A 52,949-nucleotide genomic window follows, 5' to 3' on the forward strand; every position below is an offset into this window, starting at 1 on the left:
GCTGCCTTGAGATCATTGACAAGATCCTCCCGTGTAGTTCTGGGCTGATTCCTCACCGTTCTCATGATCATTGCAACTCCACGAGGTGAGATCTTGCATGGAGCCCCAGGCCAAGGGAGAATGACAGTTATTTTGTGTTTCTTCCATTTGCAAATAATCGCACCAACTTTTGTCACCTTCTCACCAAGCTGCTTGGCGATGGTCTTGTAGCCCATTCCAGCCTTGTGTAGGTCTACAATCTTGTCCCTGACATCATTGGAGAGCTCTTTGGTCTTGGCCATAGTGGAGAGTTCGGAATCTGATTGATTGATTGCTTCTGTGGACAGGTGTCATTTATACAGGTAACAAGCTGAGATTAGGAGCACTCCCTTTAAGAGTGTGCTCCTAATCTCAGCTCGTTACCTTTATAAAAGACACCTGGGAGTCAGAAATCTTTCTGATTGAGAGGGGGTCAAATACTTATTTCCCTCATTAAAATGCAAATAAATTTATAACATTTATGACATGCGTTTTTCTGGATTTTTTTGTTGTTATTCTGTCTCTCACTGTTCAAATAAACCTACCATTAAAATTATAGACTGATCATTTCTTTGTCAGTGGGCAAACGTACAAAATCAGCAGGGGATTAAATACTTTTTTCCCTCACAGTACATAACCTACTCTCTCATACTGTATAGAGTACAGACCAACCTAAAGATAAAAAAAGGGCTTCTGAACATGTTTCAGATGGTTCCTTATGAATATGGCGTTTACTGTAGCTTTATGAATGATGACCTAACAAATGTATTACAGTGATTCATGAAATGGTTGAGTGTAATGCGTTTTCAGAATTTTTATTTATTTATATTTCATTTACATATCTTGTTGGGTGACCATCCCTTCCACTTTGTAGTTAGCTCTGCCAATCATGTTTGTTTTTTGTATGAATTAACTGTGCTCTAACTATCTATTTGAATTTGCTTTGCATACATGCCCAGAAAATCCACAAAATATATATGAGTGACCAGAAATAAAAAAAGAATTGTACATTTCCTATGTATATGCCCAGGTCATACAGTATATTGGAAGAGGTTATTTTTATTCTGGCATATACCATTGAATCACTATAATTCACTGAACAAGCACTGGAGTACAACAGTATAATCTCTTAATTTACAAAACACTTTTTGTCTATTTGGTAAGGTGATTAATTGATTTTAACCAAGAGTACCTGTCCATCCTCTATACTGAATGTACACTATATACACAAAAGTATGTGGACACCCCTTCAAATTAGTGGATTTGGCTATTTCAGCCACACCCGTTGCTGACAGGTGTATAAATCGAGCACAGACATTGGCAGTAGAATGGCCTTACTGAAGAGCTTAGTGACTTTCAGCGTGGCACCTTCATAGGATGCCACCTTTCCAACAAGTCAGTTCGTCAAAATTCTGCCCTGCTAGAGCTGCCCCAGTCAACTGTAAATGCTGATATTGTGAAGTGGAAATGTCTAGGAGCAACAACGACTCAGCCACGAAGTGGTAGGCCACACAAGCTCACAGAACGGGACCGCCAAGTGCTGAAGCACGTAGCGCGTAAAAATCTTCTGTCCTCGGTTGCAAAATGTAGTTCTGTCCTTGAGCTGTTCTTGTCTATTAATCTTCTGTATTATGTCATGTTTCATGTTCTGTGTGGACCCCAGGAAGAGTAGCTGCGGCTTTTGTAACAGCTAATGGGGATCCTAATAAAATACAAAATACTCACTACCGAGTTCCAAACTGCTTCTGGAAGCAATGTCAGCACAATAACTGTTTGTCGGGAGCTTCATGAAATGGGTTTCCATGGCCGAGCAGCCGCACACAAGCCTAAGATCACCATGCGCAATGCCAAGCGTCGGCTGGAGTGGTGTAAAGCTTGCCGCCATTGGACTCTGGAGCAATGGAAACATGTTCTCTGGAGTGATTAATCACACTTCACCATCTGGCAGTCTGATGGACGAATCTGGGTTTGGCGGATGCCAGGAGAACGCTACCGGCCCGAATGCATAGTGCCAAATGTAAAGTTTGGTGAAGGATGAATAATTGTCTGGGGCTGTTTTTCATGGTTCGGGCTAGGCCCCTTAGTTCCAGTGAAGGGAAATCTTAACGCTACAGCAAACAATGACATTCTAGACGATTCTGTGCTTCCAACTTTGTGGCAACAGTTTGAGGAAGGCCCTTACCTGTTTCAGCATGACAATGCCCTCGTGCACAAAGCGAGGTCCATACAGAAATGGTTTTTCGAGATCAGTGTGGAAGAACTTGACTGGCCTGCACAGAGCCCTGATCTCAACCCCATTGAACACCTTTGGGATGAATTGGAACGCCGACTGCAAGCCAGGTCTAATTGCCCAACATCAGTGCCCGACCTCACTAAAGCTCTTGTGGCTGAATGGAAGCAATTCCCCGCAGCAATGTTCCAACATCTAGTGGAAAGCCTTCCCAGAAGAGTGGAGGCTGTTATAGCAGCAAAGGGGGGAACGACTCCATATTAATGCCCATGATTTTGGAATTAGATGTTCGACGAGCAGGTGTCCACATATTTTTGGTCTTGTAGTGTATATATAGGCTACAAAAGGGAATAATATGAGATATTGTGAGGGACAATGTGACAATTTTAGAAAAGGAAAAGGAGATTTTGTAGCTTGCTTTTTTTATGTAGGCCACTGTTGTCATTTGTCTAACGTGGCTGAATAATTTGTGCATTGAGGTAGATGCCATAACAGTTGACTGCACAGACATTGATATACTGTATGTTTTCATATCAATAATGTTTTTATTTTTTTATTTTCTTATAGATGCTTGTAAGTGCAATAAATACTATTAGTTAAAGCTATGTTATTGATAATTTTTCTCGCACACTTTGTAGGCCTACAGTGTATCTGTTCCTCTGATCCATCTACGACTACAGCAACACATCAACATTACAAATAGGCCTATCTACAGGTAACTGCCAAAATAAAGGAAACCTACATAAAGTGTCTTAAAAAGGGCATTGGTCCACCACAAGCCAGAACAGCTTCAATGCACCTTGGCATAGATTCTACAAGTGTCTGGAACTCTATTGGAGGGATGCGACACCATTCTTCCACAAGAAATTACAGCATTTGGTGTTTTGTTGATGGTGGTGGAAACGCTGTCTCAGGCGCCACTCCTGAATCTCCCATAAGTGTTCAATTGGGTTGAGATCTGGTGACTGATACTGCCATGGCATATGGCTTACATTGTTTTCCTGCTCATCAAACCATTCAGTGACCACTCGTGCCCTGTGGATGGGGGCATAGCCATAGTAGCCAAAATAATGGCCTGCCCAGTATTTTTATACATGACCAAAAGCATGATGGGATGTTAATTGTTTAATTAACTCAGTGTGGAAGCACCTGCTTTCAATACACTTTGTATCCCTCATTTACTCAAGTGTTTCCATTATTTTGTCAGTTACCTTTATATCGCTGTCATTATAAATTAGACTCATTATACATGAGAGTTAAATGATACATAATGCGTATGTTAACAGCAGATGATGCGCAGCAGTGCAGATTTCAAAACACCGGTGGGTCTGTTACTGAGTTGTTTTGATGATGCTATCTTGAGTTTCTGAATGAAATGGGAATTGAGAACATTTTCTACTTGCTATAGCTGGACCATGTTTTAGACTCATTCACGACTAATGCCAGCATGCTGCTGTGGACAGTGCCAATGATAATCATGAAAGTCATCAACGTAACCTGTTGTTTTGATGGTGAAATTTCAACCTCAGGATCATCATGTTAACCAATTTTCAATGTAGACAAACCTTGTATAAAATATGTTGAATTTGTACCTTTGAAACGACGTCAGATCTTCAACGTTATATCCACTATCAGAATAAACAATAGGCTGGGCAGCACCTCCTACTGAAAAGTTGATCTATCTACAGCTATCCCTTTGGTCTCCCATCCAGGGTTTTAACCAAGTCCTGCTTAGCTTTGATATATGTCACTGACTAATACCAATGTTCTGTTGTGATTGTATAGGGATCTCCATTTCACTGTTCACTGTTGCTATTTAAAAAAAATTATAGTAACCCCGCCTTTACGGGCAGTTAATTAATTTGATTCAATGCAATTCCCCCCTCCTGCAAATCAGAAATATGTTTAGCAATCAGCTTTTTGGTCTCTGGATATACCAATATTCTCTACTCTGGAGCAAAAAAATCAGTGGGATCATGGCACTTGCTTTCTCCTTAAAATTCAATGTTGTGATTTTGTGATAGGCCTACCCTGAACCCATTTTATCTATATATATAGGCCTATTAAAAAACAGTATAGACATAGCCAAGGGAAGGCATGAGGAAGATAATTAAAGTTGGGAATGCTGGGGAGGAGTTGATAAAATATTTTGGTAGCCTAACTACAGACAGATTAGACCTTCACTTTTCAGAAGTAGGCTAGTCATCGTTTGCTTTCCAAACTGTTTTCCCAGTGATTGTATTTTGAAATATTGTGAAAGGCCAGGCAATATTAGCCGCAACTCAACAATCTACTGTTTGATATTTGCGTGCTGCCCAAATTGCGGTGGGCTTCCCGACTGTATGCGATTGTGATTCCACACAACCCACAGGTATTTTGATCCTATGTGGCTAAATTATGCTCTCTGGTATAGTAGGGTTAGTTTAAGAGTTGGGGAAAACATGGCAGCGGGTCTTGAGGCCCATAGCCAAGGCGCAGCAGTGCAGTTGAAAGGATGCCGTGGATTGCTGCGTGTTGCATAAATTAATATTACTATTGTGATTAATAATTGCCATGGTAATTTGGAACGTCCAGTCAATTAGCATTATGGTTAATGTTGTCATTCTACAGAGAAAATATTGGCCTACAAACGCATTGCATTATGACAACTGAATCTCCCATAGTAATAACCATGCCATTCCAAAACTTTAAGAATATATATATATAAACAGAAATACAAAACACTGCGGACTATAAAGTGGCCAGTGGCATGTAAGAGGACAAAACCATGTGCTTCTATTGAGCCTAAAATGAAGATAATCTGTGCAAAATTGTAGGATTAGACCTTCGTAGCTGAGAGGCATACAGTATTATAATAGATAATAATACATTTATTTTGTATAGCGCTTTTCATTACAAAGAGAATCTCAAAGCATTTTTTTTTTTTTATGTAGGGTTCTGGAAGGCAGTGGCAGGTCTTAACTTGCAATGGTCTTGTCGTGGAAATTCTACACATGGGACACAAAGTCAATCTTAAATGAATCATTCTTTATTAACAGCAAGCTGGAGAGGTCACAGTCAAACTTACACTACTGTTCAAAAGTTTGGGGTCACTTAGAAATGACCCTGTTTTCGAAAGAAAGCACATTTTTTGTCCATTAAAATAACATCAAATTGATCAGAAATACAGTGTAGACATTGTTAATGTTGTAAATGGCTATTGTAGCTGGAAACGGCAGATTTTTTATGGAATATCTACAGTGGAAGTCGGAAGTTTACATACACCTTAGCCAAATACATTTAAACTCAGTTTTTCACAATTCCTGACATTTAATCCTAGTAAAAATTAGGATTACCACTTTATTTTAAGAATGTGAAATGTCAGAATAATAGTAGAGAGAATTATTTATTTCAGCTTTTATTTCTTTCATCACATTCCCAGTGGGTCAGAAGTTTACATACACTGAATTAGTATGTGGTAGCATTGCCTTTAAATTGTTTAATTTGGGTCAAATGTTTTGGGTAGCCTTCCACAAGCTTCCCACAATAAATTGGGTGAATTTTGGCCCATTCCTCCAGACAGAGCTGGTGTAACTGAGTCAGGTTTATAGGCCTCCTTGCTCGCACACGCTTTTTCAGTTCTGCCCACACATTTTCTATAGGATTGAGGTCAGGGCTTTGTGATGGCCACTCCAATACCTTGACTTTGTTGTCCTTAAGCGATTTTGCCACAACTTTGGAAGTATGCTTGGGGTCATTGTCCATTTGGAAGACCCTTTTGCGACCAAGCTTTAACTTCCTGACTGATGTATTGAGATGTTGCTTCAATATATCCACATCATTTTCCTTCCTCATAATGCCATCTATTTTGTGAAGTGCACCAGTCCCTCCTGCAGCAAAGCACCCCCACAGCATGATGCTGCCACCCCCGTGCTTCACGGTTGGGATGGTGTTCTTCAGCTTGCAAGCCACCCCCTTTTTCCTCCAAACATAACGATGGTCATTATGGCCAAACTGTTCTATTTTTGTTTCATCAGACCAGAGGACATTTCTCCAAAAAGTATGATCTTTGTCCCCATGTGCAGTTGCAAACCATAGTCTGGCTTTTTAATGGCGGTTTTGTAGCAGTGGCTTCTTCCTTGCTGAGTGGCCTTTCAGGTTATGTCAATATCGGACTCGTTTTACTGTGGATACAGATACTTTTGTACTTGTTTCCTCCAGCATCTTCACAAGGTCCTTTGCTGTTGTTCTGGGATTGATTTGCACTTTTCGCACCAAAGTACGTTCATCTCTAGGAGACAGAACGTGTCTCCTTCCTGAGCAGTATGACGGCTGCGTGGTCCCATGGTGTTTAAACTTGCGTAATATTGTTTGTACAGATGAACGTGGTACCTTCAGGCGTTTGGAAATTGCTCCCAAGGATGAACCAGACTTGTGGAGGTTTACAATTATTTTCTGAGGTCTTGGCTGATTTCTTTTGATTTTCCCATGATGTCAAGCAAAGAAGCACTGAGTTTGAAGGTCGGCCTTGAAATACATCCACAGGTACACTTCCAATTGACTCAAATTATGTCAATTAGCCTATCAGAAGCTTCTAAAGCCATGACATCATTTTCTGGAATTTTCCAAGCTGTTCTTAAGGCACAGTCAACTTAGTGTATGTAAACTTCTGACCAACTGGAATTGTGATACAGTGAATTATAAGTGAAATAATCTGTCTGTAAACAATTGTTGGAAAAATTACTTGTGTCATGCACAAAGTAGATGTCCTAACCGACTTGTAAAAATGATAGTTTGTTAACAAGACATTTGTGGAGTGGTTGAAAAACGAGTTTTAATGACTCCAACCTAAGTGTATGTAAACTTCCGACTTCAACTGTATGTCTAAATTATTTTCGGAAGCTACCCGGAACATATCCCAGTCTGCGTGATCAAAACAATCTTGAAGCGTGGATTCCGATTGGTCAGACCAGCGTTGAATAGTCCTTAGCACGGGTACTTCCTGTTTGAGTTTCTGCCTATAGGAAGGGAGAAGCAAAATGGAGTCGTGTTCAGATTTGCCGAAAGGAGGGCGGGGGAGGGCCCATTTGAAGGGCTCATTTGAATAGCAATGGTCGAGGATTTTAGCAGCGCGAGTACAACAGTCCATAGGGCGGCGCACAATTGGCCCAGCGTCGACCGGGTTTGGCCGGTGTAGGCCGTCATTGTAAATAAGAACCGACTTGCCTAGTTAAATAAAGGTAAAATAAAATAAAAATAAAATAAATAGAACTTCGGCAGCTTAGTCCTCAAATTTGCTTTGTTAAAATCCCCGGCTACAATAAATGCAACCTCAGGATATGTGGTTTCCAGTTTGCATAAGGTCCAGTGAAGTTCTTTGAGGGCCGTCGTGGTATCGGCTTGAGTGGGGATATACACGGCCGTGACTATAACCTAAGAAAATTCTCTTGGGAGATAATACGGTCGGCATTTGATTATGAGATATTCTAGGTCGGGTGAACAGAAGGACTCGAGTTCCTCTATGTTACTACAATTACACCACAAGTCGTTAATAAAGCCTAAACATTTCTGACACTATCAGAACTTTGTCAGAGCTTACGACCGCACGTAGCGGTACTTAATCGGCAGACCTAGACCCTGTCACATTGAACGAGCCAAGACGTCTGACAATCGTTTACGATCTAAGAATTTGCAGACGACGTGGACATGTTGTTTTTGGGACGGCAAAATTGTGGCATAAGACGGCTTAAATCATATTGTCTGTGCAGGCCTTTAGTCAAGGTCTGCGTCCTAACTGACACCCTAATCCGTATGTAGTGTACTACTTTTGACCAGGGTCCATAGGCCAAAGACCCTAGACTTCTGCTGCCCCAGAACAGTTGGTCAGTTGGTCATATCAGAGTTCTGCCAAGTGGGTTTCAATTATATGTTTTGTTTGTTTGCTCTGGTGTTCAACTAATGTTTGTGTTGTTGGTTGGAGGGGGTCAAAGTGACCACGCTGGTCAATATTTTTATGCTGTCCCACTCCCACCATGCCTAAGGGTTCTGTTGATATGTTCGCATCAACCAATGGCAACACTACAGCAGGTTAACTTTATGTGAATGAGGTTATGTTTGGACTACAGTCAAATGCAGTAGAGAGATAGGAAGTGCAAGAGATAAGAAGTCGTTCCAATGTATGCAGTGGGATATAGTCTGACTTCACACCGGCCACAGGGGCAATGATACCTCACCCAATCCCTTTCTGACAAATCACAGGCTTCTAGATTCCAAGGGGAAATCCCAAATATGTGTCAGTGGGTGGTGAGGTCCCATAGCCTTTGTACAGATTGTTGTTATACAAATTGTATAGCCGTGTACTTGGTTCAATGTCATCTGGCAACAGTCATTGCTCATTTTTCAAATGTATTGTTTTGAAAAAGTGATAACCATTCTCATAGATATTGTCTTTCACCTCCTTTGACATTGGGGAGCTCCTTCGAATGTTCTTGAATGTTTGAATGTCCTTTGAATGTTCTTAGAAGTTTGCCCCTGCCAGCTATTCTTACATACTTCATGAGAAGAAACTAGTGTATACAGCTTTGAGACATAGTAGATGCACTGTTCATATTTCACACTATTGAGCCTGGAAAGCAACACACTGTGCCTGAGTGCTAATCATATAACTCATTAAACTCCAAAAGGCCTATTTCAAATGATTTCACAATAAATACATTCCGTTACGACTTTTGTTTTTGTGTTCCCCTGTTGAACTGTGATTGCATATGCTACAAATAGAGTTGAGGAAGTACACACTGTTGTCAATTATTCCCTGTTCACAGCCATTTTTCCAGCTGCACTTAAAATGTCCTTAGTGAAACCCCTTCTTAAGAAAAGCACACTAGATCCTTCAGAACTCAGCAATATAGACCAATTTCTAACCTCCCTTTTCTAAGCAAAATTCTTGAGAAACTGGTTTTTAAACATGATTTCCTCAGTAATAATTCGATTTTTGAAAAATTCCAATCTGGTTTCTGTTCCCACCACAGCACAGAGATGTCACTTGTCAAGGTGGTGAACGACCTTAGGATTAACTGATGCTAAAAAGCTCTCTGTCCTTGTACTCCTGGATTTAAGGGTAGCCTTTGATACTGTAGATCACGTGTCAAACTCATTCCATGGAGGGCCGAGAGCCTGCAGGTTTTCTCTCCTCCCTTGTACTTGATTGATGAATTAAGGTCTTAATTGAAAGGAAAAAAACTAAAACCACTAGACACTAGGCCAGCGTTTTCCAAACTCGTTCCTGAGGACCCCAAGGGGTGCACATTTTGTTTTTTGCCCTAGCACTACACAGCTAATTCAAATAATGAACTCTTCATCAAGCTTTGATTATTTGAATCAGCTTTGTAGTGCTAGGGCAAAAAAACTAAACGTGCACCACATGGGGTCCGTAGGACCGAGTTTGGGAAACGCTGCACTAGGCCCTCCATGGAATGAGTTGGACACCCCTGCTGTAGATCATGGTATCCTCCTGGACAGACTACATAATTGGGTTGGCCTCAGGCTCAGTACTGAACTGGTTTAGGGTATATCTGATTGACACTGAATATTTTGTTGCCTTGGGTGACCATGCCTACGGAAAAATAGAGATCTTATGTGGCGTCCTTCAAGGATCGACTTTGGACTGTTTAGTTTTACATGTTACCCCTTGGCAGTATTATTAGGAAGAATGGTGTCAATTTTCACAGCTACGCTGATGATACACAGCTGTATATCGCTGTATCCCCAGATGATGTAATCCCAATTAACACCCTGGTTGAATGTATCACTGACATAAATATATATGGATGGCAGAAAACTACTTACAATTAAACTATGTGGTGCCAAGGCCCAAATAGAGAAACTGACTGCACATTTACATTATCTGGCATTAGAGTCAACCTACCAGGCTAAAAACCTAGGTGTGATTTTAGACTGACCTAAATTATGAGGCCTACATACAAAATGTGACAAAATCAGCTTTTTATCACCTAAGAAATACTGCCTAAGGCCAACACTAAGAGACTAATGCAGGCTTTTATTACTAGCAGGTTTGATTATTGCAACACTCTCCTGTCTAATCTTACCCCCCAAAAAACATTGGCCAACTTCAACTGATTCAGAATGTAGCAGCATGTGTGCTAACCAAGAGTAGAAGGAGAGCACACATTACACCTACCAATAAGTCCTTGCATTGTTGCCTGTTAGTTTTACAGTTGATTTGAAAGACTGAATCGAAAAACCAACTTCTCTGTTTGAAAACAACCTATGTGGCATCGATATGAGTTAGAAACATTTATTCTAGTGTCAAAATTGACTACAAAGTGTAAATAGGATAAATTTGGTCATAAAGTGAGGCTCATCCAAAACGGAGATGTGCAAGATGATTAAGAAAAAATGGAATGTCACGTAATTACTGTAAGGGTACGCCACAGTTATCCTTGGGTTGGGTTTATTTCAATCATGCCCAAATGCCCATAGCTGGCAGCACCCAAATAATCATCAATTCAAAGCTAGGCTGCACGCGACCCTATCAGGACACCACGACAAGGCTGAATGTGTAGAAGTACAAGTGCATGTAATAATACTTTTAATGCATTTTACTTAGATATATAATAAAATAGAAAATATAAACATGACATTACTAAGAACTAAAGCACATTACAAAAACAGCAAGCACAATAATACAGGGGGGAAAACAACAAGGCAGTTAAAATTGAGAGGCTAACTTTAACAACCTCTGCATCCCCTACACAACAAGATAAAAGATGAGAGCAAGGCCACATTTTAAATGATATAGGCTGAATGCTAGTTTGAAGAAGTGGGTTTTGAGACCCGACTCAAAGGTTTGAATGGAGTCAGAGTCATGGATATCAGGGGGGAGAGAGTTCTAGCCTACCTAGAACCTAATTTATCACCTGATTTACTTAACGAAAAGGCACATGTAAATAGGTGGTCCAGGTGTCCTCTGACAATATTTTAAAATGTCAATAGCTCCATATTTCAATGCTTCTACATCTGCATTACTTGCTGTTTGGGGTTTTAGGCTGGGTTTCTGTGTAGCACTTTGTGACATCTGCTAATGTAAAAATGTCACGATCGTCAGGGAGAGACCAAGGCGCAGCGTTGAATGCGAACATTATATTTATTAGAATGATCACACGATCAAAACAACAGACGAAAACGTGATGTCTACGGTTGAACACAAACCAAAATAGAACAAGAAACCACAAACACAAAGTGAAAGACAGACAGTTAAATATGGCTCCCAATCAGAGACAACCAGCTGACACTCGTTGCCTCTGATTGGGAGTCACTCAGGCCAACATAGAAATACAAACATAGAATTACACACCCTGGCTCAACATAACAGTGTCCCCAGAGCCAGGGCGTGACAGTACCCCCCCCTAAAGGCGCGGACTCCGACCGCGCCAACTAAATACCACAGGGGAGGGACCGGGTGGGCACTCCGCCTTGGCGGCGGATCCGGCTCCGGGCCTGATCCCCACTCCCTCTCCAACCCCCCAAAGTACCCCTGGTCCGGTCTGGCCCCGCTGGCCGGAGCTGGACTGCACACTGATGGAGCGGATTGCTCTAGCTCCGGCGTAACGCATCTGACCGGTGCCGACCAGGCACCAGTGGAACAGGCACGGGCCGTGCCGGACCGACGACGCACACCACTGGCTTGGTGTGGGGAGCAGGAGCGGACCGAGCCGGGCTGACGAAACGCACCACTGACTTGGTGCGGGGAGCAGGAGCGGGCCGGACCGGGCTGACGAAGTGCACCACTGACTTGGTGCGGGGAGCTTGGATGGGCCGGACTGGGCTGGCGACGCGCACCACAGACTTGGTGCGGAGAGCAGGAACGGGCCGGACAGGGCTGACGAAACGCACCACAGACTTGGTGCGGGGAGCAGGAATGGGCCGGACTGGGCTGGCGACGCGCACCACAGACTTGGTGCGGAGAGCAGGAACGGGCCGGACGAAACGCACCACAGACTTGGTGCGGGGAGCAGGAATGGGCCGGACTGGGCTGGCGACGCGCACCACAGACTTGGTGCGGAGAGCAGGACCGGGCCGGACAGGGCTGACGAAACGCACCACTGACTTGGTGCGGGGAGCAGGAATGGACCGGACCGTACTGGGGACACACACCACTGGCCCTACACCGGGATCTGGAACGGGCCGGACCGGACTGGCAACACACGCCAGTACCTCTCGCCGTGCCTCTACATCCTCCATCCCCTCTTCGACCAGTGGCCCCCGTAACCTGGCGGCCTCCTCTGGCAACCCGCTGGACCGCTCTATCGCGGCCTCCTGCTGGTCCGACGTCGTGAGCCCCCCCCTAAAAATTTTCTGGGAGTCTCTCTTCCCCGTGGGCCAGGCCTCGATAATTCTCGCCCAACTCTCGCTCTTCTGCTTCCAATCTCCGCCATTCAGCTCCTCATTCGGCTTGACCCAGTCGAAGCTCTGCCTCCACTGTTGCCAAGTCCACCCACTCTGCTCCTCACTAGGCTGCTTGGTCCAGTTCTGGTGGTTTCTTCTGTCACGATCGTCAGGGAGAGACCAAGGCGCAGCGTTGAATGCGAACATTATATTTATTAGAATGATCACACGATCAAAACAACAGACGAAAACGTGATGTCTACGGTTGAACACAAACCAAAATAGAACAAGAAACCACAAACACAAAGTGAAAGACAGACAGTTAAATATGGCTCCCAATCAGAGACAACCAGCTGACACTCGTTGCCTCTGATTGGGAGTCACTCAGGCCAACATAGAAATACAAACATAGAATTACACACCCTGGCTCAACATAACAGTGTCCCCAGAGCCAGGGCGTGACAAAAAAGGGCTTTATACATACATTTGATTGACTTAAAAACCTCAAATCAACTATAAATGGTAGAAATGCACAAACAAATATTGAAACCATTTAATGAGAAAACTAAAAGCTGTGCAACATAAAAATATTGTCCAATTTACATTGTGTAATTTATTGACAGTCCCTAAGTAGCCCCACAGATAGGCTATCCAAAGTCAAACCAATTTTGTCACGATCCAGCTGAAGCTAATTGGCGAAATTACAAGTTAGCTAGGCTACTTCCTGTTTGAAGTTATCTAGAAGGGTGAGTGACTGTAACTGTGTACTGTTTTGGCAGAGTGAATGTACAAACCCTTCCCATGTGCAAACACACACACAACCCAACTTGTACAAACCATATGTTTCTTAGAGCTTGGTGAGAGCGTGGTTGGCCTATGGTTCTTTTGCATACAACCTTCCCACAACATTCTGGGAATGGTGCAGGATACCCAGCTAGCACTTAAAGTAATGTTCTCAAGTTGTTCTGAGAACGTTAAGAAACAATGTTCTTCTGTGGGAATTTTCGTACTTCAGCATGACCTTTTCTCAAGGTTTCCTCATGGTTCTATTTAAAGTAATGTTCTCAGAACGTTCAGAGAACATTAAGAAACAACGTTCTTCTGTGGGAATTTCAGTAGTTCAGCATAACATTTTCTGCAGGGTTCTCAATGGTTCTATTTAAAGTCATGTTCTCAGAACATTAAGAAAACGTTTCATAAAAAACACAAGAAAACATCAGTAAAGTTCAAAGAAGGTTCTAAGAATGTTATTTAAAAACATATATATTCCGTTCTCAGCATCAACAAAACTCTCTCTATCCTCTTAAGTGTATTCAGGTATGTTGGCCGTGCCCATTAATTGGCCACACCTGATCACCTGATGTGATAAACTCCTCAATGTTATCGGATGAATTCCGGAACAAATTCCAGTCTGTGCTAGCGAAACAGTCCTGTAGCTTAGCATCTGCTTCATCGGACCACTTCCGTATTGAGCGCATCACTGGTACTTCCTGTTTGAGTTTTTGCTTGTAAGCAGGAATCAGGAGGATAGAGTTATTGTCAGACTTGCCAAATGGAGGGTGAGCTTTATATGCGTTTCTGTGTGTGGAGTAAAGGTGATCTAGAGTTTTTTCGCATCTAGTTGCACAGGTGACATTCTGGTAAAAATGAGGTAAGACAAATTTCAGTTTCCTGGAAGCTCTGCTCGCCCTGGTCCAGGTAGCTGTCATTGTCCATGAGTGCTTGGAACCTCGCCATGCCCAGCTCCAAGTCGCGTTCCACGGCGTCCATGAGGTGGAGCTTCACCATCATGCTCTCCTCTTTGGCGTCGAGGCAGCGTTCCTCTCGTTCCTCCCTGCTCATGATGGAGGGGGTGGGGTGGGGGGGGCTGTGGCCTTCCTCAGGGCGTGCACGAAGGGAGGCATGGGGGTGTCGTGGTAGAAGTCAGGCTCTTTGGCAGAAGGCTTGAGGACATTGAGATGTGAGGATGTGCAAAGGTTTCATAAAGGCTGATTGAGCGATCGGATATGCACCTCCAATACAATATTAACAATCACTTTGGCATTGGAGCACATGAGACTTTGATCAAACATCCCACACACGCATACGATCATGGCAAGCTGCAATGCTTTGAGACATACCAATTGTTTGTCAGGAAGCACTATTACATCTTCCTCAGAGGTCATCAGAAAAGGTCATCATCACAGTCCTCACAAAGAGACCAGTCCTCATCAAGAGAGAGACAGTTAGTCAGCAGTCCATTCATATAAAAAGTTAGGTGTACACAGTTGGCCACAGTTACATAGTCCTGATTCTGATTCCGTGTGGGTGCAGAGTGAGATGTCATCATTCTTGGCCCTTTCTATCACCCTGGACTAATTGTATTTTGGAACTTGAATATGACATCAGCCTATGACATTATTATGACCTATGGCACATCCTGGGCTCCTGATTGATCGTATTCAAGTTCCAAATTTTATTAGTCGTATGTACAGGATACACATGGTATACACCGTCCAAAGAAATGCTTACTTGCAGGTTCCTTCTCAACAATGTGTGGGTGTGCTAAGGTGAAGAGAGTCAGTGCAGGTGGTCAGTCCAGTTCAAGTGTTCAGTAGTCTGATGGCTTGTAGATAGAAACTGTCTCTGAGCCTGTTGGTAGCAGACCTCATGCTCTGATACCGTCTGCCCGACGGTAAGGGAGTGAATAGCTGAGGAACGCTCAACTCCGTTCTCTTATATTGAGGTGGAGTTTTGATAACTGGTCGCGCAATTTGCTAGCAACAAAAATTAAGTCACCATCAGTCGATACTTGTAAAATTGTAAATTCTGAAAATGCTTACCTGTACCTATGTCTGTCCTGTACAACCGCGGTCCTTCCGCAGGGTGCTGAAATTCATACTTTTAATAAAAACTTTTATAGAATACAGCAATTGACTTTTTTCTCATTTGTGTTGCTCAACTCAGCATGAATGCGCATGCACCAATTTAATCTCAGCTCACATGGTACATCAAGGCCACTACATCTCCAGGTGAGCAATACAAATGAGGAAAAAGTCGGTGGTTGCATTTGATAAAAGTTTTAATTAAAAGTATGGATTTCAACACCACGCTGAAGGACCTGTCATCTTGGTTTGCTTGGACACTGGGACGATGGTGGTTTCCTTGAAGCAGGTGGGGACTACAGCCTGGGACAGGGACAGGTTGAAGAACCCTGCAAGCTGGTCAGCGCACACTGAGGACGCGGCCAGGAATGCCATCTGGGCCGGCGGCTTTGTGAGTATTCACTCTTTTGAGAATTTTCCTAACGTCAGCCTTGGAGAGCGAAAGCACCTGGTCGTGCGGAGCAGCAAGAGCCTTCCTGGATGGCTCGGTATTGTCTGCCTCAAAGCGAGCATAGAATGTGTTAAGCAATCTGTTAAGGGAGGGAGGCGTCGGTGGGCCCCACACAGCTAGATTTGCCTGTGTAGTCTGTGATAGCCTGTAGTCCTTCCATGATAGCCTGTAGTCCCTGTTCGATCATCAATTCAAGTTTTGCGTCCCTAATGGATTTGCAGAGCTCGTACCTGCTTGCCTTGTACGTGCCACCGAGTCGTCAGGGTTCGTTCTGATGACATTGAATGCTTCAGTATGAGCTCCCAGCATGGTACGTATTTCTCCATTCTTCCAGGGTTTTTGGTTGGGGTATGTCCAGAATGTTATTGTGGGTACAACATCATCAACACATTTCCTAATGAAGCCTGTGACTGACGATGTACAAAACATTAAGAACACCTTCCTAATATTGAGTTGCCCTCCCACAGTTGTGTCAAGTTGGCTGGATGTCCTTTGGGTGGGGACCATTCTTGACACACACGGGAACTGTTGAGCAAGAAAAACCCAGCAGCGTTGCAGTTCTTGACACAAACCGGTGTACCTGGCACCTACTACCATACCCCATTCAAAGGCACTTAAATATTATGTCTTGCCCATTTACCCTCTGAACGGCTCACATACACAATCCATGTCTCAATTGTCTCAAGGCTTAAAAATCTTTGTTTAACCTGTCTCCTCCCTTCATCTACACTGATTGAAGTGGATTTAACAAGTGACATCAATAAAAGATCATAGCTTTCACCTGGATTCACCTGGTCAGTCTATGTCACGTGTCAAACTCATTCCACGGATGGCAGAGTGTCTGAGGTTTTTTTTCTCCTCCCTTGTACTTGATTGATGAATTAAGGTCACTCATTAGTAAATAACTGCCCTCACCTGGTTGTCTAGGTCTTAATTGAAAGGAAAAAACAAAAACCAGCAGACACTACGCCCTCCATGGAATGAGTTTGACACCCCTGGTCTATGTCATGAAAAGAGCAGGTGTTCTTAATGTTCTGGAAAAGGAAAAGTAGCCAACAAGTGCCCAGCATGTGTGGGAACTCCTTCAAGACTGTTGGAAAAGCATTCCAGGTGAAGCTGGTTGAGAGAATGCTAAGAGTGTGCAAAGCTGTCATCAAGGCAAAGGGTGGCTATTTGAAGAATCTCAAATATAAAATATATTTTGATTTGTTTAACACTTTTTTGGTTACTACATGATTCCATATGTGTTATTTCATTGTTTTGATGTCTTCACTATTATTCTACAATGTAGAAAATAGTAAAAAATAAAGAAAAACCCTGGAATGTGTAGGTGTGTCCAAACTTTGACTGATAGTGTATATATACTGTATATAGAAACAGTTGAATGTTCATTTCTCTACCATAAGCCGTCTCCAACGTCGTTTTAGAGAATTTGGCAATACGTCCAACCAGCCTGACAACCGCAGACCACGTGGAACCACGCCAGCCCAGGCCCTCCACATCCGGGATCGTCTGAGACCAGCCACCCAGACAGCTGATGAAACTGAGGAGTATTTATGTCTGTAATAAAGCCCTTTTGTGGGGAAAAACTCATTCTGATTGGCTGGGCCTGGCTCCCCAGTGGGTGGGCCTATGCCCTCTCAGGCCCACTCATGGCTGCGCCCCTACCCAGTCATATGAAATCCATAGATTAGGGCCTAACTCATTTATTTCAATTGACTGATTTCCTTATATGAACTATAACTCAGTAGAATCGTTGAAATTGTTGCGTTTATATTTGTTTCAGTAAACATTTTAAAAAACAATGTTTTTATGAATATTGCCAGCAACTAGAAAGTAGAAAAGGGGAGAATATCTTCTTTCTAATGATGTCAACTTTATTTCTCAACTCTTAATATTGAGAAACGTACACTCATTGGAGCCAATTACACTCACTGGAGTATATGACATAAGCTTTGAAAAAGCACCTGCGTAAAGGCTACCACTGCAGCAAGTGCCGCTGGTTGCTGGTGAGGTTTCTTGACTTGGACATTCATTTTTGCCAACACATGGCTAATCTTTGTTTAACCAGCTAAACAGCTGCTCTTAGCGAAAATGTGTTTGGAGTTACCTTTCTAGCTAACAGGTTATGTTAGTTTACACTTCCTCTTCCAATTATAATGTGGGGAGGTCAAAATAATGAAAAACTATCTACCAAAACAATTCATTTTAAATTGTTGACTACTTCTGCTAACGTATGATAGGGGGTCCCTGGGTCGCCGGTTTGCATGGGAGGGGGTACATGGGCAAGAAAAGGTTGAAGATCCCTGATATAGGCCTAGGGTTTCAAGCTTTGTTTGATTTCAAATGGAATCTACGTTAATAATAAATATGTTGGATCCATGTCTCTATCTCAACCAAAAATCTAAGTTAAAGAATAGGATTAAATCAAATCAAAGTGTATTTAAAGTGCATTTAAAGTTTGATTTTATTTAGTCCTATTCTTTAACTTAGATTTTTGGTTGTAAAGGAGACGTGAATCCAACATATCAATTATTAATTTATAGACAAACTGGAATTAAAGCTAGACTCAATGGCACAGATGGAACTATCCGAGCAGAAGAAACTTCTCCTTCAAATGTTGATATTTGGTAGTGTTGATAACCAAACACAATTCAATATCACTTTTGCAATACGGTAAATAGCTTTTTAACTTGTCGACAAGTTAACAAATGATATGTTGGATTCACGTCTCCATCTCAACCAAAAATCAAAGTTAAAGAAATAAAAGAATAGGATTAAGCCAGTGGCTCAGATCTAACTATCCAAGCAGTAGATATATCTCCTTTAAATGTTGATATTTGGTTGTGTTGTGAATCAAACACAATTCAGTATTACTATTGTTAGACAGTAAATAGCCTAATGGTAAGGCTATCTTAAAAACAAATGTAACAATATTTATTTAACCTTAAAATGAGTAACACATTCATGACCACTTTTTGAGGTTACCGTAACAATAAATGTTTTCTTAAGTACAGTGAGGGAAAAAAGTATTTGATCCCCTGCTGATTTTGTACGTTTGCCCACTGACAAAGAAATGATCAGTCTATAATTTTAATGGTAGGTTTATTTGAACAGTGAGAGACAGAATAACAACAAAAAAATCCAGAAAAATGTATTTGCATTTTAATGAGGGAAGTAAGTTTTTGACCCCTATGCAAAACATGACTTAGTACTTGGTGGCAAAACCCTTGTTGGCAATCACAGAGGTCAGACGTTTCTTGTAGTTGGCCACCAGGTTTGCGCACATCTCAGGAGGGATTTTGTCCCACTCCTCTTTGCAGATCTTCTCCAAGTCATTAAGGTTTCGAGGCTGACGTTTGGCAACTCGAACCTTCAGCTCCCTCGACAGATGGGCCACTCCAGGACCTTAATGTGCTTCTTCTTGAGCCACTCCTTTGTTGCCTTGGCCGTGTGTTTTGGGTCATTGTCATGCTGGAATACCCATTCACGACCCATTTTCAATGCCCTGGCTGAGGGAATGTGACACTCTGGCTCCAGGGACTCTGATTTATGGAGCCAGGGTTGTTCATTTTCATTTGGGTGTATTTCTATGTTGGGATTTCTAGTTGTGCATTTCTATGTTGTGGTGGTTCTTGATTATTCATGTGACTCCCAATCGGAGGTAACGAGTGACAGCTGTCGGCTCGTTATCTCTGATTGGGAGCCATATTTAAACTGTTGTGGTTTCACTGTGTGTTTGTGGGTTTTTGTTCCGTTTCAGTCATAGTCACTGTAGGACTTCACTTTCGTCATTTGTTTGTTGTTTTCGTGGTTGCTTTTATTTAAATAAAGTCATCATGTTCACTCCACGCGCTGCGTATTGGTCCGTTTCCTCAGACGACCGCCAGACAGAAAAACCCACCATAGAAGGACCAAGCAGCGTGTCCAGGAGCAAGACAGCTGGACATGGGAGGAAGCGCCTGGTAAGGAGATCGAGAGGCTGGCGATGGCCCAGGTGGGCAAATCGTGGTCCTGGGAGGACATGCTCGGGGGCAAGGGACCTTGGGGGAAGATCAAGGCCCTGGCGAGAGAGGAGCAACGGCGTCAGCAGGGCCATCATCGTTGGAAGGACGAGAGGCAACCCCAAAAAGTTTTTTGGGGGGGGCACATGGCTTGGGTGGCTGGGCAGCAGGAGGCTGCCACAGGGAGATATGGAGAGAAGGCTATCGGATTACGGGAGCCATTGGCGAGTAGAGGGAGGGAAGTTGTTGTGGCACGGCGTGAGGGACTGAAGTGTGTTACCAGTCCGGTCCGGCCCGTTCCTGATCCCCAGTTAAGGCCAGTGGTGTGTGTTCCCGGTACGGACCGGCCTGTTCCTACTCCACGCACCAGGTCCACGATGTGCGTCGCCAGCCCAGCTCGGCCTGTTCCTGCTCCACGCACCAGGGATATGGTGCGCTTCGCCAGCCCGGCCCGGCCTGTTCCGGCCACTCGCACCAGGGATACGGTGCGCGTCGCCAGCCCAGCCCGGCCTGTTCCTGCTCCACGCACCAGGGATATGGTGCGCTTCGCCAGCCCAGCCCGGCCTGTTCCTGCTCCACGCACCAGGGATATGGTGCGCTTCGCCAGCCCGGCCCGGCCTGTTCCGGCCACTCGCACCAGGGATACGGTGCGCGTCGCCAGCCCAGCCCGGCCTGTTCCTGCTCCACGCACCAGGGATACGGTGCGCTTCGCCAGCCCGGCCCGGCCTGTTCCGGCCACTCGCACCAGGGATACGGTGCGCGTCGCCAGCCCAGCCCGGCCTGTTCCTGCTCCACGCACCATAAAAAGCCCTGAGATGCGTGTCCTCAGCCTGGGACCACCAGTTCCGGCACCACGCATCAGGCCTACGGTGCGTCCCCAGGGCCCAGCATGCCCTGTTCCTTCTCCCCGCACTAGCCCTGAGATGCGTGTCCTCAGCCCGGTACCTCCAGTTCCGGCACCACGCACCAGGCCTACGGTGCGCCTCAGACGGCCAGAATCTGCCGTCTGCCCAACGGGGCCTGAACTGCCCGTCTGCCCAACGGCGCCTGAACTGCCCGTCTGCCCTACGGCGCTAAAGCCGCCCGTCTGTACTGAGCCTGCAAAGCCGCCCGTCTGCCATGAGCCTTCAGAGCCGTCCGCCAGATCGGAGCCGCTAGAGCCTTCCGCCAGACAGGAGCCGCTAGAGCCTTCCGCCAGACAGGATCAGCCAGAGCCTTCCGCCAGACAGGATCAGCCAGAGCCTTCCGCCAGACAGGATCAGCCAGAGTCTTCCGCCAGACAGGATCAGCCAGAGCCTTCCGCCAGCTATGAGCAGCCAGATCCGTCAGCCAGCCATGAGCAGCCAGAGCCTTCCGCCAGCCATGAGCAGCCAGATCCGTCAGCCAGCCATGAGCAGCCAGATCAGTCAGCCAGCCATGAGCAGCCAGATCCGTCAGCCAGCCATGAGCCGTCCAGCCAGGATCCGCCAGAGCTGTCCAGCCAGGATCCGCCAGAGCCGTCCAGCCAGGATCCGCCAGAGCCGTCCAGCCAGGATCCGCCAGAGCCGTCCAGCCAGGATCCGCCAGAGCCGTCCAGCCAGGATCCGCCAGCCAGCCAGGATCTGCCAGAGCCAGCCAGCCAGGATCCGCCATTTAGTCCGGTACTGCCCCTTAGCCCTGTGCTGTCCCTTATCCTGGTGCTGCCCCTTATCTGGTGCGCCCCTTATCCTGGTGCTGCCCCTTATCCTGGTGCTGCCCCTTAGTCCGGTGCTGCCCCCTAGTCCGGTGCTGCCCCTTAGTCTGGTGCTGCCCCTTAGTCTGGTGCTGCCCCTTAGTCTGGTGCTGCCCCTTATCCTGGTGCTGCCCCTTCTCCTGGTGCTGTCCCTTAGTCCGGTGTTGCCCCTTAGTCCGGTGCTGCCTCTTAGTCCGGTGCTGCCCCTTAATCCAGTGGGGTTATATTGGAGGGTGGTCATTTGGAGGAGGCTACGTAAGCGGGTAGTGACTATGGTGGGGTGGGGACCACGACCAGTGCCAGAGCCGCCACCATGGACAGACGCCCACCCAGACCCTCCCCTAGACTGTATGCTGGTGCGCCCGGAGTTCGCACCTTTAGGGGGGTACTGTGACACTCTGGCTCCAGGGACTCTGATTTATGGAGCCAGGGTTGTTCATTTTCATTTGGGTGTATTTCTATGTTGGGATTTCTAGTTGTGCATTTCTATGTTGTGGTGGTTCTTGATTATTCATGTGACTCCCAATCGGAGGTAACGAGTGACAGCTGTCGGCTCGTTATCTCTGATTGGGAGCCATATTTAAACTGTTGTGGTTTCACTGTGTGTTTGTGGGTTTTTGTTCCGTTTCAGTCATAGTCACTGTAGGACTTCACTTTCGTCATTTGTTTGTTGTTTTCGTGGTTGCTTTTATTTAAATAAAGTCATCATGTTCACTCCACGCGCTGCGTATTGGTCCGTTTCCTCAGACGATCGTGACAGGGAAGGAGGTTCTCACACAAGATTTGACGGTACATGGCCCCGTCCATCGTCCCTTTGATGCGGTGAAGTTGTTCTGTCCCCTTAGCAGAAAAACACCCCCAAAGCATAATGTTTCCACCTCCATGTTTGACGGTGGGGATGGTGTTCTTGGGGTCATAGGCAGCATTCCTCCTCCTCCAAACACGGCGAGTTGAGTTGATGCCAAAGAGCTCCATTTTGGTCTCATCTGACCACAACACTTTCACCCAGTTCTCCTCTGAATCATTCAGATGTTCATTGGCAAACTTCAGACGGGCATGTATATGTGCTTTCTTGAGCAGGGGGACCTTGCGGGCGCTGCAGGATTTCAGTCCTTCACGGCGTAGTGTGTTACCAATTGTTTTCTTGGTGACTATGGTCCCAGCTGCCTTGAGATCATTGACAAGATCCTCCCGTGTAGTTCTGGGCTGATTCCTCACCGTTCTCATGATCATTGCAACTACACGAGGTGAGATCTTGCTTGGAGCCCCAGGCCGAGGGAGATTGACAGTTATTTTGTGTTTCTTCCATTTGCGAATAATCGCACCAACTGTTGTCACCTTCTTACCAAGCTGCTTGGCGATGGTCTTGTAGCCCATTCCAGCCTTGTGTAGGTCTACAATCTTGTCCCTGACATCCTTGGAGAGCTCTTTGGTCTTGGCCATGGTGGAGAGTTTGGAATCTGATTGATTGATTGCTTCTGTGGACAGGTGTCTTTTATACAGGTAACAAACTGAGATAAGGAGCACTCCCTTTAAGAGTGTGCTCCTAATCTCAGCTCGTTACCTGCATAAAAGACACCTGGGAGCCAGAAATCTTTCTGATTGAGAGGGTGTCAAATACAGTGGGGAAAAAAAGTATTTAGTCAGCCACCAATTGTGCAAGTTCTCCCACTTAAAAAGATGAGAGAGGCCTGTAATTTTCATCATAGGTACACGTCAACTATGACAGACAAATTGAGAATTTTTTTCCCAGAAAATCACATTGTAGGATTTTTAATGAATTTATTTGCAAATTATGGTGGAAAATAAGTATTTTGTCAATAACAAAAGTTTCTCAATACTTTGTTATATACCCTTTGTTGGCAATGACACAGGTCAAACATTTTCTGTATGTCTTCACAAGGTTTTCACACACTGTTGCTGGTATTTTGGCCCATTCCTCCATGCAGATCTCCTCTAGAGCAGTGATGTTTTGGGGCTGTCGCTGGGCAACACGGACTTTCAACTCCCTCCAAAGATTTTCTATGGGGTTGAGATCTGGAGACTGGCTAGGCCACTCCAGGACCTTGAAATGCTTCTTACGAAGCCACTCCTTCGTTGCCCGGGTGGTGTGTTTGGGATCATTGTCATGCTGAAAGACCCAGCCACGTCTCATATTCAATGCCCTTGCTGATGGAAGGAGGTTTTCACTCAAAATCTCACGATACATGGCCCCATTCATTCTTTCCTTTACACAGATCAGTCGTCCTGGTCCCTTTGCAGAAAAACAGCCCCAAAGCATGATGTTTCCACCCCTATGCTTCACAGTAGGTATGGTGTTCTTTGGATGCAACTCAGCATTCTTTGTCCTCCAAACACGACGAGTTGAGTTTTTACCAAAAAGTTCTATTTTGGTTTCATCTGACAATATGACATTCTCCCAATCCTCTTCTGGATCATCCAAATGCACTCTAGCAAACTTCAGACGGGCCTGGACATGTACTGGCTTAAGCAGGGAGACACGTCTTGCACTGCAGAATTTGAGTCCCTGGCGGCGTAGTGTGTTACTGATGGTAGGCTTTGTTACTTTGGTCCCAGCTCTCTGCAGGTCATTCACTAGGTCCCCCCGTGTGGTTCTGGGATTTTTGCTCACCGTTCTTGTGATCATTTTGACCCCACGGGTGAGATCTTGCATGGAGCCCCAGATCGAGGGAGATTATCAGTGGTCTTGTATGTCTTCCATTTCCTAATAATTGCTCCCACAGTTGATTTCTTCAAACCAAGCTGCTTACCTATTGCAGATTCAGTCTTCCCAGCCTGGTGCAGGTCTACAATTTTGTTTCTGGTGTCCTTTGACAGCTCTTTGGTCTTGGCCATAGTGGAGTTTGGAGTGTGACTGTTTGAGGTTGTGGACAGGTGTCTTTTATACTGATAACAAGTTCAAACAGGTGCCATTAATACAGGTAACGAGTGGAGGACAGAGGAGCCTCTTAAAGAAGAAGTTACAGGTCTGTGAGAGCCAGAAATCTTGCTTGTTTGTAGGTGACCAAATACTTATTTTCCACCATAATTTGCAAATAAATTCATTAAAAATCCTACAATGTGATTTTCTGGATTTTTTTTCCTCAATTTGTCTGTCATAGTTGACGTGTACCTATGATGAAAATTACAGGCCTCTCTCATCTTTTTAAGTGGGAGAACTTGCACAATTTGTGGCTGACTAAATACTTTTTTCCCCCACTGTACTTATTTCCCTCATTAAAATGCAAATCAATTTATAACATTTTTGACATGCATTTTTCTGGATTATTTTGTTGTTATTCTGTCTCTCACTGTTCAAATAAACCTACCATTAAAATTATAGACTGATCATTTCTTTGTCAGTGGGCAAACGTACAAAATCAGCAGGGGATCAAATACTTTTTTCCCTCACTGTAATCATAGAATGTGTGCATTATCTGGGTCGCAGGTCTGTGAAAATCTTCACAATTGCTATAATAATCTGCACAGAATCTCAAACGGCACTGATCACTTGCACCATGTACAGTACTTTAATGTAACATCAACTGCAATCCAGGTTATTTGGTTGTGCTATTAGATGAAGCACAGTGATCATGGCTTATATTGTTGTATACATAAACAAAATATCTGATATTGTATTCCCATTTGAACTTTGTTGTGCTTTTAAATGGTTGAAAGCCCAGTGATAACACATTCAGGTGATAACTAAACCAAAAATGAGACTGATTTTCCATTGGAATTTGGTTGTGATTTTAGGTGGTTTAAAGCATAGGGAATTCAACATACCTCTGGCTGTCTTTTCGAATGGGTGAAAATAGGTTGGAATCTCATTGATCAACATACAGTTTCTACCAAATCAAATATTACCCAATTATCCACGTTGAAATTACGTGGTGTGCCCAAAGGGATAGCATTACCCATTGTGACTCCTCTGTGGCTATATTTTCTATTTAATCAATATTATGAAGATCATTCTGTGTTTATCCATTAGATTATGATTTTAATAGACCAACAGGCATAACATAAAAAACTTTGGAGTAAGTGGTGGTGAAATAAAAGTGTTTACTCCAGTCTTACCATGACCAAATAGCCCCAGAGATCTACAGCTAAACTTAATTTGACCTGGCGGCCTACATTTCTAAATGGTATAATTTATAGCACTGGACCAAAACAGACTAATGACATTCAGCATGCATAGTTTCTGTCTAGGAATGCAAGGACACATCTACTTCATGTATAGCCTATACTCACTTAATCTCAGAGATTTCCACCATATCAATTTGCAGAACGTTTGCAAAATCTATCAAAAATAAGGGGTCATGAATGATTACTGCTCACATTACAATTAGGGGCATATTTACTTAAAAACATGTATGATGGACATTTAACGTATAAGGAAATATACAAAATAATATTGTAGGAGCCAAATAGTTTAAATGTAATCTTTTTGTGTTTCAAATTCATAACGAATTCTCCCGACCTCCCGAGTGGCGCAATGGTCTAAGGCGCTGCATCGCAGTGCTAGCTGTGCCACTAGAGATCCTGGTTCAAATCCAGGCTCTGTCGTAGCTGGCCGCGACCAGCTACGCATAATTGGCACAGGGTAGGGGAGGGAATGGCCGGCAGGGATGTAGCTCAGTTGGTAGAGCATGGCGTTTGCAACGCCAGGGTTGTGGGTTCGATTCCCATGTATGACAAAAATAATAATGTATGCTCTCACTAACTGTAAATCGCTCTGGATAAGAGCGTCTGCTAAATGACGTAAATGTTGTACAGCATGTGTGATTGCTACTAATCCCCTAATGTATTCTACAGGGAATAGAGTTAAAAGGCCTACAGGCTGCAAGGCCTACTGGGAGTGGCTAGAATGGCAGCACACACTATTTTGACAATACCATCCCATGCAATGCTGACCATGCTGTTTTTTTTGTTTTGTTACACTTTTAATCAGAATGTATCTTTATTTATTATTTAAATGTTTGTACATTGATTATTATTTTTCAACTTAAATTAAACTCTGGACATTCGTCAAGACTATAATTTCACCATTGTGGCTAAAGGATTAGGATGGAAATTGTATTGGGACAATTTAGCCACTACAACTACAGTAGTTTAAAGTCAGATGCACCTTAACTGCAGCCAGTTCAGATGCATAGTAACTCAAGTTAAATGGAGTAAGTGAGCAGTTTAAGGTTTCAGTGTTTAAATATAAACCTTCTTGCATTTTCAAGAATGTTGGATATCTGAGACATCCTTTCTTCCAGCCTTAGTCTAGGTGATCTTGTACAATACAGGGGTGTATGCACTAGGAACCAAATGGAAGCAAACGGGCCGAAATGAGGAGGGACTAACCTGAACTGCTCCAATATGAAATTATAATTTTTGTTGCAACTTGTTATCTGTGGCAAAATGTTTTACTATGGTGTGCACTAATGAATACACCCTAGTACTACTGAACTACATCTAAATTGAGAATAATGACCTCTCTGCAGTCCCGTCTGTCTAAAGTTCAAGTTCCCAAAGGTTTAGCTGATGAATGGGACCGGGAGGTATGACATAAGTATGAGGTGACATAGGAAGCCCATAAGAAAAGTGTGGGGCTATACCCCAATTGCAGCAGAGGGTGCTTCCTCTCAAAAGGAGGGGAGTTTTCTACACACATACAATGTGAAAGAAGAGCCACGCAAAACTTGCTGACAGTTTTAGGGCTAGTACCTATAGGCTAGTATAGATCACATTTAGCAAACTCAGCATTGAACAACTGACACTCATAATTCATCCTTTACCAACTGACACTCATAATTCATGCTTTATCAACTGACAACTCCAGGCTAGTATTGGAATGTTTAATGGGTTTCACTGAGTAATGAAAACAGGTGGAACTGACATTTCATGTGTAATCTTGCAGGAGACACATCTGTCAGTGGGTTCACAGTGAGTTCATGCTTATGTGACATGGTTCCCGGGTTCCCCTCTCAACTATCATGTTCATCTGGTTTCCTACTACACTAGGACTAGGGGGCTTTCCATATAGGAGTTGGTGCAGGTTTCAACATAGTTCAAGCATGTGGCCTGCCCAATGCTTTTACTCAGAGTGCGAATTATATCGTGACATTCAGGGGCCTCCATTTTTTCCATTGGACCTCCTATGTGTGCATGTGAAAAAAATGTATGGGCCTAATAGTAAAGATGTAATTTAACAGTAAAATGTTTTATTACCTTTTAATTTGTCATGAACACAACCAGTCATGTTTTCATCTTATTGTCAAACAAATCACTTCAAAAAGTAGGCTACCTGCACATGTTCTTCCACTCCAAAATAATTCCAGCATCCAGAAAGTGTACTCTGCACTAAGACCATTTGATGAATGGAAAGAGACATCTGTTACCAACCACCAAAAAGTTGAATGACATTTGGCGATTGTCATTGGGTCTTCACTCTTGTAGCCTGAATTAAATGATGTGTTTTGCTGACAATAGGACCTTTTCTGTAGAAAGACAATTTGGAACACCTGATGGAAGAGGAAGCAAGAAACCCCACTCGCTGTTTTCTTCTGGTTCAATGAAAGTCAATTAACTAAGTAGACCAGACCCAGCTGGTATTGCATTGGTGTCTATGGGAGACACACCCAGTTAAGTAGACCAGAACTATCTTTATTTTTTCAATGGTATAAAGCCTGAGTGAACTATCTTTATTTTTCCACCATCTTTGACGGGACGACAAATGCAGCCACATGGAGAAAATACATTTTCAACCGTGGCACATAGGTGGGGGTGTTTGTTTAATTTGGAACAAGCTTTTTTAAAAGATTTACCACTAGCAGTACAAATTGCATTTGAAACAAATCGGAGAATAGTTCAATTATCATTATTTGGAGCCCCTCCACCCCCAAGTTAGACTGTTGCATTTAGGGGGACGCATGTCTCATTCAGGCGGTCTGAGACCCCCATTGGCCATCCATAATCCGCACTCTGCTTTTACATGAAGACACACCCTCTTCCTTGCATGAAGGCATCTTCGGTTAGACCGGATGACTGAGGAGATTCAGAGCAACCCTTGAGAGATAACCATTGCCAGACATAACTGACCTGAGACCGGCTTTCTCTATCTAAAACCCCCAGGGGAAGACTTCTACTGCCCCAGAACAGTTGGTCACGTCTGTCTCTTTTGATAAGAGTTCTGCCAAGTAGGCTTCAATTCTGTTATTTTTTAGTTTGTTGACTCTGGTGTTGACGACAGGAGGGGGTAGAATATTTTGATTCCATGCCAAAATGCTTAACAGGGTTCTATTGAAATCATGTTGGCATCTACCAATGGCAGCAATACAGTAGGCTTACATTTTAGTCATTTAGCAGATGCTCTTTTCCAGAGCGACTTAAAAGGAGCAATTAGGGTTAAGTGCTCAAGGGCACATTGGCAAGTTCTTCACCAAGTCGGCTCTGGGATTCGAACCAGCGACCTTTCGGTTACTGGCCCAACGCTCTTAACCGCTAAGCTACCAGCCACCACTCAGATGAGGTACACATTTGAACAGAAGGTAATGCTTGGAATCCAGCCAAGTGTGGTAAGTTTTATGTAGGTTATAGGCCAGCAGGCTCAAGAGATAAGAAGTTGTTCCAATGTATGCAGTGGTATATGGTCTGACTTCACATCAGCCACAGGGGCAGTGATACATCTGTCTATAAGGATCATCCAATCCCTTTCTGACAAGTCACAGGCTTCTATGTTCCAAGGGGAAATCCGTCATTTGTGCCATCAGGTGGTGAGATCCCATGGACTTTGTACTGACTGTCATCATGCAAATGGTATAGCAATGTAAACCAGTGGTTCCCGAACTGTTTTAAAAATGAACTCAGTCCAACTTTAAACTTACTCTTGAAAGTTATGACAGAATGCACAAGGTGCAATTTCGAAATTGCGTAGTGCATCAGTTCCTCTTGTCATGTTAGTCATTGCATACCTTCGAGAGCTATTTATAACTTGTCAGAAATGTTCAGATCAACTAGCCAATGTCAGCTAATGTTTTTTTTTAGCCCATAGATAGTTCACATTTTTTAGTCACTCAAATATCACATGAATACACATTAGACATTGCAAAATGTATAGAATTGCAAGAAAATTTGCTTTAAAACTGCAAAATGTTATTTGTACCCCAAGACAAATTTTGTAGAATTGCAGGAAATAAGCTTTAAAACATGCAACATTTTCTTCACCAACAAGACTGGTGTGAACAGTCAAGTCTCATGAACTGTGCTTGTGCCCATAGAAATAGACATGGGGCGTGCGCGCAGAGGGGGCACAGGATGTTCCCCAATACTAGAAGGGAGGACCCCCCACGAGTGAAAAAGTTTGGGAACCCCTGGTGTAAACAACCTTGTACACATCAGGAAAAAATCACATTGTGCTGGTCGCAATTGAGCATTGCAACATGGAGAGTGTTTGTTTTTTATTGACGTTGCACAACGGAAATAAATATCAACACAAAAAAAAAACAGACAAATTAAGCAGTGAGGTCACTGCTTAATGCTTGTTAGTTAAGGCCTCGGGTGACACCACCAAACTTTCCATCTTAGCAGCAACTCGTAGTGTGTATTATTTTCAATTATTGTCTATGGCAGAATACAATGGTAATCACAAATCAAGTCTGTCGTTGCTTGTGTGTTCTGGTAACACTGACATGTCAGGAGAAAAGTTCTGCTATTGCTCAATTTAAACTTTGGTTTAAAAGACAGAGTTTAGTCTTACGAAATGCTCTAGTCCACACATCTCTTCTCTAATTTCACACAATGTAAAACAGTTTCCAATACTGTACCACTGTTCTCTCACCCTCAAGTACATACACACACTACATTTACATTTTAGTCATTTAGCAGACGCTCTTATCCAGAGCGACTTAAAGTTTTAGTGAGTGCATACATTTTTCATACCACATGACCAAAAGTATGTGGACACCTGCTCGTCGAACATCTAATTCCATGCATTAATATGAAGTTGGTGCCCCCTTTGCTGCTATAATTGCCTCCACTCTTCTGGGAAGTCTTTCCACTAGATGTTGGAACATTGCTGCAGGGACTTGATCAATTCAGTCAGCCACAAGAGCATTAGTGAGGTCGGGCACGGATGTTGGGCGATTAGGCCTGGCTCACAGTCGGCGTTCCAATTCATCCCGAAGGTGTTCGATGGGGTTGAGGTCAGGGCTCTGTGCAGGCCAGTTAAGTTCTTCCACACAGATCTCGACAAACCATTTCTGTACGGACCTCGCTTTGTGCATGGGGGCATTGTCATGTTGAAACAGGAAAGGGCCTTCCCCAAACTGTTACCACAAAGATGGAAACAGAATTGTCTAGAATGTCATTGTATGCTGTAGCGTTAGAATTTCCCATTACTGGAACTAAAGGGGCCTAGCCCGAATCATGAAAAACAGCCCCAGACTATTATTCCTCCTCCACCAAACTTTACATTTGGCACTATGCATTGGGGCAGGTAGCATTCTCCTGGCATCCGCCAAACCCAAATTCGTCCGTCGGACTGCCAGATGGCGAAGCGTGATTCATTCCTCCAGAGAACGCGTTTCCACTGCTCCAGTCCAATGGCGGCGAGCTTTACACCACTCCAGCCACGCTTGGCATTGCGCATGGTGATTTAAGCCTTGTGTGCGACTGCTCGGACATGGAAACCCATTTCATGAAGCTCCCAACGAACAGTAATTGTGCTGACATTGCTTCCAGAGGCAGTTTGGAAAATCGGTAGTGAGTGTTGCAACCGAGTACAGGTGATTTTTACGTTCTACGCGCTGCAGCACTCGTCAGTCCCATTCTGTGAGCTTGTGTGGCCTACCACTTCGCGGCTGAGATGTTGTTACTCCTAGACGTTTCCACTTCACAATAACTGCACTTGACCGGGCAGAAACAGCTCTAGCAGGGCAGACATTTGACGAACTGACTTGTTGGAAAGGAGGCATCCTATGACAGTGCCACATTGAAAGTCAATGAGCTAATCAGTAAGGCCATTGTCCTGCCAATGTTTGTCAATGGAGAATGCATGGCTGTTAACTCAATTTTATACACCTGTCAGCAACGGGTGTGGCTGAAATAGCCGAATCAACTAATTTGAAGGGGTGTCCACATACTTGTAGATAAGTACACAAAACACACAATTAATATGGTTTAAAAGTACAAAACGTTTCCCTGCGTTAGCGCATTCGGAAAGTATTCAGACCCCTTGACTTTTTCCACATTTTGTTACAGCCTTATTCTAAAATTGATTAAATGGTTGTTTTTTCATCAAAGTAAAAACATTATTTTTTTTGCAAATATATAAATTAGAAACTGAAATATGTACATTTACATAATCACATTTACATAAGTATTCAGACCATTTACTGAGTACTTTGTTGAAGCACCTTTGGCAGCGATTACAGCCTTCTGTCTTAGGTATGACGCTACAAGCTTGGCACACCTGTATTTGGGGAGTTTCTCACATTCTTCTCTGCAGATCCTCTCAAGCTCTGTCAGGCTGGATTGGGTGCTTCGCTGCACAACTATCTCTCCAGAGATGTTCGATCGGGTTCAAGTCCGGACTTGGCTGGGCCACTCAAGGACATTGAGACATGTCCCGAAGCCACTCCTGCGTTGTCTTGGCTGTGTGCTTAGGGTCGTTGTCCTGTTGGAAGGTGAACCTTCGCCCCAGTCTGAGCTCCTGAGCGCTCTGGACCAAGTTGTCATCAAGGATCTCCCTGTACTTTACTCCGTTCCATCTTTCCCTCTATCATGACTAGTCTCCCAGTCCCTGCCGCTGAAAAACATCCCCACAGCATGATGCTGACACCACCATGCTTCACCGTAGGGATGGTGCCAGGTTTCCTCCAGACGTGACACTTGGCATTCAGGCCAAATAATTCAATCTTGGTTTCATCAGACCAGAGAATCTTGTTTCTCATGGTCAGAGTCCTTTAGGTGCCTTTTGGCAACCTCCAAGCAGACTCATGTTCCTTTTACTGAAGAGTGGCTTCCGTCTGGCCACTATACCATAAAGGCCTGATTGGTGGAGTGCTGCAGAGATGGTTGTCCTTCTGGAAGGTTCTCCCATCTCCACAGAGGAACTCTGGAGCTCTGTCAGAGTGACCATCGGGTTCTTGGTCACATCCCTGACCAAGGCCCTTCTCCCCCGATTGCTCAGTTTGGCTGGGTGGCCAGCTCTAAGAACAGTCTTGGTGGTTCCAAAATTCTTCCATTTAAGAATGATGAAGGCCTCAGTGTTGTTGGGAACCTTAAATGCTGCAGAATTGTTTTGGTCCCCTTCCCCAGATCTGTGCCTCGACACAATCCTGTCTCGGAGCTCTACGGACAATTCCTTCATCCTCAGGGCTTGGCTTTTGCTCTGACATGTGCTGTCAACTGTGGGACCTCCTATAGACAGGTGTGCCTTTCCAATTAATTGAATTTACCACAGGTGGACTCCAATCAAGTTGTTGAAACATCTCAAGGATGATAAATGGAAACAGGATGCACCTGAGATCAATTTCGAGTCTCATAGCAAAGGGTCTGAATACTTATGTAAGTAAGGTATTTTATTTTTAATAAATGTGGAAATATTTATAAAAACCTGTTTTCGCTTTGTCATTATGGGGTATTGTATGTAGATTGATGAGGATTATTTTTTTATTGAATCCATTTAAGAATAAGGCTGTAACGTAACAAAATGTGGAAAAAGGTAAGGGGTCTGAATACTTTCCGAATGCACTGTATTTATCATTCTATTCATTCACTCAAGTACCTCTCGATTAATAATTCAGATAATGTAGTTTTTGGAGTATATACTGTATGGTATAATACTGTACTTAAGTACTTTCTGGTGTTTCTTTTGAGTGAAAAGTTATCAATAACAGCACCAGGGAAGAAAAGTCAAAAACTCAGTCGGTGGCTGTCGCCACGGTTACTTTGCGCGTTGTTCCTTGTCGGATTGCTCCTCGGTGGGTTGTTCTGCAGGTTGCTCCGTGGGTTGCTCCTCCGGAGGGTTGTCAAGCAGCTCAAACATGTCGTCGATGACCTGCCACAAGCAGTTGTCCAAAGGGAAGTCGTTGTCCACCAGGTTGACCAGGAAGTAGTTGTCGTGGATGTACTTGATGATCATACGTGATGGGGACTCGTCCTCGTACAGCTTGGCCCACTGCTCGATCCACAGGGCAAAGGCCTCGTCCTATTAAAAGAAGGCGTGAACAATTAACTCAACACATTTTAGAAGGGGGGGGGGGGTATTTCAGGCGCGTCACCACAGATTTATCTTTACAGCTCTGATAAAACTTCATTAGCAAGCTTAAATCAGTTACACACAAAATACTGGTTTTGAAAATGATTATTTGAAAGGGCTTCACGGGAGGTTGTGTCAAATGCTCAAGCTCAAAGAGACGATGTGGAGGATTCAAAACTGTACTTCAAATACCATACTCCACTAAAATCTCTGAAAATGTTAATGGAGAACTAATGACAACCATTCCACGAACTCATCTGAGTCATGGGCACTGTCCACAACCAGAAACAACCCCTAGCACACTCCATCTTGCTGATAGGTGTTTTCACAGAATTGCTTACACCTATCCAGTTGTTTCATACCTACACAAATGCATAATGGGTAATGTTCCTGGAAGGGGCCAGTAGGTTAATGAGATGACCTTTGACCTTACCTTCCAGTACAAGAAGCTGACTGGATCCACCACGGTGGGCTGGACAATCTCCCTGCCGGGGAAGATGCCCCATGTCACAGCGTTGGGTTGCATATCATGGGCGTTCGTAGTATTCTGACCCTGTAGATGGATACAATCAGCCAGTAGATCAATCTAACAAATAGTTTCAATTCACAAAATAGGTGTAGATGTAATACGTGTAGTTGAGAACTTACGTGAACGTTGACGATGTGGTAGTTGACGCGAGGCTCGTACTTCTTTAACACTTTGAGGAGAGCAGTGACGTTTTCGCTCGAGGTGAAAAATTCCAGATAGGCCTGTTAGATTTGCAAACGTGGCACAGTAGAAGGTTCATGTCATTACATGATGAATATGCATGTGATACAAGAACTGTAACTAAGTTTGAAAAACAAGATTACCACAAAATACTGATTTATTCATGCGGATTCATTTCAAGGAAAGATTGTGAATCAAAGTACTCTCAACAACATAAGAAAAACAGGGACAGCCTTAAATTTAGCTAAACCAGTAGTAATCCTTGGTAATTCTAATGGCTTTATGGGTATTTCTAAATAGTGTTCAAAGTGTACATCCCCCTGCCCACTCCCTTTACTAGGCCTACCTTATTATTTTTGTAAAAATTTACTTTAAGCATGCAGGTACAGTAATATAAGCATTATGAGCCTTTATAATGGCTTACAATAAGACAACCAAACCACAGATGCCTAACTTCACCTTCTGGAAGACGTAGCCACCAGGGGGGCCCCAGCCCACGATGGGGTCTGAGGAGGGCTTGCCGTTGATGCTGGGCTGGGAGTTGATGGTAAGGACTCCCCTGCGGTTCACCTTGTCCAGCTCGTCCTTCAGCAGGTTGGTCTCCGGGGCCAGCGGGTCGTCATTCCACGGCAGACACATCACCTAGGAGACGCGAGGTCAGGAGGCGTCAGCCAAGCAAAGTGCAAGTCAAGGGTTTAGGTTCTTGTTTTAAGTGCTTGTCATAATGCACATGGGTTGTATTTATGAGGCGCCTAACGAAAGAAAGCTGACTGAAACGTTTCGGTCTGTTTTCACTCGAAAGTGTAGAGGGCCGGGTGTCACCTTGTGTCCAGCGACATTGGGCTGGGCCGTGATGTAGCTGGTGAAGACCTCGTAGACGCTCTGCTCGCTTGTCAGCTCCTCGCCCCACATCTTCAGCAGGGTGTCCTTGGACGACTTACTCTTAAGGTAGAACAGGTAGTAATCGTTGAGTTCACCAAAGGCCGGAGAGGACGAGTTGCCCCTGAAATAACCGAGCCAAGCTGATAAGTCCTGGGAACATTGCCTGTTCACTGATTATACAGTTTTGTTCACGTTATACAGCACTTATTCACATCACAGTATAGCTTGGCCCAGTCCAGTAGTGTGAAAAGACCTTGAATTAACAATATAATTTACGGCCACAAACTAGCCAAGGTGAGAAATTCTGGCCACTCAAGGTGATTTCTCTGAAGTTTCTCTCCAGTGTTGCTCACCATCGTCCATTGGGGAAGTCATCCCAGTCCTGTGTTCTGTAGATATAGCTCTTGGGTCTGGAGGCCCAGAAGATGGGCCGCACATCCTCCACTTTGCGTTTGGGGTGAGCGCTCACCGCCCAGGGGAGTGTCCGCCTGGCAACACAAGTAGACACAAAACCGTTCATCAGTACTAGGAACGGGCAAGACAGCACCTATTCCATTCTAATACTTAGCCAGTTAGATTTCACCATGTGGAAGTTATTTATTTGTTAAGTGTTCAAGGACTAATGAAAGTGCTGTCACACACACACAATTACAAATGGTACCCACACTTTGTGTGAAAACGTGACATCTCAGAAGTCTAACATACCATTAGTGATTGGGTTTCCCCCTAAATACTGGGTAAGCTAAATCAAGCGCAACCTAAAGTATTTGAAAGAAAACCGATCTAGGGCGATTTTGACAAACCTGGGGTCCTCGATCCACAGACCCAGCTGCCGCAATACCTCCATGGTGGCCACCTCACGGTTCAGCGTGTAGAAGTGGAGGCCCGGCACCTCGCCGCTCTCCAGCAGCACGCGGCACATGCCCACAGCCTGCTCGATGCCGTAGTTGCGGATGGCCGCGTCGTTGTCCTTGATGGGTTCGATGACCCGCATGATCTCCTCGGGCACTTCCAGCTTGGACAGTTTGACCAGCTGCCTCAGAGACTGGTATCCCTGGAGACATGGAAAACCACAAATCCTACTGGTTCAGGTACTGACAGAAAAACAAATAAAGAAATAAAGGATGTCTCCATGCAATTGATGTACACATTGCAAAGACATTTAAAGACAATGAAAAAGGACAAATACACATCACGGTGGGAGTGTTATATTTCTGTATTGACTGGCATCAATGTGGAATTGATTCAAATTCCAAGGGACAAATGGTGCGACTATAAGAAAAGGTTGTTTTGAGTCGCACTGAATGTACTTGGTAATTTGTTACACCGTTGCTGGCTATCACATTAGAAAGAATGTTCTGTTCAAAGAGCCTGTTACAAAGTACACCCACGCTACCCCTCCCTTTTATCCTTAGACAAATGTAGCCTTTGATCACACCACACACGCACACATCCACGTCCATGTCCCACAGTACCTGGATAGGGAAGATGCCTGGTAGGATGGGGCAGGTGATCCCTATGGCCCTGCAGTCCCTGACAAACTTGAGGAAGGTGTCGGCCCGGAAAAAGAGCTGGCTGATGATGAAGTCGGCCCCAGCGTCCACTTTCTCCTTCAGATGTCTCAGGTCCTCGTCGTAGCTCTCCGCCTCCGGGTGGCCAGTGGGGTAGCCTGCCACAATGAAAGGGTTTTAAACGCTCAGTGTGTGTGTGTGTGTGTGTGTGTGTGTGTGTGTTTATTCAGGTCACATTTGTGACCAGTTTCAAGAATATAGGCATATGTCACAGGAGAGGCATTTTACCCCAAAAACATAATTAAAAAATAGTTTTGGGGCAGAAATGCCTTCTGGAACATGTGAACTTTCATGTGCCTTAATAACAAACTTGTATGCCATGTGTAAATACAAGTAAATAAATAATTACGAGCGTAGTTGGTTTAGCCACGGAAAAATACTGGAACCTTCCCTCTAGCCATGATTGGCTGAGATAATGGATGGGCTGGACATGCCCGAGAGATGAGTTTGGATTGTCTGCCATGTAGCATGCTTCTGTCTATATCATGAGCTGCTCAGTATATGTGGATAATCGTTTCTACCGTGGCTTTTTTTGAAAGATATTTGATTGAATTTATTTGACAATTTGTAAAATACATACATAAGGGCGCTCCAGCCGGTGATGCTTCCACATACAATCTAAGACAATCATCAAGGATAACACAATAAAGCTTAACAGCTTATTTCCATAGTGGTCCTTTTGAAGAGGGAAGGGGGAACAGGGAATGCAACGAGGTTAGGCGGCAATTGTAATGGCAACAGACAATGACAGACAAATTGTTGTTTGTACTAATTCTCTCATGTTATGAAACAATTTCCTTTCCTAATAAAACAACTATGGACAGGTACATCTCCCTTGTCTCACATACCGTTAATACTTAATATATACAAGACAATCACAATATAATAAAAACAACAGGCACCAAAAGGCAGACCAGATGCTATCCCGGGTATTTCCTTCTCAGCCACGTACGATAATCTTACTACTCACTTTTGAGACATGCTACTATTTAGCCCTTCTTTCATTGAAAACTTGAAACTACCTATGGCAGTTCTAAGTTTAAAATGTTTCTGAAGACTATTCCAAAGAATGGCAGCTGAGTATATAAAAAAAGTGTATTTCCCCATACCACTTTTAAATCTAAAAAGGAACAACGTCAGTTTCACTCCTTCTAGTGGAATAGTTATCCCGTACTAAGTTAAAGTAGTTACATAGGTACCTGGGGACCATACTGTGGACAAGCTTATGTACAAGACTATTTAATCTGAGCGACTCTCTCCTCCACTTTGAGACATTTAAGGCTTTCAAAGTGGGAATAGTCAAGATGTGTAAGTGCTGGAAGGATAAGAATAATCCTGACTCATTTGTTCTGAGATGTCTGCAATTTATTTTTTATTATCTTGGGGGCACGGTTGTACCAGGAAGAGCATGTATAGTCAAATGTCCCCATTGCATTAAAATCAAATTGTATTTGTCACATACACGTGTTTAGCAGATGTTATTGCGAGTGTTGCAAAATGCTTGTGCTTCTAGCTCCGACAGTGCAGTAATATCTAACAATTTCACAACATATACCCAATACACACAAATCTAAGTAAGGAATGGAATTAAGAATATATACACACCTATATGGACGAGCAATGACAGAGCGGCATGGACTAAGGTCCAGTAGAATATTATAGAATACAGTATATACACATATGAGATGAGTAATGCAAGATATGTAAACATTATTAAAGTGACTACTGTTCCATTTATTAAAGTGGCCAGTGATTTCAATAGGCAGCAGCAGCCTCTAATGTGCTAGTTATGGCTATTTAACAGTATGATGGCCTTGAGATAGAAGCGGTTTTTCAGTCTCTCGGTCCCAGCTTTGATGCACCTGTACTGACCTCGCCTTCTGGATGATAGCGGGGTGAACAGGCAGTGGCTCGGGTTGTTGATGTCCCTGATGATCTTTTTGGCCTTCCTGTGACATCGGGTGCTGTAGGTGTCCTGGAGGGCGGGTAGTTCGCCCCCGGTAATGCAGTCGGCAGACCGCACCACCCTCTGGAGAGCCCTGCGGTTGCGGGCTGTGCAGTTGCCGTACCAGGCGGTGATACAGCCCGACAGGATGCTCTCAATTGTGCATCTGTAAAAGTTTTAGGGTTTTAGGTGCCAAGCCAAATTTCTTCAGCCTCCTGATGCGCCTTCTTCACCACACTGTCTGCGTGGGTGGACCATTTCAGTTTGTCAGTGATGTGTACGCCAAGGAACTTGAAGCTTTCCACCTTCTCCACTGTGGTCCCATCGATGTGGATAGAGGGTGCACCCTCTGCTGTTCACTGAAGTCCACGATCACCTCCTTTGTTTCGTTGACGTTGAGTGAGAGGTTATTTTCCTGGCACCACACTCCTAGAGCCCTCACCTCCTCCCTGTAGGCTGTCTCGTCATTGTTGGTAATCAAGCCTACTACTGTTGTGTCATCTGAAAACTTGATGATTGAGTTGGAGGCGTGCTTGGCCACACAGTCATGGGTGAACAGGGAGTACAGGAGGGGGCTGAGCACGCACCCTTGAGGGGCCCCAGTGTTGAGGATCAGCGAAGTTTCCTACCTTCACCACTTGGGGGCGGCCCATCAGGAAGTCCAGGACCCAGCTGCACAGGCCGGGGTTCAGACCCAGGGCCTCGAGCCTAATGATGAACTTGGAGGGTACTATGGTGTTGAATGCTGAGCTATAGTCAATGAACAGCGTTCTTACATAGGTATTCCTCTTGTCCAGATGGGATAGGGCAGTGTGATGGCAATTGCATCATCTGTGGATCTATTTGGGCGGTAAGCAAATTGAAGTGGGTCTAAGGTGGCAGGTAAGGTAGAAGTGATATGATCCTTGACTAGTCTCTCAAGGCACTTCATGTTGACAGAGGTGAGTGCTACGGGGCGAGTCATTTAGTTCAGTTACCTTTGCTTTCTTGGGTACAGGAACAATGGTGGCCATCTTGAAGCATGTGGGAACAGCAGACTGGGATAGGAAGAGATTGAATATGTCCGTAAACACACCAGCCAGCTGGTCTGCGCATGCTCTGAGGACGTGGCTAGGGATGCCGTCTGGGCCGGCAGCCTTGCGGGGGTTAACATGCTTAAATGTCTTACTCACGTCGGCCACGGAGAAGGAGAGTCCACAGTCCTTGGTAGTGGGCCTCGTCGGTGGCACGGTGTTATCCTCAAAGCGGGCGAAGAAGGTGTTTAGCTTGTCCGGAAGCAAGACGTCGGTGTCGGCGACCTGGCTGGTTTTCCTTTTGTAGTCCGTGATTGTTTGTAGACCCTGCCACATACGTCTCGTGTCTGAGACGTTGGAGGTTCTTGCCAGAAACTTAATTTTATGGTTCACTTTGGAGATAAAGTTTTGTGCCATGCTCTCCCCAGTCAGATGTTTATCTACCACACATCCAAGATACTTAACAGAGTATTTTGCTGCGACTACTATGTCACCTACTACACCACCTTAAAATAAATCTGGGAATTTCCTCAGTTTCACCTTGGACCCGAACAAGATGGATTCTGTTTTTCCAAGGTGAAGTGACAGCTTACTGTCATGTTGCCATTTACTGACATTCAGAAGTTCAGCACTGAGGGCTTTCTCAACCACATTTTTGTCTGTGGGACACCAGCAGCGCAGAATCATCTGCATATAGGAAAAGGTCACATGTACAGGCAGATTTCAGATCAGATATAGACACACACACACACACTAGAAAGAAAAGTGGACCCAGCACACTCCCTTGGGGTACCCCACAGTTCAAGATTTTGGGTTTAGACAGGGTCCCATCCACAATCACCTTGCAGGTAAGCGCTAACCAATTCTCTCTTAGTTTGATTAACAGAATATCATGATCCACTGTATCGAACACCTTTTGGAGATCAAACATAACCATACCATAAAAAATGTCCTTCCTTATGTAGTCAGTTAGATATAGTAGGCAAGTGTCGGTGGAATGTGATTTCTTACAGCCAGATTGGAGCTCATAGAATAGGTTACGTAAGGAAATATAACGGTCAATCTGCTTGAACACAATATTTTCCATGACCTTCGATAAAACACACAGGATTGAGACAGGCCGATAGTTATGATATAAGTATTCCCTTTTTTTATATAGAGGAATTACCGTTGCAAATTTTAGTACACTGGGAAAACACCCTAGTTCAATAGACCGATATCATGAAGAACTGAAAGTGTTGTTAATAGCGCCATCAACAAAGATCAGCAGGAAAAAGTTGTGATGGACTACTTTCTGGAGGACTCTGAAAATTAAATAGATGAGGAAATCCCTGATTTCGTTTATTTTTTTATATCATTGAACCAAACATTGTATAGTCTTCCCCAATCACCGTCATCAGAAGAAACGTCAATTAACAGTGTTGTCACTGATGAAGTTGACCGAGTTTTGAAATCAGTGGGATGCCTGGTGGAAGCAGAGAGATGATTCCCAAACTCCGAGTCTCGAAAAGAGAACATAGGAGGCTGTTGTACAAAACACCTGTCTCCGGATTACGTATTCAAACTAAGGGGAACCATTGCATCCATGACAGAGGGAGAAGCGTTCATCCATGTATACGGGTAGCTACATTTTCAGATATTAGTTACCAATTTTGTCAGAAAGTTGTCTTCCTTGCAAGTTAAAGCCTACAACCCCACACATGAATGGTCTCAGGATGCTTTCCTGTTGGCATGACACAGGACTGATGGTAGCGCTCACCCAGTCTTCTCCGGACAAGCTTTTTTCCGGATGCCCCAAACAATCGGAAAGGGGATTCAGAGAAAATGACTTTACCCCAGTCCAATCCCTGTACCTTTTTGCAGAATATCAGTCTGTCCCTGATGTTTTTCCTGGAGAGAAGTTGCTTCCTCGCTGCCCTTCTTGACACCAGGCCATCCTCCAAAAGTCTTCGCCTCACTGTGCATGCAGATGCACTCACACCTGCCTGCTGCCATTCCTGAGCAAGCTCTGCACTGGTTGTGCCCCGATCCCGCAGCTGAATCAACTTTAGGAGACGGTCCTGGCTCTTGCTGGACTTTCTTGGGCGCCCTGAAGCCTTCTTCACAACAATTGAACCTCTCTCCTTGAAGTTCTTGATGATCCGATAAACGTTTGATTTAGGTGCAATCTTACTAGCAGCAATATCCTTGCCTGTGAAGCCCTTTTTGTGTAAAGCAATGATGACGGCACGTTTTTCCTTGCAGGTAACCATGGTTAACAGAGGAAGAACAATGATTTCAAGCACCACCCTCCTTTAAAGCTTCCAGTCTGTTATTCTAACTCAATCAGCATGACAGAGTGATCTCCAGCCTTGTCCTCATCAACACTCTCACCTGTGTTAACGAGAGAATCACTGACATGATGTCAGCTGGTCATTTTGTGGCAGGGCTGAAATGCAGTGGAAATGTTTTTGGGGGAATTAATCATGGCAAAGAGGGACTAATCTGATCACTCTTCATAACATTCTGGATTATATGCAAATTCCCACCATAAAAACTGAGGCAGCAGACTGTGAAAATTAATATTTGTGTCATTCACTCCAGCATCTCACTGGTCATCCCCAAAACCAACACCTCCTTTGGCCGCCACTCCTTCCAGTTCTCTGCTGCTAATGACTGGAACAAACTGCAAAAATCTCTGAAGCTGGAGACTCTTCTCTCCCTCACTAACTTTAAGCATCAGCTGTCAGAGCAGCTTACCGATCACTGCACACAGCCCATCTGTAATTAGCCCACCCAACTACCTCATCCCCATATTGTTATTTATTTTGCTCATTTGCACCCCAGTATCTCTATTTGCACATCATCTTCTATCACTCCAGTGTTAATACTAAATTGTAATTATTTAGCTCTATGGCATTTTATTGCCTTACCTCCATAACTTACTACATTTGCACACACTGTATATAGATTTTCTATTGTGTTATTGACTGTATGTTTTTGTTTATCCCATGTGTAACTCTGTGTTGTTTTTAAAATCGCACTGCTTTGCTTTATCTTGGCCAGGTCGCAGTTGTAAATGAGAACTTGTTCTCAACTGGCCTACCTGGTTATCTAAAGGTGAAATAAAAAAAATTCTCAACTTTTGACCACGACTGTACTTTCCCACTTTTAGTCTTGAAATCTTTGGTTGTTTACTACACTACCGTATTCACGCTGTTTAGCACATGGCCTCACAAGTGAATCCTTAAAGAGATGGGTGGGGCTAACGCTTAAGAGGGTGTGTGAACGATGCTGAATGGGTGTAGACAAAGAAGAGCTCTCCAGTAGGTGTACCAAAACATTAAATGGGCCAGTTTCTCAAAAGTGGGGTTACAAGTTTATCAACTTTCAAAGCAGAATTACTTTCCCCATTGTTTCTCAACTGCAGTGTATGATACACAATTTTCTAACTCTGAGTCTCTACTTTTATCCAATGTAAAAAACACCATCTCAAATGATGCTACATAGGACCGAATCCAGGTGGTGAGTCACATTTTACCAACAACTTGTAGCATTAAATGGCTTTTGGGGTGATAAAATGCTCACATCGTATTAGTAGGTACAACAGCCTACTTTAATGTCCTTCACAAATTACCTGATATAAGGATATATTACAACATGATGAAGCTTTGTAAAAAACAAAAAAGTAATTTAGCTTCAAACGTACCGGCAACACAGATGTCAAAGTAGTCGTCAAACTCGGAGCGTATATGTTTGACTAGGTCTGTGGCGTAGTTGAAGCCTGCTTCTTCCTCTTCCCAGTCAGCCCCCATGGGATCTATAAAGAGATTAGGAAAACATAGTGTTTAACAGGAATTTGTCACAATGAGACCTAGCTAGTTAGCCAGGACTCTTGAAAAAGACATCTCAATGAGAAAAACCTGGATAAATAAGGTTTAAATTGAGACTCAGCGATGTGACCACGAGCATAAATGTGAACCAAAAAATATTGCAGAGTGAGAGCGATGCAAGAGGCAGCAAGGTAAAGTTCTGAACCAAGATATTGAAGAGTGAGTGTGATGCAAGAGACTGCAATGCAAGCGATATGACGTGACCTTGAGCAACAATGTGAACCAAAGATATTGCTGAGTGAGAGTGATGCAAGAGGCTGCAATCATGCAAGTGAACAGGAATTCACTTGGTGGCCAACTACAAAAAACATCTGACCTCTGTGATTGCCAACAAGGGTTTTGCCACCAAGTACTAAGTCATGTTTTGCAGAGGGGTCAAATACTTATTTCCCTCATTAAAATGAAAATCAATTTATAATATTTTTGACTTGCGTTTTTCTGGATTTTTTGTTTGTTATTCTGTCTCTCACTGTTCACATAAACCTACCATTAAAATTATAGACTGACCATGTCTTTGTCAGTGGGCAAACGTACAAAATCAGCAGGGGATCAAATACTCCCCCCCACTGTGTGTGTGTGTGTGTGTGTGTGTGTGTGTGTGTGTGTGTGTGTGTGTATATATATATATATGTATATATATATATATATCCTTTGGAAAGTATTCAGACCCCTTGACTTCACACTTATTTTTTAACGTTACAGCCTTATTCTAAAATGGATTTAAAATAATAATAATTCTCAGCAATCTACACACAATACCCCATAATGACAAAGCAAAAACTGTTTTTTAGAAATGCAGGTGCATCCTGTTTCCATTGATCATCCTTGAGATGTTTCTACAACTTTGTTGTTTACCTGTGGTAAATTTAATTGATTGTACATGATTTGGAAAGGCACACAACTGTCTATATAAAGTCCCACAGTTGACAGTGCATGTCAGGGCAAAAACCAAGCCGTGAAGTCCAAGGAATTGTCCATAGAGCTCCAAAACAGGATTGTGTCGAGGCACAGATCTGGGGAAGGGTACCAAAAAAATTCTGCAGCAATGAAGGTCCCCAAGAACACAGTGGCCTCCATCATTCTTAAATGGAAGAAGTTTGGAACCACCAAGACTCTTCCTAGAGCTGGCCACCCGGCCAAACTGAGCAATTGAGGGAGAAGGGCCTTGGTCATGGAGGTGACCAAGAACCCGATGGTGACTGACAGGATCTGTACTTTGCTCTGTTCATCTTTCCCTCGATCCTGACTACTCTCCCAGTCCCTGCCGCTGAAAAACATCCCCACAGCCTGATGCTGCCACCACGCTTCACTGTAGGGATGGTGCCTGGATTCCTCCAGACGTGACGCTTGGCATTCAGGCCAAATAGTTCAATCTTGGTTTCAACCAGAGAATCTTGTTTCTCATGGTCTGAGAGTCTTTAGTCAAACTCCAAGCGGGCTGTCATGTACCTTTTACTGAGGAGTGGCTTCTGTCTGGCCACTCTACCATAAAGGCTGGATTGGTGGAGTGCTGCAGAGATGGTTGTCCTTCTGGAAGGTTCTCCCATCTCCACAGAGGAACTCTGTAGCTCTGTCAGAGTGACCATCGGGTTCTTGGTCACCTCCCTGACAAAGGCCCTACTCCCCAGATTGCTCAGTTTGGCTGGGCGGCCAGCTCTAGGAAGAGTCTTGGTGGTTCCAAACTTCTTCCATTTAAGAATGATGGAGGCCACTGTGTTCTTGGTGACCTTCAATCCTGCAGATTCTTTTTGGGTACCCTTCCCCAGATCTGTGCCTCGACACAATCCTGTCTTGGAGCTCTACGGACAATTCCTTGGACCTCATGGCTTTGTTTTTGCTCTGACATACACTGTCAACTGTGGGACCTTACATAAACAGTTGTGTGCCTTTCCAAATAATGTCCAATCAATTTAATTTACCAAAGGTGGACTCCAATCAAGTTGTAGAAACATCAAGGATGATCAATGGAAACAGGATGCACCTCAGCTCAATTTCGAATCTCATTGGAAAGGGTCTGGATACTTATGTAAATATATATATATATTTTTTTTTATACATTTGCAAAAAGTTCTAAAAACCTGTTTTTGCTTTGTCATTATGGGGTATTGTGTGTAGATTTTAGAATAAGGCTGTAACAAAATGTGGAAAAAGTCGAGGGGTCTGAATACTTTCCGAATGCACTGTATGTATGTACAGCTGAAGTCGGAAGTTTACATACACCTTAGCCAAATACATTTAATCTCAGTTTTTCACAATTCCTGACATTTAATCCTAGTAAAAATGCCGTGTGTTACGTTAGTTAGGATCACCACTTTATTTTAAGAATGTGAAATGTCAGAATAATAGTAGAGAGAATGATTTATTTCAGCTTTTATTTCTTTCATCACATTCCCAGTGGGTCAGAAGTTCACATACACTCAATTAGTATTTGGTAGCATTGCCTTTCAATTGTTTAACTTGGGTCAAACGTTTCGGGTAGCCTTCCACAAGCTTCCCACAATAAGTTGGGTGAATTTTGGCCCATTCCTCCTGACAGAGCTGGTGTAACTGAGTCAGGTTTATAGGCCTCCTTGCTCGCACACGCTTTTTCAGTTCTGCCCACAAATGTTCTATAGGATTGAGGTCAGGGCTTTGTGATGGCCACTCCAATACCTTGACTTTGTTGTCCTTAAGCCATTTTGCCACAACTTTGGAAGTATGCTTGGGGTCATTGTCCATTTGGAAGACCCATTTGCGACCAAGCTTTAACTTCCTGACTGATGTCTTGAGATGTTGCTTCAATATATCCACATAATTTTCCTTCCTCATGATGCCATCTATTTTGTGAAGTGCACCAGTCCCTGCTGCAGCAAAGCACCCCCACAGCATGATGCTGCCACCCCCGTGCTTCACGGTTGGGATGGTGTTCTTCGGCTTGCAAGCTACCCCCTTTTTCCTTCAAACATAACGATGGTCATTATGGCCAAACAGTTCTATTTTTGTTTAATCAGACCAGAGGACATTTCTCCAAAAAGTATGATCTTTGTCCCCATGTGCAGTTGCAAACCGTAGTCTGGCTTTTTTTAATGGCGGTTTTGGAGCAGTGGCTTCTTCCTTACTGAGCGGCCTTTCAGGTTATGTCGATATAGGACTAGTTTGGTCCTCGTGGTCCTCTGTAGCTCAGCTGGTAGAGCACGGCGCTTGTAACGCCAAGGTAGTGGGTTCGATCCCCGGGACCACCCATACACACAAAAAAAAATGTATGCACGCATGACTGTAAGTCGCTTTGGATAAAAGCGTCTGCTAAATGGCATATTATTATTATTATTATAGTTTTACTGTGGATATAGATACTTTTGTACCTGTTTCCTCCAGCATCTTCACAAGGTCCTTTGCTGCTGTTCTGGGATTGATTTGCACTTTTCGCACCAAAGTACGTTCATCTCTAGGAGACAGAACGTGACTCCTTCCTGAGCGGTATGACGGCTGCGTGGTCCCATGGTGTTTATACTTGTGTACTATTGTTTGTACAGATGAACGTGGTACCTTCAGGCGTTTGGAAATTGCTCCCAAGGATGAACCACCACTTGTGGAGGTCAAAAATAACAATATTCTGAGGTCTTGGCTGATTTCTTTTGATTTTCCCATGAGGTCAAGCAAAGAGGCACTGAGTTTGAAGGTAGGCCTTGAAATACATCCACAGGTACACCTCCAATTGACTCAAATGATGTCAATTAGCCTATCAGAAGCTTCTAAAGCCATGATATCATTTTCTGGAATTCTCCAAGCTGTTTAAAAGGCACAGTCAACTTAGTGAATGTAAACTTCTGACCCACTGGAATTGTGATACAGTGAATTAATCTGTCTGTAAACAATTGTTGGAAAAATTACTTGTGTCATGCAAAGTAGATGTCCTGACCGACTTGCCAAAACTATAGTTTGTTAACAAGAAATTTGTGGAGTGGTTGAAAAACAAGTTTTAATGACTCCAAACTAAGTGCATGTAAGCTTCCGACTTCAACTGTATGTATGTATGTATGTATGTATTGCATTGCAGACGACACCTGTCTGATTCGCGCCCATCTCAGTGGACTAATACATTAGAGGCCGCAGGGATGGCACAGCCCAAGAAGGGGAGTGTGGCTAAAATGCACATCTCTCTTCAGAATGCGCTCTCTCCCGCCAATTTGTGCATATTCATGGTTTCTTTCATAACCTCATTGTGTGAATTGTTTGCGTTTGATTGTTATGGTAATTTCTGTTAATGCATCGAATATATTATTATTCCAATATTTTATTGTTCTCATTGTCAGAGTAGACACGTTGTTTGCAGAGCGCACAACCTATGCTTGTGTGAAACAAGTTTTGGTTTATTTCATTCCATTTATGAGTTGTCAATTTAGTAATCGTCTTTTGTTGGGAGCGCTCCTGTCAATGTTGAGTAAGTACAATATTTGATTACGCAAAGAAGTAGGCCTATAGGCTGCCTGGTCTGCACGCAACTGTAGGCATATAAAATGTGCCCATTTGAGGATCTGATAGCATTTCTGATTGGCTTAACGCACCACCAGTTATGAGCTGTGGAGCATCTCAAAGTAATGTTTTCACTTCAAACAGGAAGCAAACAAAATCAGTTTTTACATCCATTGAGAATGACAATAGTTAAATGTATTTGAAAAACCTTTCCGTCTCTCCCCCTTTCAATAACCACTCAGCATGAAAGGGAAAAATGTCATGCTCTGATCCAGTGGAAACGTCATAAAATAGGCCTACCTGATTCCCTTGCGCAAATAGCCTACAGCTGTGTCTGTCCCGAGCTCACTGGCAGGATTAACTGAGGGCCCAGAATATTTTATACAATGTTGCAAGTTTGCTAGAGCAAGCTTTGGGCCTGACCCGAGTTAATAGTTGATACAATGTTTCAAGTGTGTTGCAGACAGGCCATGTGTAGCCAATGTGATTTATAGGATATTTATTTTTTAAATCGGGATATTTTCCACCTGCAGGCTGCAATGTTTTTATTTGTTGGATTTATGAAGGCTAGTTGGCAATAGAAGTTAACCTAAAAAGTATCATTTTAATTTAGATAGAATTTAGATTAACCACACGACAATGACTGAGATACGAAGACATTATTATAAATTAAATGAAAGTTCCACGAAAATGTGCATATAAAAACCATAACTGGAACGCAGATCGGTAGGAATTGTAAGATAAATTGGCATTCCACATGAAAAAGGTTGCCGACTCCTTGTGTAGCCTATTACTGGCAACTTCAGGAGAGTAACGGCAGAATCTGCGAAAGCCAGCAGGAGTGAGAGGAGGATGGTCGGATCAGGTTAAGATTTTTCATTTTCTGGTTATCTTGATCTCTGGCTCCCTCGAGTCATTTGTGTCATATTTCATCAAACAGTGAGCTTAAAGCATCAGACAAGCCCAATACATATAGTTGATTTTATTAAAACACATAGGGTGTGACTATATGTAAAAATACACGTTTTAAAATGTCGACCAATCGATTGGTCTAAATAAGTTGTTTTTTGTCGGAGACAGCCCGAAAATATGTAAATACCACGTAAATCTTCTTACATTTGGTAACTTGACAGTCCTCTGCCTCAGTTGCCTATGTACACCAACAACTCATGTTAGCCAGAGCAAGATGAGCTAAAATCTAACGAGGGAACAGTAGATAAACCCTCAAACCGTTTTAGCTTGTAGTTGGCCGTCAAAATTGCACTGATAAACAAATGGGGAATAGTAGCCTGCTCGCCCTTCTACAGCTTGCCTGGCAATGCATGCTTGTCCCAACCCATGTTTTGACAACTGAATGGGAACTTGCCTGCCTGCCCTCCCATTTGATCGATGCCAAATACATTTGACTGACAACTTAGAGATATGCTAACTGTGGATAACAGTCATTCAAGTTCAGCATAGCTAGCTCGTGTTTTTAGCTTGCTAAATAAATAACTATATAAATATAATGAACAAAAATATAAAAACGCAACAATTGTAATGATTTTACTGAGTTTCAGTTCATATACAGGAAAAGTCCATTGAAATAAAGTCATTAGGCCCTAATCTATGGATTTCACATGACTGAGCAGGGGCGCAGCCATGGTTGGGCATAGGCCCACCCACTTGGGAGCCAGGCACACCCCACAAAAGGGCTTTATCACAGACTGAAATACTCCTCAGTTTCATTAGCTGTCCGAGTGGCTGGTCTCAGACAATCCCACAGATGAAGAAGCCAGATGTAGAGGTCCTGGGCTGGCGTGGTTACACATGGTCTGCAGTTGGACATACTGCCAAATTCTCTTAAACAACATTGGAGGCGGCTTATGGTAGAGAAATAAACGTTTGATTCTCTGGCAACAGCTCTGGTGGACTTTCCTGCAGTCAGCATGCCAATTGCACCCTCCCTCAAAACTTGAAGACATCTGTGTGACAACACTGAACATTTTAGAGTGGCCTTTTATTGTCCCCAGCACAAGGTGCACTTGTGTAATGATCATGCCGTTTAATCAGATTCTTGATATGCCACACATGTCGGGTGAATGGATTATCTTGGCAAAGGAGAAATGCTCACTAACAAGGATGTAAACAAATTTGTGCACAAAATGTGACAGAAATATGGACATTTTCTGGGATCTTTAATTTCTGCTCCTTAAACATGGGACCAACACTTTACATGTTGCATTTTTGCACAGTATAGATAATTTAGCCTATTAGCCACTTTATGACTGACTTGTGGTCATGCCTCTTGCTAGTTTGATTGTATTGACATTCCCAGCCTTAGATACATTCGTCAGTTTTTGTCCAAAACATAGTCATTGCAACTGAAACAGTGTATCCCGAAGGGCTGGAGGCAGTAAACAGTGTACCAGGCCAGCTGTGATTCACAACCTGATAGCAATATTTGTTGGACTACCAAGAAAAGTATTGGTGAATTAACTATATTAATCATGCATTGAATATCCATCTATTCTGCCAACAATGCTTTACTCTACATCATGGAATTTTGAGTAAAATATAACCTATTTTTAAAACTTTATATAAAGTCGGTTTTGTAGCATAAACTATGAATTTGATATTTTTGACTGATATAATTGTCTGTTTCATAGCTGCAAAGTAATTAAAATGCTGTCAGTTCCACTTTAAGAGGAAAAAGTGAAAACTGACCTTAGAACTGGGTCTAGGTTTAATGTCACCCTATCAATCAATCAATCAATTTTATTTTATATAGCCCTTCTTACATCAGCTAATATCTCGAAGTGCTGTACAGAAACCCAGCCTAAAACCCCAAACAGCTAATAATGCAGGTGTAGAAGCACGGTGGCTAGGAAAAAGCTAGCCTAGTCCACGCCAAAAGGCCCTACCTCCTCTTAGAGCCATGATGTTCTTCAGGCCAAGGTGTTTGGCTTTGCTCAGGTACCCAGTGATCTTCTCTTTGGTCTGGTTGCAGCAGGTCAGGTGCAGGATGCTCTCCAGGCCACAGTAGTTGACCGCTGTGCTGGCGATCATCATAGAGGAGGTCTCCTTGTCCGAACCCGGGTCCCCCGCTGGATGCCAGGTTACGTCTATGAACAGGGGGCCCCCAGAGCCCATGCGATCAAATCTGAATGGGGATAAATGGGAGATAAATTTGCAGTGATACATTTCAAACTCAAAACTAAAGTGTTGAGTTACTAGAACAAGCCAACGCCAAAGTTTTAGCTACAGACCTAGAGATTAGGTTGACAGCTCCACTGGCAGTGCGAGGGGGGAAGAACTCGAGGGAAAACCAGTGGTCGCCCAACTCCGTCCGGCGGCGCATCTTGTCCCGTAGCCTGTCCGTGCGGTCGGTGTCCAACACGGGCGTTGAGGAGCGAGAGCTTTCCTTGGAACTCTCGCCACCGCTGTTGCTCGCGCCACTTGAGTCGCTTTTGCTGCATGTTCGCCAGGTGTCTTCGACTCGCTGCACTTGATTCACCATGCTGCTGCAGCCAAAAACAGTGTTTGAAGTTTGACTCCAAAACTATCACGAGTGGGCTTACACTGAAGTTCTCTCTTTCACACGGGCGAAAACATGTGAAACTGAAAGACATGCTAGCCAGCATGTATCACTGTTAGCTAGCTAGCTACGTTACCCACTAAACAGAATAACGTTAAACAAAGCAGCTAACGTTACAAAGAGAAGGTTAGGTAGCTAACGTGAGCAATCATGCACAACATTCGGCAACAAATGCATAGCTAGCTAACTTACTTGTTTCTCTCAATTCTTCCACAAATTCTTCTGCAGGCGTATCTAGATATTCGCCCAGGCTCGCCTCCGTTATGTGAGCAACTACAACGTGTGACTGGTTTTATATCCCTGTCCTGAACCAGTATCTGGGCAGGGGGGGAGATAGCCGATTAAACGAAACTCCATGATTCACGATGGAGTTGAGCACCGACTAGTGCATGCGTACTGGACCTCCGAATGAAGTGTTTTATTTCAGCGCTCAAAGAATAGCCCAATTACACACGACATTGTTCTGTGTGCTATTCTTTGGGTGATGAAATCAGTAGTAAAAAAAAAAAGAAACATTTCATTTTATGTGAGGTCAGAGCTCCAGTCCGCTCACACTAGTTGCGACACAACTCCATCGTAAATCGTGGAGTTGAGTTTAGTCGGCTAAAAGGGGGAGAGGATGAAAATGAAGAGATACACTTCCATCACACCGACAGTTCTTTGAAGTTTTGTTACACCAGAAGTCCATATATGTCCAATGGAATGCTGCGTTTGCCTTGCACTATTGCGTTGCAGTGCGTTATGTGTGGTGCTTTTGTTGGACACTATCCAGATGATGCTGCATATAATTTTGTGCAAAGACATTGTAGGTGTGATCGAGCCATTAGACAGCTCGAGCATTCATTTTCCATTAGACAACTCTGCAAGTGTTAATAATGTCAAAATATGTTCATTACTAACCAAATATAGAGTTTGGCTGAGCAAGTGTTTTTGTCCAAGTGCGCATGCGCCAAATCCACCTAATTACTGACACGCACAGGTTTTATTGTAATTATTTTATTTAACCTTTATTTAACT

General features: G+C 43.7%; 1 protein-coding gene across 2 annotated transcripts; it reads right to left on the minus strand.

Annotated features, from left to right (window-relative positions):
• Window positions 1-33,337: 33,337 nt before the first annotated feature.
• LOC121538303 (methylenetetrahydrofolate reductase-like) lies at window positions 33,338-52,221 on the minus strand. 2 transcript variants are annotated; one of them, XM_041846181.2, is made up of 12 exons: window positions 52,125-52,221; window positions 51,604-51,855; window positions 51,259-51,497; window positions 43,720-43,830; window positions 36,978-37,171; window positions 36,306-36,556; window positions 35,856-35,990; window positions 35,443-35,623; window positions 35,080-35,262; window positions 34,560-34,661; window positions 34,345-34,464; window positions 33,338-33,860 (listed from the first exon to the last, which is right to left on the minus strand). In XM_041846181.2, exons 2-12 carry the CDS (start codon window positions 51,852-51,854, stop codon window positions 33,597-33,599), a joined length of 2,031 nt encoding a protein of 676 aa, XP_041702115.1. In that variant the 5' UTR covers window position 51,855; window positions 52,125-52,221; the 3' UTR covers window positions 33,338-33,596. The 2 variants fall into 2 exon arrangements, with proteins under 2 accessions (XP_041702115.1, XP_041702114.1); XM_041846180.2 differs by having other exon boundaries at window positions 51,604-51,858.
• Window positions 52,222-52,949: the final 728 nt, after the last annotated feature.

The sequence above is a fragment of the Coregonus clupeaformis genome, chromosome 24, assembly GCF_020615455.1.
Source record: "Coregonus clupeaformis isolate EN_2021a chromosome 24, ASM2061545v1, whole genome shotgun sequence".
NCBI lineage: Eukaryota > Metazoa > Chordata > Actinopteri > Salmoniformes > Salmonidae > Coregonus > Coregonus clupeaformis.

Bases quoted from the DNA above. Each gene is read 5' to 3' on its own strand.
- LOC121538303 (XM_041846181.2), bottom strand. From the start codon at position 51,854: ATGGTGAATCAAGTGCAGCGAGTCGAAGACACCTGGCGAACATGCAGC. The intron at 43,831-51,258 runs GTAGGGCCTTTT...ATCTCTTTATAG, and splicing joins CATCATGGCTCTAAGAGGAG to ATCCCATGGGGGCTGACTGG. The intron at 33,861-34,344 runs GTAAGGTCAAAG...TTCTTTTAATAG, and splicing joins TCAGCTTCTTGTACTGGAAG to GACGAGGCCTTTGCCCTGTG.